Here is a 64,088-nt window from a genome sequence, read left to right on the forward strand (position 1 = left end):
TAAGCTCCCTCTTGAGTTATGCTTGTGAAAGACTTGATCTTCAATGCTTGAGATCCTTGTGATGTTGATGATGGTCAGCGGCAACTCGATCAACTTCATCTTTTGAGTACCTTCACGTCGTGTCTTCATTCCAAAGCTTGTCATTGACCATGTTCTCCTAGCCTTTAGAATCTGCACATGCAAGAAATCTAAACGCGTAATGAGAACAATTGCTTGGAATAGTTAGTTTAAAAAAATGACACACGAATGACCATGTCACAATCAAACACCATCCGACAGTTTGAAAGTTTAATAAATTTCTCAATTTTAGATTTAACTTTCAAAACTTGCAAATTTCGACCGTTTATGAAGATTTAGTCAATTCGGTTTTCGTTCAGGTTTCAGGTAACGAAGCCTCGAGCTCCAACATCGTATGATCGAAAATAACGTAGAAATAAAATCTTTTTGGCTTTTACAAAGTTTATATTAAAACACACCTAAAATCTTTTTGGTATTTTTGAATAAATTAAAAGACAACAATTTTAATATCCTTTGAGTGTTATCAAACGACATCACCGCTAATGTCGTGCTGATATGCACCAAACGACGAAACTGTTTAAAATAAAACAATAAAAGTTAAGTAGTAAATAAATATATACAGACATTCTTTTTGCGAGTTTCGAGGGTAAGAGAATCATATCAGTGTACGGTCATGTCAAAACACTCTTGTTGTTCAGTTAGTTAACATTAAGATAAGCATCCTATAACAATTATCGGTATTGTTGTCCACTTAAGCTCAACTTATCAGATGTAATCATGGCGAGGGGATACGTTAAGGTATGATTTGTACTTACCGACCGGTGTTCATCCACATCACGACACATTCCCGTATCAAGGTATGCACGAGAGTTCATCTTACCGGTGAGTATACCGATTATCATCTGTTTGACCGTATATGATGTGAGATTCTCACTTATTTTGATTTGAAAACAAGCCCTATGTGATATAATCACTTATTTATGAGGAACTTGATTTTCATATGCATGAGGGCACAAGAGCAAGTCCGTGAACAGGTCAGTACTTTCGTACAGCAGAGAGACGAACTTGACTCCCGGATAAATGTGATATTTTATCACTTATTTGTTTGGACATGTGATTGTTTATCACTTATTGAGGTCGAATGCAGTATGTAATATGCACACGTATGTATAGTATCATGGAAGATCTAGACTTGCGTCCCCGTTATTTTTCGGTAAAAGAAACAACCATGATACCCAGATGATAAGCAGCATAAAGACCGAATATCTCAGAACCTCGGCAATCTATCAAACGAAATTTCGGTACTAAGACCATATGCCAATGAATGGTTCCCACCTGGTCTTCAGTCGATTTAAGTTTATATCACCCTGCACACTTTAAAATGATTGTGAGCCTACCGATACATCTTATATAGAGCTGCTTATCGTTTTTCATTTAAGGTTTAAAGAGGTTTGGATAGACCACTGATGTACTATCATTTTCTCTTTTGCTCGCCAGGAAACTCATTTTTGCTTTTCTATTGTTTTTGTGTTTTTGAAATTTTTCGATGTTTTTGGATTTTCCGATTTTTGGATTTACTCCCCCTAAAATCAATAAACTAAGACAAATTTAAAACACAAAGGTATTTACAAAAATGATTTTCCGATGTTGGTTTTACTCTTGCTTGACCTTAATGCCGTTTACCGATAATAAAAAGTCAAATCTTGATTTGTCAAATGCTTTGGTAAAAAGGTCGGCACGTTGGTCATCGGTGTGGACCTTAACAACATCGATTAGCCTTTTCTCAAAGCAATCACGTATGAAGTGATATTTGATTTCGATGTGTTTGGTCTTTCAGTGCTGCACAGGATTTCTAGTGATCTGTAATGCAGCAGAATTATCAACGTAAATAGGAGTAGTTAGGAATTCAAAACCGTAGTCCCGCAATTGTTGTTGGATCCAAAGAACTTGGGAGCAACAACTTGAGGCAGCAATGTATTCAGCTTCGCATGTTGATGTAGCGACGCACGTCTGCTTCTTGCACTACCATGTGACTAGGCGATTTCCTAAAAACTGACATCCAGCCGTTGTGGATTTGCCGTCGATTTTGCATCCGCCATGATCAGAATCACTGAATGCGATCAAGTCAAAGTTATTATCCCTAGGGTACCATAGACCGGTGTCAGAGTAACCCTTCAAATAACGAAAAATCCTTTTTACAGCTGCAAGATGTGAGGCCTTCGGGTTGACTTGATATCTGGCAAGCAGGCACATTGGGTACATTATGTCTGGCCTTGATGCTGTGAGGTACATAAGAGATCCGATCATTGCGCGGTAGTATGAGGGGCTAACAGCTTCACCCTTCAAGTCTGGAGTAATTCCGTGATTTTGTTGCAGTGGGGTACCAATGGGCGTTGCATCAGACATCTGGAACCGGCTCAAGATGTCACCAACATATTTAGTCTGATGGATGAATATCCCAGACTCAGTTTGTTGCACTTGTAGGCCCAAGAAAAAGGTCATTTCTCCCATAGCACTCATCTCGAATTTATCCTGCATAATGCGCTCGAAATTCCTACACAAGACATCATTAGTAGAACCAAAAATAATATCATCAACATATACCTGTACCAGAAGAAGATCTCCATCTTGTTCTTTGATGAAGAGAGTACAATCGATAAGACCTCTTCGAAAACCGTTCTCCAGCAGATAGGTAGATAAGGTTGCATACCAAGCTCGCGGTGCTTGATGAAGACCATAGAGAGCTTTGTTGAGCAACCAAACCCGATCGGGATGGATAGGATCTTCAAAACCTGGGGGCTGTTCGACGTACACCTCTTCTTCAACCACACCATGTAAGAATGCACTTTTGACGTCCATCTGGTAAACCTTGAATCCTTTGAATGAGGCATAAGCCAGAAAGATCCGAATTGCTTCCAGACGTGCAACAGGTGCATAGACTTCGTTGTAGTCGATCCCTTCTATCTGACGAAAACCTTGAACGACTAAACGTGCTTTGTTCCGAATAACCACTCCACGGTCGTCTTTCTTGCATTTGAAAACCCATCGAGTGCCAATTTTCTTGTAGTTCTCAGGTCTTTCAACAAGCTTCCAAACACCAAGCTTTTGAAAGTGCTGCAATTCTTCTTGCATGGATTCAACCCAAGCACTGTCTTTCAACGCTTCTTTCCACGATTTTGGTTCTTCTTGTGACACGTAACACGCGAATGACCAGTCATTCTGAAGACCAGATTCTCTTATAGCTGAATACAAACCAGCATTCCGGTTATTTCTCAGCTGATTACGCGTCTGCACACCGCGATGAACATCTCCTATAATATTCTGCTGGGGGTGGGTATCGTGAATCCTCATTTCAGGATTTTCTGACACACGTGCATTGATACCCAAATTGTTAAGATTAAGATCAACAACCAACTCCACACCAGGAATGTGTGTAGAGGTGGATGCATTCCCTTCAGCAGTGTCTACATTCTGCATATGAGGTGTATCAACAGAGGCACCTTGAACAGGAGCAACTGGAGCCAAAGATCCTTCAGCTGCATCATGATATTCATCATCTTCAGAAGATTCATTATAATCAGCAGCATCTTCATAAACCTCATTTTGAACCATATTGTTGACAGACGAAGAAGCTTGTGGGTCAACAACAATAGGTCTAACCAAAGGCGAGACAGCAGCGTTGTCACTTTCCAACAACATCCTAGCCGCTGCTGACTCTTCGTCAAAGGTTGGCAGATTGAAGGAGTCAAATAGTCCATCATAATCGAACATCCACGGATCACCCGGAGCCCTAACAGGACTTGTGTACCTTTGAACCCTCACTTCACTCCATAGCTCAATCTTTTTGGTAGCCAGATTCCAAACACGAAAGTTCGGAGTAGCATATCCAAGGAAGAAACCCTCGATAGCTTTAGCTCCAAACTTTCCATCCGGCTCAATCATAGTACATGGAGCACCAAACGGTTCTAGGTAAGAAAGATCCGGTTTCCTTTTCTGAAGGAGTTCGAAGCAAGTTTTGCCATGTCTCTTTACTGTAAGAACTCTGTTTAACGTGTAGCATGCAGCCGATACAGCCTCCCCCCAGAATTGAATAGGGAGTTCCGACTCTACTAACATTGTTCTTGCAGTTTCTATAATCGTCCGATTCTTCCTCTCCGCGACACCATTTTGTTGTGGAGTATAACGAGAACTGTACTCATGAAGAATGCCTTTAGAAGTACAAAACTCATCCATAACTTGATTCTTGAATTCGGATCCTCTTCACTTTCAACGAATAGAGATTCTCCAACATTGTAAGAGGATCCTTGAGGATGCCAGGAGTTTGACTCTTGTGTGCCATGAAGGATACCCAAGAAAATCTAGAATAATCATCAGTAACAACTAGACAATAAGCATCTCCGAATGTTGTCTTGTGCTTCATAGGTCCAAAAAGATCCATATGGAGACGTTCGAGAGGCATGCTGACAGTGTTGATTTTCTTCAAAGGGTGAGACTTCTTTGTTTGCTTCCCCTTTTGGCACGAGACACAGATATCTTGTAAATGAAAACTTCTCACATGCACACCATTCACAATATTATTTTTCACCAAATGGTTCATCTTTCTCAAGTGAATGTGTCCCATTCTTCTGTGCCAAGATATAGACTCCTTTTCCGTGGCTTTTGAGACAAAGCAAGTGACTTGTGCAGATGTTGTAATTGCTTGGCTCATGTCGAGAATATAAAGATCATTAACTCTCGGAGCCGATAAGAGAATCCATTCTTGTGGAATTTTGAATCCAGGTTTCAGCACATAGCAGCCGGCATCATCAAAATGCACGGAGAATTTTTTATCGCAGATTTGCGACACACTGAGAAGATTATGATCAATTTGCTTAACATAATTGATCTTATCGAAGCACACAAAACCATTTGAGATACTTCCCTCTCCAGTGATGAATCCGCCTTTGTCTCCCGCAAATGCGACATACCCTCCTCTAATATTTCTCACGTCGTATAGGAGCCGTAAGTCGCCAGTCATGTGCCTGGATGCTCCACTATCAACAATCCAGTGACTATTAATAGTTCCTCCTAGAACACCCTGCACATATCATTTAAAAAACATCAGTTGAGGATGGGGACCCAAGCCTTAGTGGTCTTGGGTCGTCCCTGAGCATCACGAAACGTGATATCAATCTCTTGATGGTTTTCAAGAACAACTGCTCCCCCTGAATTGTCACCCGCCTTAGGTAACCAAGTTTGTTTTTGCGTACCAGTTTGAGTGTTGTAAACAGTTTTTGAAGATTCTGGTTTTGCAGGTTGTGACACACTTGGTTCCCTTTGAACTGTTTTAACTTCAGATTTCAAAGCTTTTCCAACAGTTTTCATGTTCTTACGTCGTTGTTTAGTTTCTTGTTCTTTTACAGTTCGTTTATCATGTTTAGGTGAAACTGACCGACGTTGAGGATGAACTGTTTCAGGTGGAGCTTTCTCAACAAATTTATTCTTTGGAGCATTTGGGCAGTTTTTGATGATGTGCCCAATTTCTCCACATTTAAAACATGTTCTCCTTTCAACAAATTTAGGAGAACTTGATTGACCACAAGATGTCGAACTCGTGGAACCTGAGGTACTAGCCTGTTCATCACACCCATTTGTGCGTTGAGTGTAATTGTTATCAATGTTACGTTTTAAGATCGTGACCTGTTGTACAAAATCTGTATTTGATTTATTCTCAAAAGTCTCAATCTTATCAGTACCTGTGGATGCCACGAATTTGACACTTTTTGCTTTCTTTTGAGATCGAGCTCCTTTTGTTTCAGATTTCATCTGAGAGACCTTATGCTTTTGAGCTCGTTTGACTGGTTGTTTACCATTAGAAGCACTAGGTTGTTTAGTGGTTGAAGATTTTTGATTACCAAACTATTTTCTAATCTCAGCCTTAGGAATTGGATCACATTGTGTCACAACAATTCCCGGAAGTGTTTTTCCCAAAAATTTGTTTGTGTTGTCTTCAAAGACTTTATCAATCAAAGATTGATTTACATTTTTAATTGGGAAAACGTGATCTGAGTAGATTTTATTATCTCCAACCAATGTATACAACACATTACTGCTTTTAACAGTAGACACACATGTCTTATCAACTTTGACAGAATCAATCACTTGTTTCTTAACAGATGAGGCATCAGAAGTATCAGGATCACAAAGAATGTGATTCTCTCGTGGAATAACTACTCCTTTCATCTTGTTAAGTGATTTATCCTGATCACTTACATCCACTTCTGATTCATCATCCGATGTCTCATAGTCCTCGATAATTGGAGGACTTTGCTTCATGGATGATGAAGTTTCTTGTTGCTTAGAGGATGTGTTTGAAGAATTGTCCGGTTTAAACCCTAGGCCAGTAGCAAATTCCTCAACATCAAGAGGCACACTGGGTTCATACCGAGGCATTTCCTCCTCATCAGGCATCTTGGTATAATTGTTCATCAAAGGGGGCGGACATTTCTTATACCCTATGCCTTTCTGATTTCCCTTCGGTTGTTGAACATCGATGATGTGATCAAGCACAAATTGGGAGTTAGAATAACTCTCCAATTTTTGTTTGATCGCATCATGCTCGCATTGGGCAATGGCTAATTGCTTCTTAGTTTCTTCCACAATGTTAATGTATTCATTTATACTTACTTGCTTGTGGTAAACTACTTTGTTCACTTCGGACACATTTTTCTTTAATGTTTCAATTACTGATTTAAAATCTTTTTCGTTCCGAGTTAAAGCCATATTTGCCTCTTTGCATTTGGAAAGTTCAATAACCAAATTTTGATTATGACTATGAAGCTTTTCTAGTTCCAGCTTCATTTCAGCACTTGATCCACAAACACTAGGAGCAGGAGGTTCAGAATTTACCTGAATCGAAGAGGCTGACACATTTGTCATAAAAGCAGTTTGAAAAGAAAAAGATCCGTCTTCAGAAAAGAACTTTTCCATTTCTCTGGATGTAGTAGCAGCCTTCTTGATCAGAATTGATTTCTGACATATAAGTTCATCAGCTTCATTCAATAAATCCTCAACACCAGAACCTGCTTCCTCCTTCACATCAGACTCTGATTGATTATCCCCAGAAACAGAGCCTTCTTCATCAGAACTTCCAGAATAACCAGAACTGTCATCACTTTCAGAGGACTCTTTTTTATGATCATGCTTGATGTGATTGATGATCTTAGCATAACAAGCTGTTCCACTTCCTTGATCACCTTCACCAAACTGCACAGACCAGTCACATCCCTCATCAGCTTGAACAGTCAAAGCTCGATTGGGATTTGAAGTTCCAGGCTGGCCCTGATTGTTATTAACTGCCACCATCCTCCTTTCACGGTTTTCTTGCTGGGCATTCACATTTGTAGTACTCGTCTGGTTTCTGAAAGGGTTGTGATTGCCTTGTTTTGTTGGTCGAGTGCACTCTCGTTTGAAGTGCCCTTTATTACCACAATTGAAGCATGTAACGGCGTTAATATCAAACCCATACTTCGTATCTTTCTTTCCTTCCAACGAAGTTCTTCCAGTTCGAGCCATGAAATATTTTGCCCTTCTCACTGCACTAGCAAAAGCCCATTTGATATCCATCAACTCCATTTCTTCCTTGTCGATCTGTTGATAATCTTCATTGGTCATGTTGATGTTTCCAAGCTGACCTGCTACCAAACCACAGTAAGCACTGACCATTGTATTGATAATTTCCATATGCTCCTTAGCAACTTCAATGCTGAGGTGTGAAAGGTTTGAATTATTGACTCGGATTGTGTTAGGGTTTTGAGGTTGAGGATTGTTTGTATAGTGAGCCTGCTGTTGTTGTTGTGGTGGTTGGACTTGTGGCTGTGTTGGGACGGGAATGTAAGACCTCGGATCAAAAGCCGGAGCAGCAGTTGATTGAGGAAACGGAAGAGAACTTGTGTTGGACACAAATGCAGTTTGCAGTTTAGGTTGCTGAGCTGCAGCGGATCTTGCCAAAACATCGAAGCCTGGAAGGTACATTTCTGTATTCTGAGGAGCGGGATCTCGCTTTGCTTTCCTGATTTCTTCATCATTTTTATGTTCCAGTTTCTGAATGAACTCATAGATGTTAACCGTGTCTAGAGTTCCAGTATGCTTCAACAACTCAATAAAAGAACTCCATTTTGGAGGTAAGGCGTCAGCAAACCTATTCACCATGTCTTGTTGAGTAGATACAACCCCATAAGCACACATTTCACTAATCAAATGATAGAACCATGTTGTCATATCATTTAGAGTTTCGTTTTCCAAAAACTGAAACGATTCAAACTCTTTCTTCAACAAATCATGACGAGACTTTCGAGTAGCTGCATTGCCTTCTCCTCTAGCAACTAAGGCATCCCACAATGTTTTCGTGGTCTTGCAGTAGGAGAACTGATGATAGATATCTTTGTTGAGTGCTTGTGTAAGTGTAGCAAAGGCCTTTTTCTCCAATTCATAAGCCTTCTTGTCATTTTCGAGCATGTTAGCATAACCTTCTGAAGTGGACGCTGCAACCTCAAGATTAGCATTGAATGCATTGATGAAACACGTCCAAAGATCGGTGCTTTGCCCTTGAACATACGTGTGAAAGCGGTTTTTCCATGATGGAAAGTCGTTCATATGGTTCAACTTTGGTGGACGATTGTTGCTGCCCGTTTCGCTTTCACTAATCAAAAGATTTTGAATGCTTTGACTTTGATTGGATACCAATGCCCATTGACTTGGACTGATTGATGGCGGTGGAAACATACTTTTCGCCCAAGCTGCAGCAGAGGTTAGCTCTTGACTAGATTGTGAGTCAATACTCCAGTCCCAAGGACTTGTACAACTCATTTTGATGAAATACTAATAGAAGACCTACACAAACACAAACTGTTAAATTCAAACAAACTAAGATCGAAGGATCAAAAACTAAAATCGAAGGATCAACACTTGTTCGAAGGATCAACAATGTTCGAAAGATCACTGTTGAATTTCGAACAATTGATTTCGAAAGATTCACAATTGAAAGATCCTTATCTTTCGAACACTGATCTCGAAAGATTCACAATGAAAGATCCTTATCTTTCGATCAACGATTTCGAAAGATTCACAATTTAAAGATCCTTATCTTTCGTAAATGTATCCTTCGAAAAGATTCCCCTGAGCTCGAAAGATAGATCACAAACTTCGAAAGATGTTCGAAGGATGGTTATCTGTGGAAACTCCTTTGATCGAAAGATAATCTTTCGACTTCGAAGGATATCTTTCGAATGGAACTGACACACCTGACACAAAGTTGACAAGTTGGTGAAAAGGTGATAGGTTGGTGAACAACTTTCGGCAGAAAGGTATGTTCCTTTCTACCAACTCAGATTTGACCTTTAAAATATTTCCCAAAAAGGAAAATCTTATCCAGAAACTCCGGTCACCGGAAAACACCGGAATTTGGCTGGAAATCACCAAATTTCTTAAAAACAAGTTTTAAGTTACCCAACCCGCCTTTTAACACTCCCGGTTGGTTTAGAACACGTTTTTATGCCAAGAATTCCAAGAAAATCACTAAAAACGGGAGCTAAACCAAGTGTCCAAACACACCAAGACTTGAACAAACCCGGTTTTTAACAAGGAAAAGAGCCTTGGCTCTGATACCACTTGTAGGTCCCTCGCGGAGGATGAGGTTAAACCTTAACCTTGTTATATTAACACACTAGCAAGTGCGGAATCCAAGCTAGAGTGCAACCGAGTTGAGACAAGCATAAACACAAAACACACAAGGTTCACCGATTAACACCACTTGTATTAATGCGAATGAAAGGTTCCGGTTACAAGCACAAGGTTTACAAATCAGTATTGCAAACTCTCTAATGTGTGTGTTCTTGACAGAAGTGTCTCTCAAGTGTTTTCGAATGTCTCTACTGAAAAGAACACACTGCATGGGTATATATACCCAGCACAGCAAGTCTGGTCGAAGGATCAGGAATACTAATCGAAAGATCATCTTTCGATCAGACTGCCATCGAAGGATTCACAGGGACCTCGAAGGATGATCTATCGAGGTCCATCAATCATCCATCGAAGTTTCATCTTTCGAATTCATCGAAGGATCTTACTATCCTTCGAGCCAGACAATGATTATCATGCACTAACTGTTTGGCCAAGTCAAACCAGGAGGATGGTTGACTTGGTCAAACTTACAAGACTAACAACGGACATCGTCTAATATCGACACGATACAGAGTACAGACAAAGTACAGACACAAGTGCACCAACAGTAAGATGTGCCACGCAAAAGGAAAATTACAAGATTTTCTCTAATGTTATTGACAATCACAGGTCACCCTCAAACTTCAAGCCATTTATTTTGTGATGTTGGATTTTAAAATATTTCAGCAAACAAATGGGTCAATTTAAAATAATAAATAATAATAAAAAACTGTACCTTAATAAATTTAATATCGTTATTTTTATTACTTCTATTATAACCTTGTTAGACATGTAAAAAAGAGAAAATTTTGTGAATGATCAAGTTGACTTCTCCGGTCAAACCCTTGCCGGAAAAGTTGTCAGAGCTAAAGTTTTGCAAGAAATTTCAAGAAAAACCTTATATTAGCATGTTTCCATGTATTTGAACAAGGTTTTTGTAAAAATTTTCAGCAAAACAACAAGATTTCTTAAGTTTTCAGGCCACTTTCTAACAAAAACATCAAAAAATCTTGTTTCAAGCTCAAGAACACTTCCAAGATGCTTCACAACTTGTTCAAACACACCACTATGCTTGGTTTTCAACAAGAAAGAGAGCCAATCTAATACCACTTGTAGGATCAAGAAACCTACTTTCTTGTTGTTAGAACACAAATACAAGTGCGGAATCGTTGTAAGTATGCAACCAAAGCAAAGTAAAGAACACACACGTAACCAAAGATTCACTAATCTTGATTAAATGGAAGAGAACACATACAAACACATACACACAGTGTTTTACAGACTCACGAAGTTCTCTTAGTCTGTTCTGCAAACAAAAGCTGTCTTATATAGAGTCCCAACCCAGTAACATCACGAAGGATGTTACTGGGCCCACAAAGAACTAAGGCCCACGAAGAACATAGCTCTTCGTTGATTAAAACCACGAAGAACCATTCAGGGTATGAAGAATGTTCTTCGTGATGACCAATCTCCACGAAGAATGGGTTCTTCGTGGAGGCCTGCAAACAGCAAAGGTAAGACAGAAGCATATGCAGAAACATATAAAGAGAACCAAACACCTGCAGACGTCATATATTGCAGTTGCAGTACAAACATACATACATAAACTGTACAACCGTCGTACCAAGTTAAGATATATCTTGACTTGGTTGACTCCACCAAAACATATAGACTCGATAATACAAAAAGACCGTTTCATTACATTATGACGTAAACAAAATAAGAACAAACGACATACACAAAAAGTGCATCAACACTCGGATAATGTATTGACTCGTTTCCCGACGAGTCGTCATATACGTTGACAGATCATAATACGACTCATCGTAGTGTTATACAAGATGTAGACATATATATACATATATATTTTTATGTAGGTAAACGCAAATGTTTACGTATATAAACGTCGTGTCTCGTGAATAATTATCAAAAATAATTATATAGTTGTTGCTTGTTAGGCTCGGATCCATTTGTTTGTTATCAAAACAACGCAGATAATAATGTGCTGAAATCGTTCGGTAATATATCATATGCCGTTTAGGCGTTCGAAATAAATATAAATAATTATAATTATTTTATGAAAGATTTCCGAGTTTCGATACGTTTGAAATAAATATAAAAAGCTATATTTATTTTAAACAAGTATTGGGTTTTGTTAATTAGTAACCCATATTTGTCAATCTGTTAAAACTCGTTTTATCAGTTATTCAAACACCGCCAATATAAATATAGATATATATTTAGTTTGTACAAATACTTGATCTCGTTGGACGTCAATTTTAGGATATAAATACGTTTCGTAAGTCGTAAAGCGTCGCCAAATGAACATTCTTTGTATTTATTTCGCAATAATACTTTGACTTCCGATAAATATTTGAATAACCCCGACAACTCAAGTTGTCGTTATTTTGTCAAAACTCAACAATTACTCAACAATATAACAATATATATAAAATTTCCGTCAAGTATATCAAAATGTAAACTAATACCTAATCAAATCGGGTCGAGCCCGGTCGCGTATAACTATAAACTTCCTAACAACAAAATAATAAACAAAAATTCGCGTCGTTTAAATCTTGTTAATGGTTCTCGCGTTGGCTGCCTTTGACTTCCATTGAACGTCTATTGACCCGAGTTGACTCGGGTGTTGACCGAGTCGACTCGGTTTGACATGATGTTAGCGGCTCTTTTTCTCTCTCCTTCTCCCTTTGTCAATTTTGTGGAACCACGCCGCCGTGCGCCACCATCCGGTGACCGGCCATTAAATCGAGAAACCGGGGGGGGGGGTGTTGGGGGTTTACAGGTGTGCGACGGAACAAGCACGGGGCGTCGGAATCTCTGTCACAACGTGGCCGGCTTCGCCCTTGTTCTTTTAAGATAATTGAAGAAACCTTTTAAAGGCCCTAGTTCTTTTTGTTCTCACAACTTGTGAATGCATTTCAGGATGATAAATGCGGGAAACGGCTTCTCGAAGACTCGTTGAAGATTTGCAGATCCCGCATATATCAAGGGGGAGTTTGTAAATGCACTTCAGGATGAAAAATGCGGGAAACGGCTTCTCGAAGACTAGTTGAAGATTTGGAAATCCCGCATATATCAAGGGGGAGTCTGTAAGTGCACCAAAGTTTGATAAATGTTGGATTCTGCTGAAGTTTCAACATTGAAGGACTAATCTTGAAATTATGTGAAAGTGTCACGAGTTTGGACAAGGGTTCTCATCAAAACTTGTGGTTTTATATAGTGAGAACTTGTAGTTTTATATGGTGAGTACTTGTGTTCTAGTGTGCGAACTTGTATTTCTTAATAGTGGTGAGTACTTATTTGTTTAGTAATTAGGGTTTCATGGATAGTCTTAATGCAAACATATGGTTGTATTAAAGTTGTGTGTTGTATGCAATCATCGACATTCAATGAAACAGTTAAATTTTTGGAGAAAACTTCTTGTGCAAACAAACCCTAGGTTTGTGTTCTTTGTTCAATCAGTGTGATTGTTGATTGTGCATACTCGGTGTATTCACGGTTCTCTTCTTCTACACCTTCTGTACGATCTAGGTTGCGGTACGAGGCACGCGATGGTTTCCGCACAACAAACCACAGGGAGCACAACTGCTATTTCCAAAAGTTGGGGACTAAACGTGAAAAAACGTGAAACCACAGGGACTATCCGGGCAATAAACTCTTTATGATTTTTAATATTTAGAATTACTAATTATCAGTATTTCAGAGTTAAACATTTATAGGTGTCTAATATTATTGTCTCTCATTTTAGCTAAGTTTCGGCTCTGTTATACAATTCACATGTCAAAACATATATTTAAATCATCAATAAGCCAACATCCATTTTATATGTACATAAATTCATATTACTATAAAACCAAATTTAAAATTCGATAACAAGGAAACTACAACCATTCAAGATCTATGCGTATCAGGAATTTGAGATGGTGGCAACATTCCTTTAAGCACTAACAAACGTTGCATTGTCTCCATTTGTTCCGCCATCTCTCTTTGAGTTTTCTCATAATGAGAAATCCTCGTAGCTACTTGTGCCGCTACTCGAGCCTCTATCTGTGCATCTACCTGTGATTGAACCAACATTTTGATTTCATCTAAAGATGTTATATTTGTTGCAGATGAGCTGGCACCAAAAACATCACAAGGAGGTAATCCTACACCGAAGGTCCTCACACACTCTTGTCCACTAGACCTTGTTGGATTACCGGAAATTTGTCGTTTGGATGAATAACTCATTTGCTCTGCTTGTGGTACCACATTCCACTTCTCATTCATCCTTTCCTGAGATAAAAAAAAAAAAACATCACATTCACAATGATGAACTTTTAACCGTGAGTCATGTATTATATGTTTGAAATACTAATCCCCCATTGTGGTTCTTACTTCTTATGACCAAGAAGAGACAATAATTATGAACGACAAGAGAAGCATTAAAACGGTATGATCAGATTTGGAAAACATATTTAATGCATCAATTTGTTGGATTCCATTCAACTTTTCACGTTTTTGCCTTTAAAATGTTTTTCTGAAATACAAAACAAAAAGATTGACATTCTTTATTGTTGTCACATAGATCTCAGGGTTACCAAAAACTTTGATTTGAAATGTATCTTCAAGGAGAACCACTAACTAATTTACAGGGACAGAAAGAGGTAGAGGAAATGTAACCTGGTAATGGAAAGGCCTGTGTGAATGTAGGCTTAAATCCACCTTATCACGTGACGTGAAAGGGGTACCGCATGCAGTTTTCGGCGCCCGAATGACCTCACGTTCACCCAGAGAAGATGATCCTTTCCTTGAATTGTTGTTAAAAGTTGGTTGAGCACCATTACCAAATGTTTCTTCAATCAATTTAAAATACTGTAAATGGATGATGCTTTGTGCATCCTGAAGATTGAAATTCAAATATGCAAAATTTCAGGAGCCACGCCATATAATTATAAATTTGAGTCCATAAGCATTGTATCATTACTACATACAAATGTGCATACTAGTTCCCTCTAAATATCCAGTAAAGTCTAATGATTAATAAAGCTAAATATATCAAATGAATAGCGATAAATCATGCAGCTATATATACATGCATACAAACCTGTGAGCCTCCTTCACCATTATCCGATGCTTTTCCTGTATGCGAACTATCCAGTATGAACTCTCTTACTTTGCATAGTGACCTCAGCCACTTTCCTGACTTTGGATGTCGATATTTCTACATGGTGTTTTGTTTTTGGTTACCCTCATAACAGACAAGTATAAATAAAAAAAATTTGTAGTAGAGAGGATGAATTGTTTACCTTGTCAACTCTATATCTTCCATTTGTTTCTGTACGCTTATATTTCTTAACAGTCCACCCTTTTAAATTTTTTAGTAGTTCCAGCGGATCTAGAGTACTTTCATCAATTTGTCGGCGTGAAATTAGCTGTTGAATAACCAGTTCTTTTAGAAACAAAATGGTAATGGTAACGTACATAAGCAGTATCAAATGCAAAAATATAAATCGCAGATTTGGAGACTCAAAAGCCAGGTTGAAAAAAGGGTTTCTAGGACAATCCATCTTTATAACTAAACAAAATAAGTCATATTTACCTCCTTGATGTTATTGGATTTATACAATTCCTTAAGGCTGAATTCTATATCATTTTCCTCCTCCACTTCAGAAACACATCGTTCTCTCTTTCGCGTTGATCCATCTCCCTGCATATGGTTTTGGTTTTTTTTTCTTCTTAGTGTCATAAAAAACATGACATAAAGTAGCAACGCCAAATAGGTTAAATTTTCACTCAAGTCTGAAGGTGGAGACTAAAATAGGTTGCAATGCTAAATAGACTACATTTTCACACAAGTGCTCCATAAATATAATTGCTTTACTAATAAGGTCATTAACCCAAGTTCTGTCTTGATCATTGTTAAGTTGAGTTATGTCTGAAATGCTTTAGTCCTCAAAGTTATAACACGCTTAGAATACTATTTACTCCATCCTATAATATATCGCTGATTTGTTGTTGAAATCAATCAACTTGAACTACTATTACTTTTACGTGTTTTCTATCTTTGAGGAGAACATCTGTTACCTGATTTGTTATTAACAATGATGCAGTAACCCGTAATATTTAAGGATATATTACCTCAGCATCACCAAACTCTTCTTTTGGCTTCCACGATGATATTGGTTCTGCCATGATAACATTGTTTGCGCATTCTCTCCACTTTTGCGCTTCCTGTACTTGCAACAACATCTACGTTAATTGTCTATATAAATTGTAGAATTAGGAGAAATATATATATTTAGCATAGCCATTATAGTAAGAACAGGAAGAAATGACAACATAAAGATTGAAGATAGGCAGTGCAGCAAGCATTTAGTGTGTCCCAAAGTTAGAATTGGGAAAGAATATATATATTTAGCATAGCCATGATAGTAAGATCAGGAAGAAAAGACAACATAAAGATTGAAGATAGGCGGCTGCAGCAATCATTAGTGTGTCCCAAAGTTAGAATTGGGAAAGAATATAGAAGTAAGATCCGCATAAGAACGCGAAGTAATGTAACCACAGTACTTCAACAGTGCACCGCATTGCTTACATAATGGAGTCAAAGAATCCATTTCTTGTAAAAGATTTGGGAGAAAATATATAAAATACACAAAGGACTTATAAAATGACGTGTTATATCACCACATCCTAAAAACATATAAGGTTCCTTCAAAAGACGGTTTCCTCACAAGTTCTTTGGCGCAGATTTGATTAAACTTTGTAAAACTGCTAAAACCGAATCAAGATAGGTTTTTTTATATTTTTATCAAATCTTTTCTCTTTCTCAAGAACCCGGATATGAAAACAAAATTCAACAAAAAATAATAATCCTCTATACCTGCTCGTTGTATAAAACAATTTCTGTTCCCGTGGGAATGAATGATCGGTTTTCAAGGCTGTTGCTAACCATTTTTCTATAGTGCTGATGAATATTAAACAATGACAAGAAGAATAGAATGACAAGTGACTATAGAGAGGATTGTGAGATGCAATTGTGTGTCATATTTTGGTTGATGGTGGTTTTTATTTATACTCATTAGCTATGAACACATTTATTATACTAATACAACAAAAAAAATGAAAAATTCAATGTATTTGTAACACTACTAATATCTCCTGATGTGTTTTAAATTAGTTACTCTTCTTGCTATAAAGCTTTTGGACTAGAATTGAATGCAGTGTTGCATTCCCTCCAAAACTAATTAAATACTTTTGAATTTCTTAGATAACAGAAATAGAAAGAAGTTAATTCAATTTGCAACCATACATTTAAAGGAATATAGTTTATAGAGTGGGGATCCTACGGAAAGTGTGTTTTTCCTAAAAAGTGTAAAAAGTCATAAAACACAATAATTTCAGGCATAAAACACACCTAAAAGTCACAAATAATAGAATGAATATTACTATAACACCATATTCAAACTCTAATAGTCCATAAAAACTTCAAACACACCATCGTAGAACTATGAATATAAAACACACAATGCTAAACAACATAAAACACAATAATATTTGTCATTCCACAATCAGAGCCTTAACATCTAAAACACAACACAAAACCCACATACATGATGTTTTAGTAATCTTCATCATATTATTTGTAGGTTTTTGGTGTGTTTTATGGTTAACATTATGGTGTTTTATGACTTTTTATACTTTTTAGGAAATTTGGACTTTCTGGTCAACTCCTATCCATAATTTATATTCTAATATTATTGCTTCTAATATTTTTGTACATGATCTGTCTTCTATGTGTGTCTCTCTCTTTTTCTATATGTTCTATCATTATAGAAATTTTAGTTTTGCTTTAACAAAGTTGACATATAAAGAGTGTCGGCTTTGTCATTAGGAGTTAATTTTCTTCTAATTCATTACGTAGCTACTATTGGTGTCTTGTGACTCATGATATTAACTAGGGGTGAGGATAGAAAATTAATAATAAGCGATAACAACCCAAACATAACCGAGAACCGACAAAATTGATGGTTCAATTTTTAGTTGTGGGAATAACATATGGTCTATTTTCGGTTGGGCATATAATAACCGGACTGTTGGAAGCTATATATATCGAAGTCAACGTTTGGTCCAACCACTACAAGAAAGGAACACCTTTAGCGGCGACATTTGGCCTGTCACCGCTATTGCCGTTGCCGCTAAAGGTGTTCCTTTCTTGTAGTGAACATTGGAAGTTTGAAATTAGTCATCAAGAAAGTTGAAGGGATAGAAACGAAAAGAACCTAAGTTTTATTAGTATGTTTATCCAGTATTTGATTTAAATGTAGGTTAGTTTGATTTTTGAATTGCATGTTTATCTTGTCAGTGTACGAGTCCTAGCATGTTATGGTGTGGTTAGTATATAGGGGATAGTCATTGACGGTTAAATGTGTTAGTGTGATTTCCAAATTATTTCAATAAAAGTGTTGAAGTGGCCAGTAAACGTATTTCAAAATCAAATTTTTGCTTATTATTTTTATTAATTAATGTTAATTGGGCAAATGAGTCATTGACAACGTAAAAAACGTAAGCGTAAAACCTTTTGGTTGCTGACCTATAATCGAACCGATCAACCGAATCCGGCCATACAAAAAATTGATTAATTGAAACCCAAATAGTTAACATTCTATTATAACTGAAAATATATGTTTGGTTCGGTGGGGGCTCAAAATCAATCCAAACCTCCCCATGTCAATCCCTAATATAAACATGTCTTTTTAATCTCTTGTATAAAAGGCTTAGCTACGAGTATCAAGCATGTGATGTTGGTAGGTCAATCAATGTACTCAAGTTGTAAACTTGGTAACCAAGTTTGAGGGATCGAGCAAATGAGTTATTAAATTTGTCAATTTTAAAAGAACAATAAAAATAAATAAATAACCAAAACTGCTATTTAATAAAAGTAATGTTATTATTTTGACTACTTTTATAATAACCCCTATTAGGCACATAAAAAGATAAAATTATGTGAATGATCAAGTTGACCTAAAAAATATACTAAACTAACCCTTTAGCAAAAGAAAAAAAAAAGCCAATTAAAACTCAAAAACACGAAAAACAGAGTGAAGTGAAAGTTCAAACCACTAATATATACACACCGCATCCCGCTATCGTTAAAATCTCATTAAGTTGTACATAATGTCATGAATATCTTGCTATAGATAGTCTTTCTTTGAAGGGTTGTAGATATTGAAATTATACTTAGGCTATGAGGTGTGGTTAGAGCCCCATGGGGGCTTTATCATGCCACCTAGGATTCATGTTATCGTCATGTCAGCATGGAGGCTTTATCATGCCCCTCTTTAATTTGGAGGGTGTGGATGGAGCCCCGTGTCATGATTAACTAATTATTTATTTATATATTTTTTTAAATTAAATGGCAATTTTAATAACTACAAAATTAAAAATAAAAACATAATTTCATTAAAAATAAAAAATAACATACTAGAAAAAAAAAAAAAGACAACCTACTTAAAAAAATTACATATATTTGGCCCGAATTTGTGCCTTACGAGCCTCCAAAATGACTCGGTCCTCCTCTGGTAGATGTGACAGATCCCTTGCGAGAAAGTCCATGTCTCTCGCAATTTGTTTCTCCATTCTCATTTCTTGGTCTTTTTCCCTAATGGAGATTATTTGCTTGAGATCTGCCTGGACCTCGCTAATCTTTGACGGACCATCTGATTTAGTAGACTTTCCACGTGCCTTTGCTTTACTTTTATCCCTACCAGTTGGACGAGGCAGTTCTTGTGGTTCTTCAAACTCGTCAGTATCCTCGTTTAGATTAATTATTGTACGAGCATCGGACCCAGATGGTTCGGTGGTGGATGTCGATTTGGACCGTTTGGATCTAGGGCGGGTTGGGTCGAACGGTGGCACAAGATGCCACTTTGGAGATTTGCAAAGAAGCTCCCATGTGGTTACCAACGTAAACATATGTCCATGGTGCATTATATATTCGTTGTGGGCTTCTGTCAAGACATCGACATCGCTCGCACCACTTCTCCTTCGAGTGTTATTGACGAGGTCGTTGTATATAGTGTTGAAGTTGCTAACCTTCAGCTTGATAGCACCCCACTTTCCCGAAAAAGAGTCGGCGATTCGATACAAGCCACGACCCATTGTGACGAAAAACTTCTCGCTATACAACCCCAAAATACCTTTATGTCTTGGTCGTCTCCTAAAAAATATTTACAAAAGCATAAAAAAAATATTTACAAAAGCATAAAGAATATTATTTACAAAAGCATAAAAAAATTATTTACCAACAATCTCGTCCTCCGACACGTCGAGCCAAGCTTTTGCAAACTCGAACTCTTCCTTAGGCGACCAAAATTCTACCTTCTTAGGGGTACGTTTTTCGGTCTCATCCTTCTTTTTATGGCTTCTTTTTTTATAGGAGAGGATTCGACTTGGTTTCGGGAACGAATTCGGCTTCGCTTGTGTCTTGGGCGAGTATGTTTGGTGGTGGCATGTTTGTCGGAAAAAAAGGGTTAAGAATAATACCCGAAATATGGGGGCATCAGTTGAGTGGTGGGATGAGGAGAAGTTGGTGGCATTGGATAATATCCAACCTCACCCGTACGCGGGTCTCGGCGATAGCGGTCCTCTTGCTCGTTGTTTTGCAAATTTGTTGTTTTGCAAATTTTGCCAAAGCGGATTGGCCGGGTCCCATGGGTTGTTTGGGTTGTTGGGAAACATTGTTGGGAAGTTTTAAAAAATATGAAGAGAATTGTATAAAAAGTGAGGTAGAAAGTGAGAGGAATGATTTAAAAAGTGAGGTAGAAAGTGGGTATTTATAGTGTTAATTTATAAATAAAATAAAAAGTAATTTTTTTAAAAAAAATTTTGAACGTTTTCAACGGTCCAAAAAATTAATGCTCCTCGGTCCATGTGCGTCGTAGCTCGTTACCATCTTGGCGATGGTTCAATAGCGCCCCGACATAGCGCCGGGGGTGTGGATCGATGGCGGGGATGGGGCGCTATGGGTGGCCCCCCCACACCCTCTAGCCTTAGTATAATGTTTGGAATAAATAGAGAAAATTACTTTTTGAGTTCATGTGTTTTAGAGGTTTTAACCATTTTAGTTCAAAATCAAAATATTTACCGTCCTGCATACCTACAACTACTTTTCTTAATAATTTGAGTGCAAATTTTTAACATCATCCACCAAGTCTATTAACTACAAGGACATTATTTAGACATAATATGCATAAGAGTGTAAGGGACAACTTTTTAATGCATAAAGTTTTAATATTATAATATAAAAAATAAATTATATATAATATTAATACACATAGTCACACACAAACTCCACACACCTGCACTTTCACTCTCTTTCCCCATCCCACCACCACCGCATGACCGCCACCACACCTCCACCTCCCGTGCACCACCACACCAACCTCTGCACTTCTCCTCACTGCATCGCACCACTTCACCACCGCACCTCCAACTTAAACCCCTCACACACACATAACCCACAAACACTATCCACCACCGCACCACCACCACCCCCACCATCGCACCACCACGACCACCCCCCCCCCCCACCAACATCCCTACCACTGCAATAACATCAACGGGAGGTCCACCACTGCAACAAGATCAACCATCATCCCCACCACTCGATGACGTCCACCGTTATCCCCACCACAAGATCAACCGGAGGTCTCTCTATCTCACTCGACGTCCTCCACTATCATCCCCACCACAGTAACAAAATCTATCGGCGCTGCAAATCCGATACGGGATCTTCAGATCTGAGACTCAAATGCTCAATTCGTTGTGGAAACAGGTTAATTTTAGGGTTCTTGATATTTTGTTGTTCAGATCGGATATGTGTGGTGTACGACTAGTGAATTGTTTTGTGGTGGAATCGTGAAAAGTTGTTTCTGGAGATGTATTGGTGGTGATGTGGTGGGGCTGCGGTGTTGGTGGAGGTGTCGGTTCGGCGGTGATGGTGGGGGCGTGGTGCGGTGGTTTTTTAAATATAAGGGTTATTTGGTCATTTAACAAAAGTTAACAGAATAATTCTAATAGTGTTAAAAATTTGGACTCAAATGGTTAAGAAAAGTGGCTCTCGGGGCGTTAAACATTTTGATTTTGGTCTCAAGTGATTAAAACCACTAAAACACGGAAATCAAAAAATAATCTTTCGGAATAAATATCTGAAAACAATTATGAATCCCCAAACTCTAAATTCTGTGTATCCGCCAATTCACTTGCATATTCTAGGGATCTAGTGAGCAAGAAGAGGAAATTGCAAGAAATGCCACGTAAAAAGAAAAATTGCAACATTTTCGACCATGCTCATGTAGTCATATCATGTCCCTCTCAAACCTTAAAGCCATTTTATTGTTGTGATGTTGGATTTCAAAAGGTTTTTTTATTGGGCAATTTTAATACCATTGTTATAAACGTGGTCATGTAAAACCATCCGTAGTGGGGCGTGATTTTTAAAAAAAATTGAAAAATAACGCCCCAAAACGCCCCCACCATCATTACAGTAGGCGTGTTTTGGCGTTATTTTTGAAACAAAATCAGTTTGGCGTTTTAAAAAACACGCTCAAATTTGCTTTGGGGCGAGAGATGAACATTTGACCCACCAATCACACCCCACATGTACACCCCACATGTCTGACTTTTGAGCCAACTTTTGTCTTCATATGCCACTTTTTAGCTAATATTAATAAGTTTGTCTGACAACTTAAATTAAAAAAAAAAGTGAAATGATTGAATGGGGGTATTGGCATAATGCCCCACTACACCACTTTTGCTATAATGCCCCATCGCTGACTAGGACGCTACGTGTCGGATAATGCCCTATGGTGGGGGCATTATACCACATTACCGCTACACATGGTCTAAGTGAATCCGACCATTCAATATATAATGGTAGAATCCCCTAATGGGGGTGTATACCATGTGTGAGGGACAACCCTTCAAGGATAGGAATGTGAGAGGGATTCGAAGAAGGAATGGGTTTTTTAACAACAATTTGTATTAGATACCTAGCGGGTAGTTGGAGTTAAAATACAAAACAAGAAATTGGACAACAAAGACCCTAAAAACACGATAGAGGAGAGTTAATCATATAATCTTTTTGAAAGACAAGTTGTTCCAGGCTTTCCATATGAACAAAGACGTGGTGTAAACAATCAAGAACCATAACCTTTAAACCTCTTTCGAACATCTGTCACCCACCAATACCAACATAAGTTGTTGAACCGAGTTACACGAGGGAAAGTCTTCCCCAGTCCACCACGATATACGTCTCCAAACTTTCAAAGCAAACGAACACTCCAGAAACAAGTGATCAGTTGATTCTACAACACCAAAACATAGCTGGCACGAGAGAAAGGGAACCAAAACTCCTCAAGAAGACTAGAACCAAGGTTGAAAAGGATAGGAAGTGATTGGAAAATGCAACTCTTGTGGTCCTTGTGGAAAAATATTCTTCGAATCTTAGTTGCCCAAAATTATCCACAGCTTACAAAGTTTTTTTCTTGAATTACCCAAAATAACCTCGCCGACAGTTTGTTTAAAAGGTAGAATCACCCTACAATCAAGGAGAATAAAGTAATTTCATATGTAAGAGTACAAGTAGCTTTTGCTTATCCACATAATATCCACGTCAGACACCAAACCAGGAAGCCGAAAGAGACCAACAACCGAAAGTAACGTCCAACACGACACCACCTTCAAAAAGGAATGAAATATATCGCATTAAACGTGTCTATATATACCCCCTCACCTACCTTCAATCTTCTTTCTTTCCGCAATCTCGCTAATTTCAACTAAGGTACGCTATCCCATTATCCTCTGTTTCTTATTTTCTTTTAGTTTTTTACTATAATTGACTTATGTTCTTTGTTTTGTTTAGAAATTGATTATGGGTTTTGGTGGGTTTTGTCTTTCATTAGATCTTTATATGATTATATGAGTTTTGGTGTACTTGATGTTTGATTATTGAGGTTATATTGAAAAGGGTTTAGTAAAGTTGTGTTCTTGATGTGGGTTTTGTCTTTAGTTTGATATTTTCTGTGATTCTTGTGGTTTTAGTGAACAATGTGCAGTATAGTTGCGTTTTTTGATGTGGGTTTCTTTTGGGGGTGTTGATTTCTTGATTCAAAAGATATGAAAATGGGTTTCTGGATTATTTGATTAGTTGACAACAGTATCAAGTTAATAATATGTAAAATATATGAAAATGGGTTTCTGGATTATTTGGTTTGGGGTTGTAATTTGGGCCTTTTTATGGGATTTTGACGGATTTAGGGTTTGAGTAAAGTTACAAATAACTTTAGCGTACTAAACGTACGAATAGGATGAAAAAAGACAAAAACACTCGGTGGCATTTTTGTAATTATGTGCTTGTAGAGTAATTGTCAAAATTACTCTACAAATGATACTGTAGAGTAATTTTGATCTTGTAGAGTAATTTTGATCAAAAACTATACCTCAGCAAAAAAACCCCCAAAAAACCTAACCCCCCCCCCCAAACCTAAAAAATTACTCTAGAAGAACATTTTACAAAATTACTCTACAAAGATCAAAATTACTCTACAGGATCATTTGTAGAGTAATTTTGATAATTACTAATAATTACGGAAATGCCACCGCGTTTTTTCAGTAAAACCTTCAGTTCGTACGTTTTGTACGTTAATTTTATTTGTGTTTGATCTTTTGTCTTTAGGGTTTATGATCTGGTAGTTGGTTGGTAGTTGCAATCAATATGGTGAGGATTTATCATGTGGATATTAGTATAATTAGCCTGGAAGGTATGGTTAGGCTCATCCCCAAGGGGATGAGCCGCCACGTCATCGAGAGTGAGGATGGGCCTAAAGGGGATGGACCAGGGAGTGGAGGATGGGTTCCCACACTATTTATAAAAACAATTAAAAAATGGCAAAAGATCAAATACAAATAATCTTAACATACTAAACATACAAATTGAAGGAAAACCCAAAAAGACAAGGTGGCATTTTTGTAATTACCACCAACTATCAAAGTTACAACCAAAAATACCTAAAAAAACACAAATTTTTTTTAACATTTTTTATTAAAAAAATCGCTACATTTCGTTAGCAAAAAAAAAAAAAACTTTTTTTTTTTTTGGCTGTGTTTTTTTTTTATTTTTTTTGGTTTTTTGGGGGGTTTAGTTTTTAGCATTTTAGCTTGGGGGGGGGGGGGGGGGGGTAGGTTTTTTTAGGTTTTTGGGGGGTGGGGGGGGGGTAGGTTTTTTTTAGGTTTTTGGGGGGTGGGGGGTTTAGGTTTTTTTTGGGGTGGGGGGAGTGGTTAGGTTTTTTTAGGTATATTTGTAGAGTAACTTTGATAGTTATTGATAATTACAAAAATGTCACCTTGTCTTTTTGAGTTTTCCTTCAATTTGTATGTTTAGTATGTTAAGATTATTTGTACAAGAACTTTACCCATTAAAAAATATAATTGATTTGATTTTTTAGAGAGAGAGAGGAGAGAGAAAGAAGAGAGAGAGAGAGAGAATGGTGGCCCGTCGTGCTCGTTGCTGGGGAGACGGAGAAGGCGGGACGCTCCAAAGGGGGGCAGTGTGGGGGTACGGCTCCGGGCCTCGCCGGGCGCCCCCATACCTTCCAGTACTCTTAGAATCCAAATCTCTTTCCCCTTTTGTTGCGGTCGAAATTGGTACTTTGCGGAAACACAACAATTGGGTTTTGTAGTAGTGTTTACAGGAGACCCGGTTGCCTTTTGAGTTTTTTTTTTTTTTTTGTATGATTCTTGAGCATATTGAGAAATAAAGAGTGATCAAGGTGTTAAAAGAGTTTGTATTTCGTTTCTATCTCATATCGTAGTTAGCAAATTACTAGTTATTAAATGAATGTTGAGGATATATTGAGCTACAGTTATGTGAAATTGTTAATGTCACAGTGAAAATGATGGAAGTCGACACAAGTTCACAAGCTAACGGTATCATGACTATGGGTGTCAACAACAAAAATACAAGATTTATTGAGAAGCAACCACTAGAGGGCCCGGTGCCAAGAAATGAAGCAAAAAAGAAGCCAGAAGGCAATGAAAGTAGCACCCCTGTATTTATAAATCATGGTAAATCTTTACTTCATAAATATGGACATATTTTTTTAAATGATATTTTGATAGTCAGACAGTTTTATTAAAGTATGAACTGAATGAATAAACAGGTGCAATAGCTTGGAATGAAGGTAGAAGACGATGGGTCGGAGATCAATCTCAAAAACCAAGACGAATGCCAAAAGATCCAATTATAAGGTGACTACATCATCTGTCCATCATTGAGTTCTAGTTATCTTTACGACATGTTTGCAGTCTATGTAGCACGGGGACTCCATTTATGTGGCCGTACCCGTCTCGGGTACTTGTCGGGGACGGAAACACCATGGGTACTCGTCGGGGACGTTTCCTAAACGTTTCCAATGTCGGGGACATATCTGGTAGAAGTATCCAGCCCGTTTCCATTTATTTTTAAGGTTTTTACCCTTTCAAATTCCACAACTGGCCATTAAATAAATAGACCTATCATATTCAGCTTCTGTAATCTCTAAACTCTCAAGTCTCATCATCTCTAATTCTCTATTGATTGCCAATCTCTCACTAGATGAACCAGAATTTGAAAATGATTTGATTATTGATAATTAATTACCTTTGGAAGATGTAGTATTTTTGGAATTTGTTTCATGTATTTTTATTTTTTTTATATTTTTTATTGTCGTACCCGTATCTTGGAAAATTTGAGTTTTGCCGTTCCTCGTTCCCGTATCGTCCCCGTACCCCAATCCCGTACCCGTTCCAGACTTCCAATGCTACTTAGTTTGCAGTTAATCTGATATCACATGGTATAGTCCTACCCATGGGTGCAAAAGTCGTTAGGCGCTCCCTAGTCGGTCGACCGGGGAGTTGAGAGTACTCGGCCTAAGCGGAGAGTACTCGGGGAGTACTCGGACATGTTAAATTATAAAGAAATTAGTATTTGGAAACTAAATATATGTTAAATAACATAAATTTACTAATATCTATTACAAAATACGTGAAAATAATATTCATTCTTTAATATGATAGGCATAGAAATTATATTTTATTATTGTTTAAGTCAAACTCGGGCCGAGTTGACCTACTAGATATGATTTTGGCCTAGGTTGACCGTGTTTGACCGATTCCGAGTAATTAGACGGAGTCAAAGAAAGTCGCCTCGGCAGCCTGCCTTGTAGCGACTACTAGGGGAGTACTCGGCCTTGGAAACCTTGTTTTACAACCATGGTCCTACCTGAGGGGAGAGAGGTATAATTCGGGATCAAATAGACTGAATTTAATATTTATTTTACAAACTTATATGATTATTTAAGCTGTTGCAAATACTTATACATCATTTTAAAGGTCTAAAGCATCCTTGTACATCGCTTGTCCGTTGACCTTAAAAGTCAAACTTTACATTTTTCATCTACTAATACGATTTCGTCCATTATCGAACAAACGAATGCAACTCTCGGATCATGTATGCAGCTGGTCAGCAACTTATGAAGACCTGCTATCAACAAGCAACAGATTCTCTGAGCCGATTCCTTTATCAGTAAGAATCTTTCTTTATGAAACTGAATCTGGAATCAAATATATTCTGGTGTTTGGCATATATTTCGACAATTTTTAAGTTTTTTTGTCTCGTGACTTTGCAGGAGATGGTAGATTTCCTAGTTGATATCTGGCATATGGAAGGTTTGTTCGAGTAGATAACTAACGAGAAGTCCATCATGAGCTGATTTAGGTGTTTCTTGATGTTAAAACAAAATAGATGCTATAGACTTTTAGTTGTGTAGCAAGAAACCATTCATTACTTAGCTAATGACCAGACCACCCATTTCTTAAACCAAGGTTATTTCTAATCTGCATTTCAATCCATATTTTTCGACATGTACAAATAGGAATTTGAATTTTATTGTAAGGATACCGTTTTGAACTCTTCCGGTGATTGTGGGCATGGAATGAGTGTTCAAATGGAGTGTACGCAATGATTATTGCTGTTTCAGGCCAAAGTGTCATTTTTTGGTTTATTGCTCTTAATTTGGATGAGAGAATTATGAACGAAACTATAACCTCTTAACAATCGTTTCTTTCCAATTACCTCTCGATAGTGGTGTTTTATAGTTAAAGAACTTGTAATATTTGTTACAAAGGTTGAAATTTTTAGTTTATTTTTAATTTTTTTTACATTAACACATTTAACTTTATAAAAACACGAAGGATAAACTACATACTTTAATGACATTGATTCATTTTTTATCCCAATCGGCAATTACGATAAAAATCATACATGGTAAAATCGCACCTATATTAAAGCTATTGATAGAGTCTTGGGAGGGTGAGATGTAGTCTTACCTTTATCACAGGGGATAGAGACTGTTTTCGGTGAGATAAATTAGGTTGTTTTTCATACTCAGTTTCGGGTATAGAAGCAGTTTGGGTATTGAGAGAAACCAGGTAGAGTTCGGGTATGAGTATTGACGAGAAAAGGCCAACCCAACGTACCCGGATAAGGTATGACCGGGTTTAGGTATAACCGGCTTATATAAAGTTTTCTTTTTTAATTATTTTGCACCAAAATAACAACAACAACCATACCCAGTAAATCCCACAAATAGTATTTTGCACCAAAATAAATTTGCTTAAAAATTAAATTTACTTTGTAAATTACCTGGTTCAGTTTTACTAAATATGCACTTGGTTAAATTAGTTGGGAAGGAAAAATAATTTGGGTCAAGAACGAAGTAAGGATCATTTTGGGAATAAATTGTTCCTGTTAATCAGTTATGTTTTCAGTTGATATTACTCAACCAAAAACAACGTTATTAATAAATTATTAATAATCATACTCGTGTTGTAGTGAATGTTAAATGTGGAGAAAAAAGCGAGTCACGTAGGTAGTCAAGGGTTGCACCTTGACACCCAAGCACATGTGTTATCACTTATCAGAATGTGGGATATGATGGGGTGAGTAATAAAAATTGAAAAAAAAGTGATGAGATAGAGATAAATGATTGGTTTATATACACCCACGAAGTCTTCTATCTTCTCCCCCTCACGCCTATCTACTCCTAAATTAGACCAAGTTTACCCACGTCATGCACGAAGACTTCTATCTTCTCCCCCTCACGCCCATCTACTCCTAAATTAGATCAAGTTTATCCATGTCAGGAATTGAACTCTGGTCTATACCACGTGAATTCTATGTCATAACTATTGATTTTTAGTTTATAACTTTTAATATACATACAAGAATTACCTAATATTGTATCATATTATATTATTTAAATTAAATAATTATATACATTCAAAAAGAAGGAAAAAAAGTTGGTTGAGTGACAAAGTTCCAAGCAATGCGGTTCCCGCCTAGTAAAGCAAAAGCAGTTTCTTACGAAGAAAAGCAAACGTCATCGTTTCACTCCCACAAGCAACCACCCTTCTTCTCCACTCCTTTCCGTTTCCTGTCATCATCTCCTCTGCATCACTCACTCTATATATATTCATCATTTACTCCCCCAAATTCTTCAAAACCAACAATGGAGAACAACAACATGATGTATCTTCTCTCCCTCTTTCTTCTTCTTCTTGTTCCGACTGCTTTAACAACTACTCTTACTCTAGACAACCTTAGTTCCCCATCAACTCTAGCAAAGCAGATGATCAGAGACTTCAATTTGTTTCCGGAACGATCCATCAACATCGTGGAAGACGAAGACGATCATGTTCTACGATCTTCATCTGGAGAGAAGAAGCTAGTTGAAAAGCGGTTTAAGTTTCCCAACTTTGTCGATTTGGATGGAGTCTCTGTTGATGATTTGGGTCATCATGCTGGGTATTATCCGATCGAACACTCTCATGCCGCTCGGTATAATCTGTGAATCTTAAAATACTTTCAATTGGCTGCTTAATTTGTATCTGGTAGAAATTGAAGTGCTTTCTATTTGGATTTTGTAGGATGTTTTACTTTTTCTTCGAGTCGAGGGGCCGCAAAACAGATCCTGTTGTGATCTGGTTGACTGGAGGGCCTGGATGCAGCAGTGAGCTTGCACTGTTTTATGAAAATGGTCCTTTTAAAATTGCAAAGAACTCTTCTCTTGTCTGGAATGAGTATGGATGGGATCAGGTAACACTGTTAAATTACTAAGTTTTGTTTATAGTGGCCCTAAGCATGGGCCGGATGGCCGATGGCTTAGGGCCAAAGCCGCAAAAGTTTATAATTTTTTTTGTACATATATTTAGAAAAAATAAAGAAAAACTTCTATTTACTTTTAACTGGACAATTTGATTTAATACTAGTTACAATCATTTTAAAAGGCTCAAAAGTTAGACACAAACTAAATAACCAATGGTAAAAATTGCTACTCAGTTTTAAAAGACCCAAATTTCAAACAGTCAAACCCAAATTAAATATTTTTTTAACAATTATCATTGTATTATGGTTTTTACTTTTTATATATGTAATTGATGAATTTATATCATAGAGTTGGTAGAGCCCAGTTTTTTTTTTTTATCTCGCCAAGGGCCCAATTTTTTTAACATTCTCGGAGGAGCGATAGTTGCATTTGCATAGTGTTAAGGGGGGGGAAAGGGGTCTTTATTTTCTGTTTTAGGTATTGATGCAGCAAGGTGAAATGGATCTTTAGTTTTTTTCACTATAAATTTCTGTTTTAGTGTTCAATCTTGACTTCTTGCATCATGAGGATGTTTGATGATGATTCATGAGCTTATATATTGTATTTGGTGTTTTACTATTATGCTTATATAATCTGTATGTTTTAATAACTTGTGATGCAAGTATACAACATTATTTATATGTTGGTATTCAGGCATCCAACCTATTGTTTGTTGACCAACCTACTGGAACCGGCTTTAGTTACAGCTCGGATAAAAGAGACATTCGCCACAATGAACAGGGCGTGAGTGACGACTTATACGACTTCTTGCAGGTTTGTTTCATGTCTTCGTGTTAGTTATATACTTATAGGTAATTATGCAAGTATATATACAATTTCAGGGTGTTTTTTTTTAAATCTGATTGTATGCATAATACCTGTTTGTTTACCTTTTTTATGCATAATAATATTGATTATGTTATGATTCAGGCCTTCTTCAAAGCGCATCCTGAATTTGCAAAAAATGACTTCTATATAACCGGAGAATCATATGCCGGACACTATATCCCTGCTTTTGCTGCTAGAGTCCAAGCAGGAAACAAAGCTAAGGAAGGAATCCACATAAACCTCAAGGTATTTTCCATTACATTCTTTTTAATCATTTGAGTCGGTGTATTTACTTTGAGCTGTTATGCAGGGATTCGCCATCGGAAATGGACTCACAGATCCACTAGTTCAATACAAGGCGTATACCGATTATGCGCTGGATATGGGTATAATTAAGGACTCAGATCATAAAAACATTAACAAGAGACTACCAGTGTGCGAGACGGCTATTAAACTTTGCGGTAATTTCCCCCTACATCTTAAGAACCATGTCTTATAGTCGTTTCTACGGTAATCGTATTAATTTCTGCTCTTTCCTCAGGCACCGATGGAACAGTCGCTTGTATGGCTGCATACTTGGCTTGCAACACCATTTTTAGCTCAATCAAATCTATCGCTGGCAATATCAATGTAAAGAAATCCGATATCATATTCCGTTCTAGTCAAAAATATTTGAACATATTTTAAGATAATCTGCTTGTAATGTTTTGCAGCACTATGACATTAGAAAGCAGTGTGAGGGCAGCCTATGCTACGACTTCTCAGACATGGAGAATCTCCTTAGCAAGAAATCCGTTAAAGAAGCTCTCGGAGTTGGAGATATGGATTTTGTTTCATGTAGCCCCGTTGTGTATCAGGCCATGATTATGGATTGGATGAGAAATCTCGAGGCTGGTATTCCTCACCTTCTAGAGGATGGGGTTAAGTTGCTTGTATATGCTGGAGAATATGATCTTATCTGCAACTGGCTCGGTTAGTATTCATTGGCCCAAGCTCAAATCATTGAATTTTATATTTAATTTGTGTAAATTTTTGAGTTTAGGTAATTCAAGATGGGTTCATGCAATGGAATGGAGTGGTCAGAAACAGTTTGGTGCAGCTCCTGATGTTCCTTTTGAAGTTGATGGTTCTGAAGCTGGCTTGTTCAAAACCCACGGCCCGCTCAGTTTTCTCAAGGTAGTCCAAATTCTAATTTTTAACTTCCAAATCGGTAAGAAGTCGTTTAAGTTTAGTTACAGATTATGATATCTACACTAGAATGTTAAAAAGCACTGTGAATGTCCAAAATAGATTGTTAAAAGTGTAAAGTAACTACTGAGAAATATGGATTGGGAAGGACTGGCTTTTGACTTATGGAAGTCAAAGTTTGACATTTAACATATATAACAACAGGTTCATGATGCTGGACATATGGTTCCGATGGATCAACCGAAGGCAGCTCTAAGCATGTTAAAGAGGTGGACAAGGGGATCACTTTCTGAAAGTGGAGCTGAGGCCGAATCCGTTGTTTCTTCCATGTGATGTCTAAAGCCAGATCGGTGGTGCGTCTAAGACTTGTAAATTATGTCTCTGGCTAGCATATTGGATGGTTTCATTTCATGCTCTGTGGAATGCTTATTGGTTCTATATCAGTTGATACTGTTGGGTATTTTTGTGTTCAGCTGAACCATATGTAAACTGTACTGCTATTTATGATCGTGAAAAATACCAAATTTGACATTTTGTGGTTCATATAGTCATGTTTCATTTTTTTCAAAAATGAATCAGAGTATATCACCGAACTAAAAAGAATATCAAATGAGATGGCCCCATGGATGTGTTGTACCATAACTGAAAATGCATTATTTCATATATCATAACCTGAGTTGGTTTTATAAGGCCTTTGAACGCAAACACAAAGTCTTTAAAACACCAAGGTTGGGAAAGGGGAGGTCTTGAGTTCAAGTCCCACAGACAACAGGGGATTAAAGAAATTAGCCGTTCAAAAAAAAGCCCTTTGAACGCAATTCAAAATAAACACATTTAAATTATTTTCACAATAATTAAAATTTCTAGAAAATCGTTGAAAAAATAAAGATGGTTACAACACGTTATAGTCATAATTTGAGACGTAAACACATTCTTCATGAGCTACTTGAGATAGATTCGCTAAAACATAATTGATATAAGACGAACTCATATTGGACTATCCGAGCTCGAGCCAAAAATGGATTTTATAAAATAAATGGGCATGAACCCGCCCTTCATATTAGTGGTGCGCAGATTGGTTTTTGAGCCCAAACCGATTCGGTTTTTGTCAAAGGCCAAATTAGTTTTAGTGAAATCCGGTTTGGTTTGAAACCGATTTCCAAATAGAAAAAGATCGGTTCAGTTTGAAATCGTCAATTTTAACCGGTTTTAAACAAAGGAGTCTCAAACCGCTATCAAATGGTGGTTCGTTTGAAACCGGTACTGGTTTCACTACCGCTTTGTTGGGTTCGTAAGCCTTGTGGGCCCTACTTGGGCTTATTTTGGTGAGCAAGTTTTCTCATTGAGGGGTTTAAATTGGAGATCTATTGTGCGAGTGGGCTCTCTAGCACGGACCCAATTAAAACAACGTATACTAGATCTCCTGACATTCGCCAATAATTCACACCTTTCAAAAAAATATATATTTCCCCTATATTAATTATCAAAATTACTTTGTGAGACAAATTTACTATTCAATTTTAAGGAATTTTATTGGGCCACATGTAACATATCTCTATATCTAATAAAAGAACAAGGTTTCTGCCACTTGGCACCCCCACATTCCACCTAAACACATGTCAACCTCTCCTTCACTTTACTAACGTGTTCAACAAAGAAGGGGTCCACGACCTCTTTCCTCCCTCTTCTCTCTTCTGCAGGTCAAAGCAACCAGCCAAATTCCTATCCCCAATTCTTTCCCTTTCCTACCCGTCTTCTTCTTCTCTCCTTCTTTCCTTCTCTGCAAAACTACTTCACCTCATCCCAGAATTCAAAATTCAAAATTTAAAAGTTAAACTCTCTCTCTCTCTCTCTCTTATTTACCATGAACGAACACACAAATGCTATGACTTTTCATCTTCATTTTAGAGTGATCCATGGTTGGATGTTCTTCAAGAACAGGTTTGTATGTCTCATCAACAGTCAGATCTGCATCAATGTTAGGTGTTTTCGGTAGAGATGGAATTCCACCACTGATCGGTGCCTGATTTGGTGGGGTTAAACCCGTACTGCAGCGACATATCAGATTCCAGTCAAGCCTAGGGTTCCGGCGACCCCTGTTTCATCTGTTCAAAAACCCTTTTCCCAACGCGTTTTCTTCATATCTTTGCTTTTCTTCGTTGTTTTTGACGATTTCGTTTACATATTCGTGTAGATCGTTCTTTGATCTACGTTTTGTGTATGGATTTTATGTGTTTTGATGAAACTTTTGTCAACGATCATTGTGGTTCTTTATTGGTGGTCTTGTGATGGTTGTGGTGAAGCATTAGAGAAGAAAAGAAATTGTTGCTGGGGAAGAGAGTATGTTGATACATTCTGTACTAAAATTGTGGGTTGTGGGTTGAATTTTTTATAAGAATTTTTTATGGTAATTCCATTATAACTTGATACATTCTGTACTAAACTTGATGCAAATATGTACTAAAACTGTGGGTCTGTTTGTGGTAAAGTGGGTGTTGTTTAAGGGCCTCAATCAGTTTTCATTTCACTTTTATGATTATTTGAATGTTAAGATTATTTGATTTTTGTTAACCTGACATAGAATTTGGGTTTGAAGTTCATTTGAAATTGAAGTGATCTAATTGTTAGTTTATTTTTTAGTAATTAGCGCTTAAATTTTTTAACATCTGTCTCATTTACGCGGTGTCTTTTACTCTTCAGAGTAGAGCAAACCCTAATTTCATCCACTACCACATTGGCCACTTGCTGTTCCCCTCTTTTCCTTCACCCGGAACCCTAAAATTGCTAGCCGCTTTGTTCTTCTTTCGGATCTTTATGATACTGCACAAATCGGGTTGAATCTTCGCTTGATCTCCTAAAATCAATGCATAAATCTATCATGGCTCCTCTTCAATCGTCAATTTCTCTTCAATCATCAATTTGGTATGTTACTTGCCTGCTTTTCATTTTAGATGATCTTTCTTTATGGTTTTGTATGGTGGATCCTTTTGTTGTGAGAGTAGACCCTTTAATTGAAGAACTTGTGACACAAAATTAGAGTAAGAAAGGGGTTGACAGGTCGCTTTGTAACACCCTCATCAAATCCTTAATCAGGTATGTTTTTTTGGTAAGAAGTAGTTTTGATTGTTATTGTGGATAATTCGCTTAGATTCATTTATTCAGATGATTTTAATATCTCTTTATAATTCGATAATTGATATGAGATTTTTGTATTGTTTGTTTCAGGATTTCAAGATACGGGTTTAATTAAAAATGCAATCTTCATATCGTTATTTAGATCATATGAAAAAGATACTTCTAGGAGTGTTTAGACGCATCTTTGAAATTACTATGTTGACTTTTACAGTGATAAATGATCAGATAATTAGATTATCACTTGCTTGAAGCAAGGACACTTGTATTTTTACAATTCTTAATTGTATGTAGGTATGATGCTTATTCACCTTAGTGGCTAAAGGGAATTGTGGGGCAAAGGGTATATGGCTTTGCTATATAAATATTTTTTATACAAAGATAGTACATGTGCGGACATGTTTATTGACCTGACATGGAACCGGGTATTTAAAAAAACCCGATTTGTGCACCTCTAACTGTAAGTAATGTAAATGGCCCAAAAGAGAATTATTTTTTATCACAATTCTCTTTGTTAGTCTGTAGAAGTATTTCACTATTATATGTAATAAATTATTTTATTGATAGGTATTCTATATAAGTTATGGTTTATACTTCTTTTTTAATATTTTAACCGAGTTTGTAATGTTGGAAACGAAGGATAGTTTGCAGAGAATGGGATAGCTGCCCACCGCACTCGGGGGTGACACCAGGAATTCCGGCACTTGAACTACCCAACCTCAAGTTTGGAGGGTAAGGAAGGCGGTCCCAAATCTTTATTTTATTAATTTTTTCATAACCAATTCCCTGTTCCATTTTTTTCAATTTTTGTTTTGTGATGTTGAATCTTCAACAAAGACATTTAAATGAGGTGTTTATAATATTGATCATCTAACATTTATTGCCTAAAAGATTCAACATCTTTTTTGGGTTTTTTATTTCACGTATTCTTTTTAGGTTTTTTTTTTTTTTTTGGGCATTAGCAAATAGCAATTTAGCATGATATTTTAACACTCAAATGTGGATTGGTTTAGGAAGAGAATAGGAGCCGGTTTCAGGCTGTTTTTTTTTATTTATTTAATAGATATCAGAGTTATGGTAGGCTTTGAATAGATTTAGTTTAAATACCGAGTCTTTGTTCATAGCAGTATAGTAGTACATGGTCAATTTTTTTAGTTTTAATATAAGAGTTCGAACCTGGTGTTTGGTTCCAAATTTGTTTATGTTTTGTTCTCGCGTATTTGCTACTACTATGTGTTGCAGTATTGGAATAATTCTTATATGCTCTTAACCGTGATATGACTGCTATAGAATGCGAGATAAAGTTTGGACGTCTGAAGGTTTTCCGTATCCATACAAAGAAGATGAAGCTTTCTGATGATGTAAGTATGAATTACAGTTTTAAAATATAAATGTTAAGTTGATCGATCATTAACAAGGTATTATACATTTTTTGTTGGTTGATTTGGTAAAAATATGTAAAGAAACACATGGTTATGCTGTTAAAAACTTATAATTTGCTATTTGATGTTTATTCTTTTATGCTTTGATATCTATTAAGAGTTGCTGCATAGTCGTTGCAAAGGAGGATTGTTATAAACTTATTAATATTCTTTCATGGATCGTTATTTGGATGATGAACAATGCTCAATTTGAATATAAGATTAAGTGTTAGGACCATACTTTTGGCATTGATTTTTAATATGTTTTATGTATCTTCATCTTTGTGATGATAGCTTTCAGGTTTGGTCCTTCACCAACGGGTTTATGAGGGTTCTTCAACTTTCGGTACGGAGGAAACACAAAGAAGAGGTTGATACAGCCCGTATACACAAGGTTATGTAATTGTTTACCCAAAGCCCTCTATCATAAACCTGCTCGATTCTCAACTGGGGGTTTATGATGTATCATTTTAATATTAGTTCTTTCTGTTCAAATTTGTATATCGTGCTAATTTAGAAGTGATTGTAGGTTCAAGTACAAAATAAGATAAACGGAGAAGCCGAATAATTTCGGCAGTGGAAATCATCACGTGAAAAAGAAGGCAAGTATGTTTTGGCTTTTTAATCTGTATATTGTTCAGAATTATATGCATATACGTGTGTGTGATTTATGTTTTAATTTGTAGCTAAATAATGGAGGAGAAACGAGTATGAATGGCACAAATTCCAGGTTCTTAATCAATCCAAAAAATGGTGGGATCTTTTCTATATTCACTTTCTTTTCATGCATCCTTATAAGTTCTAAAATTTCCCACTTATTCTATTATAATAATTTTATCTTTATAAAAAAGAACCTTAGGTGTTTTAAAGGATTAGAGAAGAGGCTCCACCTGCAACCCAAAAGTTAAAAGACTTGCTAGAAGCCTGGAAGTTTACAAGTACACAGGGATATAATTTTTTTTGACCGAATAACATTTTCAGTCCATGTGGTTCCAGCAACCAATTTTTAAAGGACAGTGGCGATATTTTGTAATTGAGATATGGTGTATTACATTGACTAGCAGTGGGGATGGAGCAAATGAACATGTATACAACTGAATATTAAAGGACAATGGTGATATTTTGATATATCCCGACGTTATCAAATGTAATATGTAATTTTATCAACCTATCATTATATGTGAATCATGGTTTTATGTTCTTGATTGTGTGCTTTTGCAAATTGGTTCCGCCACCAAATCGACCCGTTTAAATGAAAATGTAGTAATTTAGATTAGTATCTCAAGTAGCAGAGTTGAATGGGTGGAAATTTTGGGTAAAGTATATGAAATTAGATAACAATAAGACAACTTGAGTGTGTAGTCCAATGCTTTCAACCACCTAAAACGGACATTTGAAAGAAATTATATATCCTATTAACAAGATAGTTTTCATAACAATATGAACATATATTTTTGTCTTATACAAATTAAATTTTTCAACCCGTGAAGCTCACGGGTATATAACCTAGTAGACTATATACATATTTTTTAGAGAAAATTACCAAAATAGCCAAGAAAACTTTTAACTTATGAAAATGGCCATTTGATGCCTCCTTAGAGCAGGGCATCCCACATTTCATTCGTCCGCCAGTGGTGAGTTGACAGGTGGCAAAAGTAACCTAGTCGCCAGCGCATCCAGGCCAAAAAGTAGGCGGATGCGTCCGGCTAAGCTGCATCCGGAGACAAATGGCTGGCTTGGCTGTGGCTCGTTGAGTGTCTCCTTTGGAGGAGCTGTAAGACGCATGGGGGCATCGGTTTCCGTGCTTTTCTGATTCTTTTTTTATATTTCACATATTCATCAAGTTTTTTTGTTAATTCAAACCCTTCTACTATATATAATGACGAAAATCAGTTTTTTTGAACATGTTCACTCCAAACCAATTTTTATAGAATGCTAATGTCAATGTATCCGTCTTTTGATACTCTCCAAATAAAAATGAAGTTGTTTAACAGTGTTGAAGATGACATTTTCCTGAGCTTTAGAAGTCCTAGTGTTTATGGGTGACGGGACCTGCCCCGAGTGACGGAAGTGATCTGTCTTCCCATTTATGGTAGGTGGTTTAACGAAGAAATTCGAAGAACTCACCTACAAAGGGAACGTTGGATCACTTCGTACTTCGTGTTATCGGATTTCCCCATCCACGTCCTCTACCGCTCCTCCTAGGCCGCCAAATTGTTCAAAAACAAGGAGAAATTGGAGACCGAGCTTTGTGGAGGAATTGGATCACTTTGTGTTATCGCTTAAAAATATCTTTTTTAGTCTGTAATTTTTTTTGGTTTATTTTGGTTTTTTTTTAATTAGGTTTAATTGTTGTATTTAAAGTAAATAAAAAGTTGTATGTTATTTCTTTTTTTTTTTGTATTAGTGATAAATTTGGCATTTCTATCCATATCTCCATCTATATATTTAAAATTTGGTCACTAGTATACCACTAAACAAATAATTAGAAGAGATGGGTGGTGGTGAATTTGAACCATCGGGTGATTGCAACCCACCACCAGGCTACCGTTCATCGCCACCAGCCTACTGTGCACCGCCACCAGGCTGCCGTGCACCGCCACCAGCCTACTGTACACCGCCACCAGGCTGCCGTGCACCGCCACCAGCCCACTGTACACTGCCACCAGGCTGTCATGCAACGCCACCAGGCTGCCGTGCACCGCCACCACCCCGTTTAAATCCTAATTTATTCAACCCGCCGCCTCTGAATACAGATGATGAGTGGGACGGTATCACCAATGAAGAAGCAAGCTTTGCTTACGATTGTGCCATGGCAGAACTCCAGTTTTCCTGTTTACGAGTTGGTGGTAGTCAGTCAAACTACATGGATTGTGGGGAGCCCAAGAAAAGTGACCAGCGTTAGGCTTGGTTAATAACTAGAGAAATAGTTATCAATATTATGTCTAAATTAAATTTTGTAATGGGTGGTACTACATATTTAATGGTAAAATGTATGTTAATATGTTATCAAAAAGTAGTCCAAATTTTAGGTGAATAAAAAACAAATTTTATATATAATTCAGTAATTTGTTATGAATACACATAAATATATGAATCTGACTGTTAAAAAAACATGCCTCTATTTTCTAATTTTTTAATAGTAAAATGTTAATATGTTATTAAAGAAATTCATATTTTAGGTGATTTGTTATAAAAGAGAAATGAAAAACAAATTTTATATAAAATTTAGTAATTAAATTATATTTAGTGATTTTGTTATTTTTATAGTATTAGTTAAATTATATTTAGTGATTTTGTTATCTTTATATTATTAATTAAATTATAAAGGAATTATTACATAAAGAACACAAAGTAAAACGATCATGAAGGTAAATTAAAAATTCCATATTAAACTACGTTAGGACGTGGTAAACAACGCCAGAAATACAGATTATCTGCCATGAACCTTCTATATGACTTCATTTTTTGATTGATGTCACCGGTGAGATTTATGGGTTTATCTGTAACGAGATGCTCCATCAGCATACATAGATACACAGCTTCGTTGTAAGGGTATAAACTAGTGTAGGTTTGCGTCTGTCTTGGGTTATTATGTTTGTTTTGGGTTCAAACTGTATAGTGGGCTCGTATGGTTGTTTTAATGTCTATGGGGTATGGACTTGGCCCAATTTAAAAGGATCACCTATGCATGTATAAATAGGGGTATCCTTAGTCTTAATAGGTTGTTGATTCTCATTCAAACTTTGTGCTTTGTGCGACCAAGGATACCAGACGATTCATTGTAATCGTGTGTTCTTGTGTGCTTGAATCACTATAATTGCTTTTGATCTTCTACATCTTACTCGTATTTCCGCTACCTGTTTGATGTTTGATATCCGATTGTTAAGTGATTCTGGACTTACAATTGGTATCAGAGCCTAAGTAGTCTCACGAAGGCTAGGTTGGATCGGATATCTTGAAGATTGAAGGTTGCTTTTGCTGCTGAGTGTGTTCGAAGTTTGACAGAAAAGGTCTGATTTCTTGGCTTATTTTAGTTCTATTTTATAACTTTCTTCTGTCAACTGTTTATTGGGTTCGAAAGGATTTGAGTTGTCAATTTTTGCTTTAAGAATCTGCTTATTTGCGTATGTTTATCAAACCAAGTTGAAGCGCGAATACTGATTTTAAAGTGATTTTTCTGTTTTGGTTCAAATAAGTCAGACATATTGTGAATCAAAACAGATCTGTTAATCTGGAATTTTGACTTGTTTTGGTTAGAATTCTCGTGAAAATCTATTGTTTTGAATATCAAAATTGGAACTCAATTATCGTTCTGATATTAAAATCTCGTTTTGATAAAATTGAAAGGTTTTTGAGGATACATATAAATTTTTTGGCTGAAAGTTCATTGAAAATTTTTGAATTTCTGGGTTTTTGTGCTTCGGATTTCTTCAAATTATTCTTTAGAATTTTTGAAAATAGTGGGTTTGATCTGTTTGTGTGGAAGTTGGTTGTGTTTGCAGATTTTTGGAAAGTTTGTTGCAGGTATTTTCAAAAAGGATTCGAAAATTAAATCACCATATCTTTCGGGATTTTAGTTGAAAAACTGAAATATTGCATTTCCAAATTTTGGCTTGTGCGATTGAAGAACTTGTACGATTGGTGTGTATTGGGCTCTTAAAGGACTGAAGCCCAATATTACAACTTGTGCGATTCACGTTGGGTTGTGCGATCACATATAATTGGGCTGTTAAGGACTCAGGCCCAAGTTTTACAACTTGTGCGATTGAAGACCTCTTGTGCGACTGGAAAGATCTTGTGCGATCCACTGTTTTTGTTGAACTGTTGCCAGTGATCTTGTGCGATTGGACTCTTGTGCGACTCAAGGGTTTATTTGAAAGGGGTCATATCATCTTGTACGTTTGGCCAAGGGTTCAACTGAAGACGTCTTGTGCGACTCACCTTGTGCGATCGATCTTGTGCGATCAAAGGAGTCATACTGTCTTGTGCGATTGACAAAAGGTTCAGCTGAAAGGTGTCTTGTGCGATTCATCTTGTGCGATTGTGATCGGATCTATTCACGTGGACTGGACCAATTGGGCTTGTGGACTGTTTTTCAGAACTGTTTTGTATTGGATCTTTAATTATCTGTTGAACCATCTGAATTGTTATTTGAACTGTATTGTAATCATTAGTGATATTCATCTGGTTTTTATATTTAATATTACGTGTTACTCATAAGTTCAATTGTCTTTTCAGAAATGGCTCAAACTAATCAATTAGGATTAACTGAAACTGCTGCTATTAACCAGGATCTAGATAACATAATCGGAACTAACAACAGGATTCCCATGCTCATTTCTGGGGGATCCTTTTCACAATGGAAGTTCAGGTTCATCCAATACATGAGAATCAAGGATCCAAAGGCGTGGAGGTCCATCTGCAACGGACCAACTGTGATCACCTACGTTGTGAATGATGTTGAGGGAACAACTGCTCCTAAGCCCGAGTCTCAATTTACTGAAGAGGATCGTGAAAAGCAAGACATTGATAACAAGGCTCTTGCTATGCTGCACTCTACGCTTGCACCAGAAGTTGACATTAGAGTTCGTGATTGCAAAACTGCTAAGGAAATGTGGGAAGCTCTGCTGGCTATCTATGAGGGAAACGAAGAGATGAAGGAAAGTAGAAGGGAAATGCTTACCCAGAAGTTCAACCTATTCAATCACTTCCCAGGGGAAACTTTGGAAAATCAAATCCAAAGATATGTTGCCTTGGTCAGTGACATGAAAACTCATGATATCAGCCTTGAAAAGTCTGTTACTAACAAGAAACTCCTTAATGCTCTTCCAAGAAACTGGGATACCAATGTAACTCTCATCAAAAGAACCAGGGACTTAGCTAGAATGACTCTTTCTAAGCTGATTTCATTGCTAAAGTCTTATGTAATGGATGACAAACAAAGGCTCTACAACCACACTGCTAGTTACAACAATGCTGGTGTGTTGACCAACAGCGCTTTGATGTCTCATCAAGGAATAAGCTCGCTTCCAGGACCCTCCATTGTGCAGTTCCCTACTAATCTTGGAACTTTTGTTAACCAATCTGGCTACTTTCCTGCTGTTACTCAACAAGTGAACCAAACTTCATCTGCTGCACAGCCCACTAATCAATCTGCTCCTACACCCACACAACTTCTTTCGAATATCACTACTGCCTTTGCTGCTACAAACTCCTCAGTTGCTACTTCAAGGGAATTTGAGCAAGCTATGGCTTTCATGACAAGGGTCATGAACTGTTATCACGCATTCATTGCTGGAAGGGTAAAAAACAACATCGACTCTGCTGAACTGCTGGAAGTCCATCCTGATGATGTTGAAGAAATGGATATCACTTGGAAAATGGCCATGTCAGTGTTTCGTGCCAAGAATTTCGTGAAGAAAACCAGTAGAAACAAATGGGAAACAATTGATGGTGAGATTGGTTGGAATAAGGCTAAGCTCAGATGTTATAACTGCCATGAGCCAAAGCACTATGCTAGAGAGTGCAAACAGCCAAGAAGGGAAAGAGTCGATCCAAATGTTATTGTCACTATTAGTTCAGCAGCTCGACCAGCTCCAAATGCTGTTTCAACTTCGAACATCATTATCACTCGTCCCACTCAAGGTTCACTCTCAAACACTACTGCCAGAACTCAAACTACTGAATCGCTTGCAACTCCTGGAAATGCATTAGTGATTCAGGAAGAAGGGGGATTTGAGTGGACCCAACAGATAAACGATCTGCAGATCACTACAGACACTTTGTACCAGTCAAATCAAGCTCTCATGGCAGAAGTGAAAGAAGATGCTGACTCGGCAACTGAAGATGTTAAGGGAATGATCTATCATGCCCTCATGGCTCAAATGAACGACTACACTCCTTCTGAGGCTGAGGTATGTGTAGATGATGTTTGTTGTACTTTAAAATGTAGAAAGAAGGTAAAAGGTTTTAAGGAATAGGCCGAATCGTTTACTATGCAACTTCAATATACCAGATCCAGTAGTTACGAAGTTAAAAAGAAACTGGATGGGTATAAAGATATGGTAGAGGCACAAAAATATGACATTCGAAAGTTGCATAGTGATCAAAGCGAAGCGAACTGTCGATATCTCCACTTCAAGGAGCTATCTGAAAAGTTAACTGTTGAATTAAACGACTTAAAATCGACTTTCGAAAATACAGAATTTAATTTTAAAAAAAAAATTGATGTTTCAAGCGAAAAGGTCGAGAAAATGATAAATCAACAATTAAAGTATAGCAAAAAGGAAATGAGGAATAAAGGATTAGGTTTTGTATCCATACCTCCACCATACAACCACAACTATTCCTCAATTCCTATGACTGAAGAGGAGATAGACAATTTACCCAAGATGGAATATGGAAAACCAGAGGATAGGAAGCCTGAGCCTGTCAAGCCTCGAAAGATAAAAATCACTAGGCTTGATAATACTGAAGTCATCTTAGAAAAACAGGCTTATAATCAAACGTTTGTTAAATCAGAAAATGTTTTAAATCACACTGAAACCTTAAACTTTGAGAAAAATGCAAGTGTTGATAAACGTTTTCAAGTATTAAAAGGGGAAGAATCGTGTGAGTCAAAACAATCTTTTGAAAATAAATCTGTCACACAAGAGCCTGAAGTAAAAGAGCCTAGAGTTAATGTAGACAACATCGAGTTTTCCATGATAAAAGGTTTGACTGAATTTATGAGAGAATTCAATAGGGGCAAACAAAGTGAAACTGCTTCGTCATGTGACACATCTTGTGACGCTTCTGAGACATCCAATTCTGAGAAATCAGAAATGGGCGAATCGTCTGTTGTCAACAATGCATCACCTGAGGAAGCAGAGACACCACAGACTGAATCATTAGCTTCATCTGATTCAATACCTGACTTGTATGAAGAGACCGACTGTGACAACTCAGAATCAGTCAATTCAGTAGAGTCAACGATTGAATCATCTGAAACAGTTGATTCAGATTCATTTGAAGAAGAATCAGAAACAACATCAGGAGCCACTGATGAGTTGGATGGTAATAAAACCACAGAAGCTCCTGTTGAATGTTCAAAAGAAAATGATTATGTTTCTTCAGAATCAATGGTGTCACTAGAAACTAGAAACTGAAAGCAATTCTGCTGCATCAAGTGACACTGTTTGTGAGAGAAATGGCGATACTAACCCTGTTGCTTCAAATGCAGACCGAGTAATTATTGAAGATTGGGTAGATGAAGATGATGAGGACGACACTGCTTTTAAAGTTTTGAAAAATAAAATTCAGAAAAACAATTCTTTAATTTCTGAAAAGTCAAACAATATTTCAATTTCTTCTGATGCTTTGGATTGTGTGGGCTCTGTTTTAAAGAGCGATGAATGTTCTGACATTTATTTTGGTTCTATTTGTGTGGATTTGAATTCAGTTGTTTTGCCTAACAAAGTTGATAAATCTAAAAATCTTTTGGTAAAACAGACTAAAGGAGGAAATGAAGCAAAATATGTTCCTCCAAAATCAAGATCAAACAAGCAAACTAAGTGTCATTTTGCTTCTAAAGACAAATCTAAACCTGTCTCGTTTTCATCTCAGGAACCACACAAGCCCTCAGGTTCTGCAAAGTCTGATGGATGTCAAGCAAAACCACATGTGAAACGACAAATATGTTACACGTGTGGAATTGCTGGACACGTTGCAAGAAATTGTCAGCATCGTCCTGATAAACTCAAAAGGGGAGAGCATCAGAAGGCTCCAAAAGGGAATGTCAAGCATCCAAAACAGGAAAAGACTTCAAAATCTAAACCTGTTAGGAAGCTGAACTCCAAAATGAAGCCTTCTGATGGAGATTGGAACAAAGCTAAACAAATGAAATCAAACAATTGCATTCCAAACTCTAAGTCTGTTTCGCCTAAGGCATCTAAGAGATTGGATGGTCATAGGCAAGTTTGGAAACCTAAGAGTCATGTTCCAAACAACTCTCCTAAATCATCGTGCATCAATAACAAACCTATCTACTCTAAAGAAAAGTTGATTTGGATGCAAGTTACATACTTTAATGCACAGGGTGTACCCACCACAACTATGGCTTGGGTACCAAAATCTAACTAATCCCGCGTAATGTGCAGGAACGGCTATGGAGGGCTGTTATTCGACTCTGGGTCATTGACAGTGGTTGTTCCAGGCATATGACTGGCGATTTATCCCAACTTTCTGATCTTGAAGAATTTAATAGAGGATATGTTGCCTTTGCGGGTGGCGAGAAAGGAAAGATCACACAAAGAGGCACGGTCAAGAATGGTGATCTCTGTTTCAAAGATGTCAACTACGTACCTGAGTTGAAGCATAGTCTGCTAAGTGTTGCTCAAATCTGCGACAACGGTTACTCAACTCATTTCACTGATAAACACTGTCTTATTCTGAAACCAGGAATGGTCATTCCTGATGAATGGATTTTGTTGAAATCTGAACGAAAAGGCAACGCTTATGTCATTGACATGAATAAACCTCCCACTTAAGGTGTTGCCTGTTTGTTTACCAAAATCTCTGAGCATAATGCTATGCTGTGGCATCGTCGTTTAGGACATTCTAACGTGAAAAATCTAAACCGTCTTGCAAAACTAGGGTTGGTAAGGGGGTCTACCTGTAAAAGACTTCATAACTTTTGAAAAATGTGTTTCTTGTGCAAAGGGTAAACAACATCGAAAACCACACTTTCCCAAAACTGTAAACACAATTAACAGTGTGATGCAGCTTCTTCACATGGATCTTTTTGGTCTAGTGAATGTGCTCAGTCTGTCTGGAAAGTCTTACTGTCTTGTAATTACTGATGATTACTCACGTTTTACTTGGGTTTTCTTCTTAGTTAACAAAAGTGAGACTGCAGAATTAATCAAGAGATTCATAATCTTTATGGAGATCCAGACTGGCAAGAAAGTGAAAGGGATTCGAAGCGACAATGGAACCGAATTCAAGAATGCTGAGTTGAATTTATTTTGTGCCGAGAGGGGAATCGCTCGACAATACAGTGGTGCTAGAATTCCTCAGCAAAATGGAGTTGCTGAAAGAAGGAATAGAACCCTGATTGAAGCAGCTCGCACGATACTCTGTGATTCGAAACTCCCAGATTTCTTCTGGGAAGAGGCCATTAACACTGTGTGCTACGTTCAAAACAAAGTGGTTATCAACAAGGCACGCATGGAGACGCCTCATGAAGTAATGTTAGGCGAGAAACCGTATGTGGGGCACTTTAGAGCTTTCGATTGTCCATGTACTCTTTTGCACTTGGAATCTATACCAAAGTTTGACGCTAGGGGAGATGAATGCTATTTCATTGGATATGCTGGGAAGGCTGCTCATGAAAACAAGACGGCATACAGAGTGTACAACAAGAAGACTAGACAAATCATTTAGTCTTATGATGTGCGGTGGCTCGAATAAAATCAGACAGACGATGGAAACGGGCCATTTACTCTTTATAATTATGCCTATCTATTCAAATCTTTTGATATTCTTGATGATCCTCATGTTACTCATGTAGGTACTTCTGGTATAACTAATGCTGTCTCTCGACCCTCAATTGTTCCACATAATGCTGAAGAAGAGGGGGATGTTGAATTTGAGGGGGATTCTACAGCTGTGGGGATCATACACCTGCAGTCTCACCTTCAACATCTACACCTGAGATTCAAGTGGCTCCGGATTATATCGACATTCTTAATGATGGAGGGGAGAGGTTGGACTCGTCTGATGAGGAGGACACACCCATTGATCAAAGTGACATGTTGGATGGTCCCATTCCTGAAGAGTTTGTCGCATATGGTGGAGAAAAAGAGCAAGTCTCTGACCAAACTGAGTCAGTAGCAGTTGATCATTTAACGAATGTCTCTCCGACTGGAACTGCACCGGAAGTTGTTATTCCTGCCAGTATTCCAGCGTGATCATCCCATCAAAAATGTGATTGGACCAGTAGAGGCTGGAGTGTTGACTAGAAGTCAGTCAGGAATCATCAACAACTGATTGTTTTCATGTTTCATCTCTCAAATCGAGCCAAAGACAACTGATGCGGCTCTTTTGGAACCTAGCTGGGTAGATGCGATGCAGGATGAGTTGAATCAGTTTGAGAAACTGAAAGTATGGAAGTTGGTTACTCTACCTGCTGGAAAGAAATCACTCGGAACTAGATGGGTCTATCGCAACAAGAGAGACAATAGTTGAGTGATTGTTAGAAACAAGGCAAGACTGGTCGTCCAAGGGTTTAGACAGATTGAAGGCCTTAACTACGATGAAGTGTATGCTCCCGTGGCTCGACTGGAGGCAATCAGAATCTTTCTAGCATATGCATCCTACATGGGATTCAAGGTCTAGCAAATGGATGTCAAGACGGCGTTTCTCTACGGCAAAGTAAAGGAAGAGATCTATGTGTCACTGCCACCGGGCTTTGTGAAAAAACAGTGTCCCCGTCACGTGTACAAGCTTGATAAGGCTTTATATGGGTTACACCAGGCTCCATGTGCTTGGTATGCTACTCTGATAGAGCATCTGCTCGCTCATGGATACACTCGGGGTGTGATTGATCAGACACTGTTCATTCAAAAAGTCGGAGAGGATCAAATCTTAGTGCAGATCTATGTGGACAACATCATCTTCGGATCCACTAGTGATGCACTGTGCAAGGAATTCGAAGAAGTTATGAAGAAGCAATTTGAAATGAGTGCGTGGGAGAAATGAGTTTCTTTTTGGGTCTGCAGATTCGTCAAGATTCGAAAGGAATTCTCGTTCATCAGGGAAAATATGTCGATGACATCCTTGCAAAGTTCAAACTTCAAGATGCCAAACCTGCAAATACTCCTATAGCAGAAAGACCAGCGATGACTGAAGATCTGGAAGGGGAAGCTGTTGATGCTACACTGTACCGGTCGATGATTGGCTCGTTGATGTACTTGACAGCCAATAGACCAGATATTATGTTTGCTGTGTGTCAGTGTGCTCGTTATCAGGCTGCTCCTAAACTTTCTCATTTAAATGCTGTTCAGAGAATCTTTCGATATCTTAAGGGCAGGCCTCGGCTTGGACTTTTGTATCGAAAAGAATATCCATTTGATCTGTGTGCTTTTTCTGACAGCAATTTTGGAGGTACTGGCAGGGACATGAAGTCTACGTCAGCTGGATGCCAGTTTCTGGGGGATCGCCTCATCTCCTGGCAATGCAAGAAGCAACAAACTGTCTCTCTGTTAACTGCAGAAGTGGAATATGTGGCCGCTTCAGCATACTGCTCGCAGGTTATCTGGATTCAACATTAGCTGGTGGACTACGATTTGAATTTTCCCAAACTCCCATTTATTGTGACAATGATGCAGCTATCCAAATAGTGAAAAATCCGGTGTATTTTTCAAAAACCAAGCACATTGCCATAAAAATTCACTTTATTCATGATTCTTTCAGCCAGGGTTTAATTAAAATGGAACAAATTCATACTGACGACAATGTCGCAGATATTTTTACAAAACCGGTTGATAAAGCACGTTTTCTTGCTCTTCTTGAACTTCTCAAAATGGTCGAATTCGAGGATTGACCGCGGTCACACAAAAATATTTTTCTTCGTTTCTGTAAATTTGTTTCTTAGAATAGCTTTTCTTTCATTGTAAGCAAAAATTTAGGGGGATGTAGTCTCTCAGAAAAATACAAAAACATTGAAAAATCAGAAAAATACAAAAACATTAAAAAAATTCAGAAAAATACAAAAATAGCTCTTTGCTTTTGCCATGCCTTGGCTACAACCCGAGAAATTAAATAAATTTTCACTATGTGGATTAAGGCTGACTCATGTAAGACCAATATTGAAATGGTCTGACTCCAAAGTGATGTGCTGGTAGGCTTTATCCTGATGGCTGGACTCTTTGACTGGTACTGTTTAGAACACTAATATCTATTCTATGACCTCAGGAAAGAACGTTCACTTGGAATTAGAGCATAGCTATTTGAATGCTGTGTGATGTCCCGATACACACAATTTCGTTCTAGTTCTGAAATCTTTTCTAAACAACTCGTGTATCTCCTCTGTTTTGCGTGAGCAAAGACCTGGAGTTGCTAGGCAACGTCGGCTTCTGTTTTGCATGAGCAAAGACCTAGTTGTACGTTGTCGCTCTGTGGATCAAATACACCCGAAAAGGCCCTCTAGTGCCCAAAAGAAACCCCAAAATAAAAACCTATATCAAACTGAGAAAATCTCATTTGATTTGTACATTATATCCATCTCCGCTAATCCATTTTGTTCTTTTCTCAATCCAGTCCAGTCAAGGTTTCAGAACTCTAGAATGGGCTTGTGAAATATGTGGTAGGGAAACTACTCGTATGATAGCCTGTTCAAATCTAAAATTCCGGGATTTGATCGTGATTGATTTGAGTGTTCATATAATTTAAAATGAAAAACATGATAAATAAGTTGCAGTCCGTTATTTGATAAAAGCCTAGGGAGATAAGTTTAAGAGGAAAAACATACTGGCAAAATCGCTCGGATCTACCAGAGTAAATTAGTGTTGATAAGTGTAGTCTGGCCCGAAACTCTGTGATTTGATCCCGTAAGAAAAGTGCATGCAAAAATGGTGTGTAAGATATTTTGTTGCTTGTAAATATTTCATATTATTCCTATTGTGTAAATATTTATTCTTGTGTACATTTTTAGTTATTATTTTATTTATATATATAAAATCATGTGGCCGTGTGTTTATGAATTGAAGAAGACCGAGTGTTCATAGAATGTCTTTTGCACAAAGATTTTAAAAGTGATTTCATCCTCGGGATTTGAGCTGGGCCCACCGTAAACTTGGTGGGCCCCACAAAATCTAAACACTTTTCAAAAACAAAAGGAACAAAAGGGAGTGTAGAATGACGGCTGGGCCCACCGCAGACTTGGTGGGCCCCCTTGGTTGAAAAATCTGATTGGTTAGGGTTGTAGGGACTTGTGCGTTTGAGAGACTTTTCATATCATTGATTTTGAAAACTACTTTCTCTCAAAAACCTTCAAAACTCCGATCGCACAAGTTCACTATCTATTCTTCATCATCTGCAATCATGTCAAGTGAGAAAGGAAAATCAAAAGGTAAGTTTTTCTCGTTATTCTCTTGAATCAGATATCTGTCATTTGCTTAAAGGTAAATCATTAGGATTGTTTGGATTATTACTTGAATGATATTAGGTGTTTAGAAGGGTTTTGTTGCTGGAATCGGAAATTTTAGGGTATATGAAGCCTAACAGATAGATGTTTTTTTTACTAAAAGTGGTTTAGAACCCTAAGATTCAACCGGAAAAAACGCTTTTGAAACCCTAGAAAATCGTCGGAATCCGCAGGTTTTGCCGGAGAAGACAATCGGAGACGGCAAGTGAACCACACGCGCCGTCTGAGTGAATCGCACAAGTCTGGATGGACTGTTTTGCCCTTACATCATTTAAGTGAAAAGTCCGTTTTGCCCTTTGTATTTTTAAATCTTGTGCGATTGAATAATGTTTGATTTTTGTTGACTTTATCTTGTGCGAGACTTATGTTGACCAGGTCTTGTGCGTTTGACTGGGTTTGACCAAGTCTTATGCGATTGACCTGGTTTGACCTTTGTTGACCGGTCTTGTGCGATATAAATTTTTCAATTAATTACTAAAAAGCCATCACACAAGAGATGCCTGATCGCACAAGGCATTATCAATCGCACAAGGTCTTGTCATTTGGGCCTGATCCAGTTCTTTTGGGCCAATAGTTACACAGTGGGTATGGTTAACTGTTAGGTTATAATTTTTGAATTCTTTTAAACAGAACACAGAGATGTGTTTTATTTTTAAGGATTTTGAAATTATAATGTATTAGTTGACTTAGTTTGACCAAGTTTACGGTCAAACTTTGAAATCTTTGATGTTAACATCTATGTATCCGCATTTATTCGACTCTCTTTTGTGCACATACAGGAAAGAAAGCCAAAGGTCCGCATGTTCCAACATGGGAGAAAACCATGAATATTGCTTCCTACCTATCAGATCCTCCAAAGGGATTCGAGACGTACAAGTCATTAATTATGGGCCTAAACACTTGCAGATTGGCACATTCTCTTCGGGAGAATCCAGTTATTCGTGAAGACTGGATCAAAGATTTCTGGGATAACTCAACGGCGAAGAAAGGCGACTCGGTAATCAAGTCAAAGGTTCAGGGTACAGAAGTTTCAGTCAGTGAACAAGATATACGTAATGTGTTGTTATTCGGAGATGCAGCTGATGATCCAACAGAGTACTCAAAAGATAAAGTCATGGAGATTTTAGTCAAAATGAGCTATGAGGGAGCGGTTCCTCCTCCCAAAATCAAGAAGTTGTTGCATCCATACTGGAGACTTCTGGCTCATATTTATCCGGTATGCATCAGTGGGAACAAGAGTGGTCTTGATAAACTGACGTTGAAGCAAACTTCTGCAGTGGTTTCAGTGGTTGAAGGATGGAACTACAATTATTCAAAGAGTGTCTTTGATGATATGTTTGCGAATGTAAAGACATTGAATGAGAAGTACTGATACATGTTCCCAAGATTTATACAGATGATCTTAGAAAAGAAGTATCCTAAGTTGCCAGTTACTGTGAAAACCTATGGTGCCAAGATGATGAATCATTTGGTATTTACATGGATAAACCAAAGGTCTAGAGATAATGTTGGGGTCAAGTATGAAAACAAGCGCGCATTAGAAAATTTTGGAATTTTTGCTGAGATTTAAGAAGAAGCACCGGCTCAGATAAATGCTATTGTGGCTGAAGAGCATGATGTAGAGATAATTGAAGCTCCTGTTGGTGTTCAAGAGCCGATTAAGAATGTAGATCTGACTGGTATTGAAAGTGAGGAAGATGTTGCAGATGACAGGATGGTTGATGATGAAGAAGAAGATGAAAATGTTGATGAAAGTGAAACAGAGACAGAGATCATGGATGAAGGGCTTACAGCAGAAACTGAAGAGATTAGAGAACCAGTTCACGTGGCCCTCCTCATGTTGAACTTGTGTCTACAACAGAAGCTGATGTTGTTGATCATTCTTTAGAAGAACCTACCGCTGATCTTCCTCCTAGGAAACGAAGCAGAAGGGATCTTAGGCTCAGCGGTGAGGTAAATGTTCAAACAACCTCAGAGACATCTAACCCCACTGGCACTTCACAAACAAAGATCAACTATACTCCATCAGAACTCAATCCCAAGATAGTTGATTTTATTCTGAATGAAAGATCAGCGATGTATATGCCTGCTCCCAAACCAGGTGAGGGTTCAAGCAGTGGCCCATCTGAAGCTGATGTTATTAGAGCTATTGAGTTGCTACAAGCTGCTGCTGTTCAAGTTGAAGCAGCAGCTAAGTTAAAACAAGTTGAAACTCCTGAAACTGCTACAACTGCTGATAGTTCCGACAGTGAAGATCTGTTTGAAGAAAATGAGACAACAATCTTGATGCGAAGAATTTCTACTCTTGAAGAAGACAAGATATTCAAGGACTAGTCTAATGGAGGAATTAGTGGTTAAGAATCAAAAGATCAATGAGTTGGAGACTAATCTGGGAGCTCTTAGTGCTATTGTGATGGATATGAAGCAGAAACTAGAAGGAAAGTTTCCTAAGGAGTTTGCTGATCCTCCAAAAGAATCAATTGCTGAAGAGAGAAGCAGCAGAGGAAAGAGCACGAAGATGCTATGCACAGGTACTATGAAAGCACTCCTCGTACAATGAATCAAAAACCAAGAAAGAGAATGGTGGTTATGAGGAATGTAGGAGCTGAACGGAACATGCAGTTTGGTGACAAACCTGATAGATATATGAACACCACTGAAAAGAGCAAGAAGGGCAATAGATCGGGTATTAGAAGCTGGGCATACAATGATGAGAAGGAAATGTTTATTGTGCTGAGAAAGAATGGTGAAGTGGAGTATTATGCTAATTCTGAAGCATTCAACTCCTGGACTCCGGTTGATTTAAGGGAGCTGAGCAATGCTGGATTTCATGATCAAGTCAAGAATCCAAATTGCAAAATTGGAGTCAATTTCTACAACAAGCTGCAGCAACAAGCTCGAGTCAATTTTAGAGATATGAAGTGGGCTGAGTCTACTATTGAAGAAGATGCAGATGTGTTGGATCCTGCTACAGGAAAGCCTTACAAGATTGTGAAGTGGCCTGAAACTAAACAGACAAATACAGTGCCATTGTTGAAGGAACTTCCTGATGATTCTCTGAAGAACTTCCAATTTTGGATGTATGATCCGATTTCTGGTCAAGCAGTGGTTGTATGTGATGATGCTGAGTACAGGTTCATTAACACTCGAGATTTGATGTGCTTTGGTGAAAATGACATCAATCTCTTAGCTAAGTCACAAATTCAGAGTTATCCTCAGTACGAAGTGTGGGCCAATAGTTGGACAGGAGCTGTGGCCCAGATTATGAGTTTCAAGTTATGGTCAGGGCAACGTACGAGAGTTGAAACACAGCTGTTTGGTCCATATGTGGGAAGGAATATACCGATCTTGCCTGAACTTCAAAAGAAAAAGAAAGAACAAGCTAAAAAGCAGAAGAGGAAGCAGCAGTGTTTGTGCTTTGTGCGACCAAGGATACCAGACGATTCATTGTAATCGTGTGTTCTTGTGTGCTTGAATCAATACAATTGCTTTTGATCTTCTACATCTTACTCGTATTTCCGCTACCTGTTTGGTGTTTGATATCCGATTGTTAAGTGATTCTGGACTTACATTCGTGTCCAGTCAAGGAGCAGTTTGACACGACATAGTCATCATTCATTTCGAATGAAACGATTTTTTCTGGCTTTCCAGTCTTTTTCCAATAGCGCAAAACAACTAATACTGCTCCTAAGTATACGCATATTTTTGTCAGCCTAGGGATGACAACCTGTCTGTATTTTTCGCCTGCACAGATGTCTTGACCCGGGAACATTACCAGCTGTTGGGTTGCCAGCTCAAGACGTAGCATTAGCCACTCCTTATTTTCTAGCGGGATCGAAAAAAAAACATAATCAATGTCAAAAAAGGAAGGAAACGGGCTTAATTTACCGTTACAGTAAGTAGCCGCGTTTTTCGGAACCGATTCCAATAAACACTCATAAAACTTTGGTGGTAGTATTGTCCAACGTAGATTTAACAAGGGGTCTTTTTGAAGCTTTCTACTTCTCCAATTCATCAGTCTTCCAACCCACGCTTCGATATGCTGTAAAAATTGTAGTGTTAGTAACATATTTTAACAAATTATAGTTTACGCAAAATTGTTGATATAATTTCTGTGCCGTTGAGATAGCCGTTGAAACGAAATCCCAATAAAGTTCCCCCAAAATTTTTTGTCAAGCTGTACTGATCTATTAAAAACAGCTGAATAACAGAACGGTGCGTCGCCTCTGTTGCAGAATTCGAGCACATATTTTGACCAATTTTCTGTTTCATCGTCTGGTATCGCCCATCTACCGCGGTTGTGCTAATGTAGGCTATGTCTATTATGTAGACAGTCTTCTTCTCCCATTTGGGGGGGGGGGGGTTGGATGATGTTCCGCTTTCTGTTGCATTCACCGGCTTCCTCCATCGATTAAGGATCCAACTTGAGGATTTTTTTAGCCGGTTGAGAGTAGTATTCTTCACCAGCTAAGTCTTTTCCCCGCCGTTCAGACATGTTTTTTTATTAAATTTAGGGAACCACCGATTTTTTATGTGTTTTTGCACTTGTAAAAAAAGTTACTTATATAAAAAAATTACATTAAAAAATAAAAAACCAAGTTAAATGAGATACGGCGTTCCCGACGCATCCCATGCGTCTACGAATCCTAGAAAAATGTGATGTGATTTAAAAATAAATGAAAAATAAATAGATTTGTTTATGTTGAAGAAGATGCAAAACCACATGATCTATATACTATTGAAACGCAATTTTCAATTTTATATCATGAAATATGATTTAGCATACACAAAATTAAAAGTTATATAAAAAAAAGATTACATTAAAAATAAAAAAAACGAATTTAAAGAGATGGGACGTTTCCGACGCATCCCATGCGTCTATGGCGCCTAGGAAAACGGGCCTTGACTCTTAAATTATTAATGGACATTAAAGTTATTGGAGAGGTATCCGATGCAGCTACACATTAAACGAGGGGTGCATAGACGCTTCCGGGGTTAGACGTCTCCCATTGCAGGGACCACCACATGTGGTGGTTGCACTGTTCCTTTCGACGATTCCAAAGCGGGTAACAGGGACCACCGTTGCCGGAGCTCCGACCCATCTTTCCTCACTAAACCACACGATCCGACCCGATTCGATTTTGTTAAGGATTTAGTTACTCTCCGACCCGATCCAACCCGTTTTTGTAACGGAAACACGCACAATGAATCAGAATTTTTGGGAGGATGACTCAATCCCAAAATTTAACATTGAATTCACGATAGAAGATACGGCTGCAATGCTGGACAATACTCTTCTGGCTACCACTAAACTGGTATTTCTTTAATCTTAATTCTTTATGGTAGTGTTATTGGTTTTTTAGTTTTTGTTGTAGTGTTTACCATTCATTATCCCACTGATGTAGGCTAAGGCTCCTAGAATTAGAGTTAGAGCAGCTTGGACGGTTCTAGATAAAATCAAGAAGAAAATGACAGGTAATTTAGAACATAGGCTAAGGCAGACGGTCTTTGGTCACTATTTGGATCTTGAGTCTGTCATTTGTGAAAGCCCACTTTTGCTTTGTGTTGCACGACATCAGGTTCCCACTGATAATCCTAGCGATGGAATAAGTTATGTGTTTGGGAATGATTTTATTCATTTTACTCCCATCCAGTTTTGTCTTATCACCGGGTTTAGATTTGGACCGTTTACAAATACGATATCTAATGGATCACCTAGTTCGTTCAGATCAAGAAATTTCCCGGGGACACGCGATGTAAAGCTACGTCATGTAGAAGATGCATTTGATTCGGACTGGTCACAACTCAGTGAAGACGATTCTCTTCGTATCTGTCTGTTGATGTTACTAGAGTTAGGTTTTAAAGGTACCCAACGGTTCGAATCCATTGACAAAATGGTTGTGAATTTGGTTGATGATTTAAAAGCATGGAACAACTTTCCGTGGGGTAGCTATCTTTGGTAGAGCACGTATGTGCATGTATATGATTTGAGTCATCGACACCAACAGGGTAACGCCGGGTTCTCATTGCCTGGTTGCGTTTGGTCGTTCAAGGTACAAATTTTGATTTAATCTGATGCAATACATTACAACCCCTTACTTAAAATAAATTTATGTATATGTGTAGATGTGGATTTATGAAGTCTTTCCAGAATTTAAGGAGATGGTTTCATTTTTTAAAGGCGAAGCAATTCCAAGATTTTTGGGTTGGGGGCCTGGAAAAAGGGTTACAACTGCTACCGTTGAACGCATTTTTGAATTGGCACAAAAGGTAATTGCTGCACTTTGTTATTTTATTCTCAGTTATATAGTAAGATTAGAATAAATTGATTGATAAAACTTTTCATTATTCAATTCTTAGAATGGACATTACCGTCCGATTCAAAATATATTGCCCACTAGTCAGGAGATGTAGACTGAGTGGTACATATCTAGTTTGCAATTTTTAGAAAGTATTTGTATAGCAAGCGAGGTACCCCGTAACATGCCGCCCAATGATGATACGATGCACACCAGTGGTTTTAAACCAAATGATGGGGTTGCTAACGGATTTGAAGGTTATGCAGCGTTGTCCCCCATGGGCACCCAACAAGCAAGAAAAAGAAGGTCTGCAATTCATGATGGAGGAAATGTTTCAAATACAGATGAATTAGAATCGTCTCTTGTGGAAAATTTAAATCAATATTGGACGAGAACAATGAGAAGCTAACTCTGCTAATTGAGGCAAAGCTGAGGGTGAAATTAAATAAATGTGTTTTATGTAATAGTGATGCTATAATTTAATATGTCTATTTGTTATGCAGCTAATGAGTCTAAGTCTTGATCATGGTAGCGTTCATTCAGTCGAAAAGGTAATGTTGTATTGCGAGGATTTAGGCAATTCAATTACATCAAAAATAATATCTACTAATGTGCGTTATCACTTAAACTTATGTATGTTGCCGGAAGTAGACTCGTTTGTCAACTTCAATGATGTTGGTGATTATCATGTGGCAACAGACAACTTGCAACCGTGTGACGATCTTGTATGTAATAAGACAAACAGTTAGTCGATGATGCCCCGACAGCAGCATTGCGGCGATCAGAGAGGTTAGTAAAGCCGGGTCCGTATATACTATCACCTTTTCTTTTGTTCAAGAATGTGTCAAAGAGAAACAAGAACAAAGAAGATAGTACGTGTACAGATAAACAAATACAAAAGATCCGAGATTGGTATATCATCGAACGTCGTTCACTGGTAAGCAAGATGGATTCAAGGACGCGGAAGATTGGAAAAACAATGGCTGGTGAAGTTGGTCCACAATTCTGGTCGTCGTTGCTAGGTGACGACGGGTCCGGTGGTTTAGTGATGATATAAGAAAATTATCAATATTCATGCTTCCAAATTATTTATATTTTCAAAACTGTTATTTTAAAAATTTTTCAAAACAGCATCTATACGGTTGGATGATTAAGATGTACGAGCAGAGGAACCAAAGCGATCGTTGAGCATTCTACCACCCTATTTTCAATTAACCATAATTGAGTGTGATGCACACGGGAGGTTGGAGGGCTATTTCAATGGGTCCTTGATTCCTATTCCACCAATTTCCGAAGTTGACGAGGTAAGTTATGTTTGAATGCCGAAATGTTTATATATATTTCATTTAAAAATTACTAGCGACTTTTTTATGCATGGATAGGTTTATGTTCCGTTGAATATTAAAAACGTGCATTGGCTTTTGGCGGTGTTCCACCTTCGCAATCGGACTCTTATAATTTACGACAGGTTCGTCATATCGTATATATGCCACTGTAGTCTATTGAATCACTTTCTTACAATTTACATATGCCTACGTGTGTAGTTTATTGGAAAGTGAAACCATGGTGAAAGATAGAACGGAAGTCATTTACCACATCAATTTTGCCTTCGACACATGGCTACGCATCAATGGATACAATTCAGTCGATGAACCATTAAAGATGTCATTGCTGTTCAAAGTCGTTTACCCCAGGCAAGTACCTCAATAATCAGGGAGTTTAGGAGATTGTGGTGTATGCGTTTGCATTTTCATGGAAAGGTTGATCAACAAGCAACCCGTATATCGAGAAGAAAACACCGCTAAGGCAGCTTACCAAATGAGACAAAGGTTGGCTATGATGTTCTACGATAGTCTGTTACCGAAAAACTTTGATCTCGTCAGTAGTTGCCAGTCATTTGAAAATGATGTTGATGAACAAGTTGATGAAAAAGTTGTAGATCCGTAAACAAGGTATTATGACATTGAACATTTGCCTTGGGCCGGCCCAATTCTGATTCGGCCCAATTCTGATTCAGATTTGGGGCCCAATTCAATGGTCCAATTCTATTTCTGAGCTTCATAGTATTTCCACCGAATTAAAGTTGTTCCATTTCAAAAAATGACATTGGGCCGGCCCAATCTGGTTACGCTTTAACTATTGAGACAGTGTGTTTTTAATGGTTTGTTTATGGTTTGTGGCCCATTTTAATGCAAATTTTGTTTTTGTTTGCATTACAAATTTTTGGTCTCATATGCTTCAATAAAAAACGCCATTGGGACGGCCCATTTTAATGAGAAGGGGGTGCAGCAACAGGTTTTTCGGGCCATTTAAATGCAGTATTCTCATGCTTAAAAATTATACATATATTAAAAACAAAACTTAATGAATAGTATTTAATTATTATAATAATAGTGATATATAGTTTTTTAATTATACATTATACATATATTATACATATATTAAAAACAAAACTTAATGAATAGTATTTAATTATTATAATAATAGTGATATATAGTTTTTTAATAATTTTATTATTTTACTATTATAACAATAATTATACATATATTAAAAACAAAACTTAATGAATAGTACTTAATTATTATAATAATAGTGATATATAGTTTTTTAAATAATTTTATTATTTTACTATTATAACAATAATTATTTTCTTACTTTTTAAATTATATACATTTTCATATTTTTCTTAACTTTAATTATTTTTTTTTTTTGTATTACGGGTTGGGATAATTAACAGAATTATGTAAATAACGTAGTAGATATTAATATAACCAAAAGGGTGTGTTTCATACATATCTTAAATATTAAAAAAAAAACTTGTTAACCAAACTAATACATAAAACCAAAATCGGTTAACATACGGCTAAACTTAGACATAATTGACGAACTATATGAAGATTTACAAGTAAATCTTCATAATCTCCCAAACAGAGACCCGATCGAAGTCTTCCTCATACTTCAAGAGGTAGTCTAGCAGTGCTTCCTCGATCACTTCTTGTTCAGTTAGCTTCTTCTTGCCCTTGGACGTTGCCTTTACCCTTCCATTGAACATGGAACACTTGCACCTTAGGTAGGCCGAACGGGTCTTGATGTAGTGTGTGTTATGAAAATGAAGATCAAACACGTTGATTCTGCGAATACCCGTGTAGTTCTTCCCCGACCGCAAAATTCAACCCAAAGGGCACGGAATTTGAAGTGAAATATGAGTTATCTCAAAATTCAAGTCTGCTTTTTCACATTACTAGAGCAACATATAAAAAGGAACAGAAATTCGAAATGAGCCTAAAAAAGACAACGGGCCAAACACAAGCCCAAAAACAAAATGCCCAAAACACCTCAAAAAACAAAAAAAAAACGTAACTAACTAATAGAAATAAGCGTTTTTTGGCCCGGACGATGACCCAAACCGTCGTAGACGTTTGCAGCAGGATGGAGCTCGTTCCGACGTTCGTTTCGCCTGGTCGCACACCCAAAACGGACCACCGTAGCCCAAGTTAGAGCCATTTTAGTGAAGCCCCTTTTGTTACACGATCTTGGGCCTCCAAATACAAGATGGCCCGCTCCTCCACACTTGGACTTGCATCAGGTTTCCACCTCGTTCACATCTCGGTTCGTTTCACCAACATGTCTACAAAACATGTGGAACACGCTGGTCCAAAAGGCGGCATCCATAGTCACATGCCGGCATACGTGTCTTGTTTCAATGTAGGACATTGCAACGGCAATGTCTTCAACCTTGGTCCATGAATCATCGACCATTTTGAAGTGTTCGCAAAGGTTTTGTGTAGAGATAATAAAGTGAGAGATATAGTTGGCTATATATATAGGCATTGAGTAGAAGTAATTAAATGCTAATTTAGTATGAAACAATTAAATAATCTTCATTGTAACTTAAAGTTTAATAAAAGAACTAATTTCCCATTCCATCTTTCGAAATTCACATTAATTAAATGCTAAGTTTGTATAAGTTAAAAAAATACCATTAAATAAAAAAAACAGATTCTAAGACTTTATAAAAAGTTATTAAAATATTTTATTAATATTTCCTTTACCTATTTTTAAGAAACGTGTTAAAAAATTATAATAATAGTAATTGTTATAAAAAAAAGGAGGTATGTGGATCTTATTATTGGTCTATGAATATGGACCATTGGTGGGAATTTCTTCATACCACAACAAATTTGCACAATAATGTCGTCAAAAGGAAGGCATCAGGATGGAGCTCGTTCCCACGTTCTTTCGCCTGGTCGCACGCTCAAAACGGACCCCCGTAGCCCAAGTTAGAGCCATTTTAATGAAGCCCCTTTTGTTACACGATCTTGGGCCTCCAAATACAAGATGGCCCGCTTATCCACACTTGGGCCCGCATCAGGTCTCCACCTCGTTCACATCTCGGTTCGTTTCACCAACATGTCTACAAAACATGTGGAACATGCTGGTTCAAAAGGCGGCATCCATAGTCGCATGCCGGCATAAGTGTTTTGTTTCAACGTAGGACACTACAACGAAAATGTCTTCAACCTTGGTCCATGAATCTTCGGCCATTTTGAAATGTTCTTAAAGATTTTGTGTAGAGATAATAAAGTGGAATGATAATAAAGTGGGAGATATAGTTGGCTATATATATAGGCATGGAGTAGAAGTAATTAAATGCTAATTTAGTATGAAAAAATTAAATAATCTTGATTGTAACTTAAAGTATAATAAAAGAACTCATTTCCCATTCCTTCTTTTGAAATTTACATTAATTAAATGTTAATTTTGTATAAGTTAAAAAATACCATTAAATAAAAAAACAGATCCTAAGACTTTATAAAAAGTTACTAAAATATTTTATTAATATTTCCTTTACCTATTTTTAAGAAACGTGTTAAAAAAATTATAATAATAGTATTTGTTATAAGAAAGAGGAGGTAGGTGGATCTTATTATTGGTCTATAAATATGGACCATTTGTGGTATGAAGAAATTCCCACCAATGATCCATATTTATAGACCAATAATAGGATCCACCTACCTCCTCTTTTTTATAACAAATACTATTACTATAATTTTTTAACACGTTTCTTATAAAAGGTAAGGGAAATATTAATAAAATATTTTAATAACTTTTTATAAAGTCTTAGAATCTGTTTTTTTTATTTAATTGTATTTTTTTAACTTATAATAAATTAGCATTTAATTAATGTGAATTTCAAAAGATGGAATGGGAAATGAGTTCTTTTATTAAACTTTAAGTTACAATTAAGATTATTTAATTGTTTCATACGAAATTAACATTTAATTACTTATACTCCATGCCTATATATATAGCCAACTATATCTCCCACTTTATTATCTCTACACAAAACCTTTGAGAACACTTCATTTGCCGATGATTCATGGACCAAGGTTGAAGACATTGCCATTGCAATGTCCTACGTTGAAACAAGACACCTATGTCGGCATGCGAATATGGACGCCGCCTTTTGGACCAGCGTGTTCCACATGTTTTGTAGACATGTTGGTGAAACGAACCGAGATGTGAACGAGGTGGAGACCTGATGCGGGCCCAAGTGTGGAGGAGCGGGCCATCTTGTATTTGGAGGCCCAAGATCGTGTAACAAAAGGGGCTTCACTAAAATGGCTCTAACTTGGGCTACGGGGGTCCGTTTTGGGCGTGCGACCAGGCGAAACGAACGTGGGAACGAGCTCCATTCTGACGCCTTCCTTTTGACGACATTATTGTGCAAATTCGTTGTGGTATGAAGAAATTCCCACCAATGGTCCATATTTATAGACCAATAATAAGATCTACATACCTCCTCTTTTTTAGAACAAATACTATTATTACAATTTTTTTAACACGTTTCTTAAAAATAAGAAAGGAAATATTAATAAAATATTTTAATAACTTTTTATAAAGTTTTAGAATCTGTTTTTTTTTTTATTTAACAGTATTTTTTTAACTTATACAAAATTAGCATTTATTTAATTTAAATTTCAAAAGATGGAATGGGAAATGAGTTCTTTTATTAACTTTAAGTTATAATTAAGATTATTTAATTGTTTCGTACTAAATTAGCATTTAATTACTTTTACTCCATGCCTATATAAATAGCCAACTATATCTCCCACTTTATTATCATTCCACTTTATTATCTCTACATAAAACCTTTGAGAACACTTCAAAATGGCCGATGATTCATGGACCAAGGTTGAAGACACTGTCGTTGCAGTGTCCTACGTTAAAACAAGACATCAATGCCGGCATGCGACTATGGATGCCGCCTTTTGGACCAGCGTGTTCCACATGTTTTCTAGACATGTTGGTGAAACGAACCGAGATGTGAACGAGGTGGAGACCTGATGCGGGCCCAAGTGTGGAGGAGGGGGCCATCTTGTATTTGGAAGCCCAAGATCGTGTTACAAAAGGGGCTTCACTAAAATGGCTCTAACTTGGGCTACGGGGGTCCGTTTTGGGCGTGCGACCAGGCGAAACGAACGTGGGAACGAGCTCCATCCTGACACCTACCTTTTGACGATATTGTTGTGCAAATTCGTTGTGATATGAAGAAATTCTCACAAATGGTTCATATTTGTAGACCAATAATAAGATCCACCTACCTCCTCTTTCTTATAACAAATACTACTATTATAATTTTTTTAACACGTTTCTTAAAAACAGGTAAAGGAAATATTAATAAAATATTTTAATAACTTTTTATAAAGTCTTAGAATCTGTTTTTTTTTATTTAATGGTATTTTTTTAACTTATACAAAATTAACATTTAATTAATGTAAATTTCAAAAGAAGGAATGGGAAATGAGTTCTTTTATTATACTTTAAGCTACAATCAAGATTATTTAATTTTTCATACTAAATTAGCATTTAATTACTTCTACTCCATGCCTTTATATATAGCCAACTATATCTCCCACTCTATTATCATTTCACTTTATTATCTCTACCTAAAACCTTTGAGAACACTTCAAAATGGCCGATGATTCATGGACCAAGGTTGAAGACATTGTCGTTGTAGTGTCCTACGTTGAAACAAGACACTTATGCCGACATGCGACTATGGATG

General features: G+C 37.3%; 4 protein-coding genes and 1 long non-coding RNA gene across 13 annotated transcripts; 4 read left to right on the top strand and 1 right to left on the bottom strand.

Annotated features, from left to right (window-relative positions):
* Positions 1-19,239: 19,239 nt before the first annotated feature.
* On the bottom strand, positions 19,240-19,881 carry LOC110907687. The gene has a single exon (XM_022152632.1). It carries the CDS (start codon positions 19,879-19,881, stop codon positions 19,240-19,242), a length of 642 nt encoding a protein of 213 aa, XP_022008324.1.
* A 3,549-nt stretch (positions 19,882-23,430) lies between these two features.
* LOC110904562 lies at positions 23,431-27,803 on the top strand. The gene is made up of 6 exons (XM_022150404.2): positions 23,431-23,563; positions 25,227-25,425; positions 25,669-25,845; positions 25,941-26,028; positions 27,277-27,343; positions 27,447-27,803. Exons 2-6 carry the CDS (start codon positions 25,266-25,268, stop codon positions 27,498-27,500), a joined length of 546 nt encoding a protein of 181 aa, XP_022006096.1. The 5' UTR covers positions 23,431-23,563; positions 25,227-25,265; the 3' UTR covers positions 27,501-27,803.
* Positions 27,804-29,266: 1,463 nt separating this feature from the next.
* Positions 29,267-32,522, top strand: LOC110904561 (serine carboxypeptidase-like). The gene is made up of 9 exons (XM_022150403.2): positions 29,267-29,656; positions 29,746-29,914; positions 30,618-30,737; positions 30,894-31,037; positions 31,102-31,252; positions 31,333-31,421; positions 31,505-31,763; positions 31,834-31,967; positions 32,184-32,522. Exons 1-9 carry the CDS (start codon positions 29,328-29,330, stop codon positions 32,310-32,312), a joined length of 1,524 nt encoding a protein of 507 aa, XP_022006095.1. The 5' UTR covers positions 29,267-29,327; the 3' UTR covers positions 32,313-32,522.
* A 1,059-nt stretch (positions 32,523-33,581) lies between these two features.
* Positions 33,582-37,734, top strand: LOC110904560. 9 transcript variants are annotated; one of them, XR_002572613.2, is made up of 6 exons: positions 33,582-35,072; positions 35,205-35,843; positions 36,402-36,472; positions 36,827-37,138; positions 37,219-37,285; positions 37,384-37,734. It is a non-coding gene; the product is annotated as an uncharacterized LOC110904560 (long non-coding RNA). The 9 variants fall into 9 exon arrangements; XR_004879733.1 differs by having other exon boundaries at positions 33,582-34,386; positions 34,680-35,843; XR_004879734.1 differs by having other exon boundaries at positions 33,582-34,319; positions 34,680-35,843.
* Positions 37,735-48,270: 10,536 nt separating this feature from the next.
* On the top strand, positions 48,271-48,846 carry LOC110907686 (uncharacterized mitochondrial protein AtMg00810-like). Its single transcript, XM_022152631.1, has one exon. It carries the CDS (start codon positions 48,271-48,273, stop codon positions 48,844-48,846), a length of 576 nt encoding a protein of 191 aa, XP_022008323.1.
* Positions 48,847-64,088: the final 15,242 nt, after the last annotated feature.

Source organism: Helianthus annuus, chromosome 14 (genome assembly GCF_002127325.2).
Source record: "Helianthus annuus cultivar XRQ/B chromosome 14, HanXRQr2.0-SUNRISE, whole genome shotgun sequence".
Lineage (NCBI taxonomy): Eukaryota > Viridiplantae > Streptophyta > Magnoliopsida > Asterales > Asteraceae > Helianthus > Helianthus annuus.

Coding starts and splice junctions, on each gene's coding strand:
- LOC110907687 (XM_022152632.1), bottom strand. CDS start 19,881: ATGGGTCGTGGCTTGTATCGAATCGCCGACTCTTTTTCGGGAAAGTGG.
- LOC110904562 (XM_022150404.2), top strand. CDS start 25,266: ATGGTGGCCCGTCGTGCTCGTTGCTGGGGAGACGGAGAAGGCGGGACG. Junction 26,029..27,276: donor CCAAAAGATCCAATTATAAG/GTGACTACATCA, acceptor TCATGTATGCAG/CTGGTCAGCAACTTATGAAG. Junction 27,344..27,446: donor CTGAGCCGATTCCTTTATCA/GTAAGAATCTTT, acceptor GTGACTTTGCAG/GAGATGGTAGATTTCCTAGT.
- LOC110904561 (XM_022150403.2), top strand. CDS start 29,328: ATGGAGAACAACAACATGATGTATCTTCTCTCCCTCTTTCTTCTTCTT. Junction 29,915..30,617: donor ATGAGTATGGATGGGATCAG/GTAACACTGTTA, acceptor GTTGGTATTCAG/GCATCCAACCTATTGTTTGT. Junction 31,968..32,183: donor GCCCGCTCAGTTTTCTCAAG/GTAGTCCAAATT, acceptor ATATAACAACAG/GTTCATGATGCTGGACATAT.
- LOC110907686 (XM_022152631.1), top strand. CDS start 48,271: ATGAGTTTCTTTTTGGGTCTGCAGATTCGTCAAGATTCGAAAGGAATT.